This window comes from Xyrauchen texanus, chromosome 6 (assembly GCF_025860055.1).
Source record: "Xyrauchen texanus isolate HMW12.3.18 chromosome 6, RBS_HiC_50CHRs, whole genome shotgun sequence".
Lineage (NCBI taxonomy): Eukaryota > Metazoa > Chordata > Actinopteri > Cypriniformes > Catostomidae > Xyrauchen > Xyrauchen texanus.
The window spans coordinates 7,936,563-7,991,268 of NC_068281.1; the positions used below are offsets into that span (position 1 = coordinate 7,936,563).

Below are 54,706 nucleotides of genomic sequence, written 5' to 3' on the forward strand. Positions count from 1 at the left end.
GTACATCATCGCACCATTTGCTGGGTAATTCCCAGCCAATCACATGTAAAGGTGCGTACACACTGCCAGCGACATCGTCGCTGCAGGTCGCCAGTGGCTGGCGGTGAAGTCGATAGTGGGTGTTCCCACTACTGGTTGCCTAGTAACGTTTATAAATGACATTCACTGATGTCATTCCATTGCTGTTGACAGCGAAACTCTTTTCTTGCCACTAAAAACAAACATTTTGGAGGGAAAAGACTAAATATAAATGGAATCAGTACATAAAATGCTTTATATCAAAGATGAATGAGAAACCAGGCCTGCTGTTTGCCAGAGCGGCTGTTTATCTGCGGCGAAAATGCAAATGCCGGTCCATAAAATCCCCGCGATCTCAGATACACCTTTCCACGCAGTATTTTTCTTAAAAATGTCCTTGTACGTGGGAAGAGAAATATCATAGAGCACTAGAAAATTTCTAACAGCAAGAATTAGCCTTTCATCCATCTTTCCGTTACTGCAGGAGCTGAGAGAGAGAGAAAAGGATCACGTGAGCGCTCCCGTCGTCTCTCCTATTGGCTGTCGCTTCCGTTAGTCCCTCAAAGTTGAACTTTTCTCAACTTTGTCACGTCGCTGGACACGCCCACATCTAGCGCCAACGGTCGCAACAGCTCGTGTTGCCGGAAGTCGCTGTGCTCACATTGAAAATGAATGGTATTGAGTCGCTGTCGCACGCGATGTCGCTGGCAGTGTGTATGCACCTTAAGCCATTGCTTTATAAGTCTGCTCACAATCTATCACATTGCTGTTTCAGTGTGCTAACACAGCAACCTCCACCACCCCACCACCACCAGTTAAGTCCCGTCCTGCACGGGGGTAGGCTCCTCGCCCCTGCCTCCTATCTCTGGCAGGATATGACGGTTCCGAGTACTACAACTTCGGACCGCCAGATGGGGCCTACGCCAAAGAGAGATGTAACTTTTCTGTTTTATATTCATCGAATAAATGTAATCTTCAGTTTCACTCAAGTCTGCGAGTCTTCCTGATAGAAACATTTTGCTGGTCTAAACTAATTTTTCTGGTCGATTTAGTCAGATAAAATCCATTTGACTTAATAAAAATTTGTTAATTTAGTTATTACCATATGAAGCACATATTTTTACCTGACAACATGTTTTTACAGTGGAAAAAAATAAGTTACATTTGACAATGAGGTTCCATTTGTTTACATTAGTTAATGCATTAGGTATCATGAACAATGAACAATATTTTTAAGCAGCTTTTATTACAGGAAATTTGGATAATGTTGATTGATAAAAACACAATTGCTCATTGTTAGTTCATATTGCATTATAATGTTGACATGTATTTGTAAATGTTGAAATTAACATTAACCAAGAGCAAATGTGAAAATACTGTTGTTATTTATGTAACAAATGTAGTCAACTTAACCATAATATTAATAAATTGAACCTTATTGTAAAGTGTTACCAAAATGTTAACCTAAAAAATTTGCTTTTATGTTGTAACGAGAAAATAAACTCTAAAATACTCTAAAAAGTTACTTAATGGTAGGTTATCACTTTTTGTAGTGTATGTGAAGTCAAACATCTTGGATTTTTTTTATGTGATTATCTTCAATACATTTGTTGTCATTTAAAGATAATATTGATTTTCTTATAATCTTCAACAGTTGTTGATAGTATAAATGTATTAAAGGAATGTTTTGGGTTGAATATGAGTTGGCATAAAAAAATATTTGCAATAAAAACCAAGGTTCCATTGAGGCACTAACAATGGAAGTGAATGGGTAAAATGTTTAAGGATTTAAAGGTAAGTATTTTAATATTTACAGATTGGCCCCATTCACTTCCATTGTAAGTGCCTCACTGTGACCCAAATGTTTGCTTTTTTTATAAGAAAAGGAGGGACAAGTCAAAATTACTTTTTGTTGTTATCAATATTATGCCACTTAACTTGTATTGAACTCGCAATGTTACTTTAAGCATGACAGTTCAGAAAGAGATTTAGTATACATCAGAATATATTTAAAAGATACAATTTCAAAACAGATCAGCTCATGGAAACAACTGTAATACATTACATGGCATAATCATACATTACATAGGCCTAATAATTTCTGTGCTTTTAACTAATTATACACATTGTTGTAGCTCTATAAATTAGCAAATGAGTCTCACCAACTTTCCAAGTGTCATTTTTTCACCATCATGCTTTGGGGTTTAATTAGAATGAAAACTAATAATAACCCACCTATTGAGAACAGAATGACAATAGTGGACAAGAACATACAGTGCATCTGGAAAGTATTCACAGTGCTTCACTTTTTCCACATTTTGTTGTGTTACAGCCTTATTCCAAAATTGATTACATTCATTATTTTCCTCAAAATGCTACAAACAATACCCCATAATGACAACATGAATGAAGTTTGTTTGAAATCTTTGCAAATTTATTAAAAATAAAAAACAAAACAATCACATATACATAAGTATTCACAGCCTTCGCCATGACACTCAGAATTGAGCTCAGGTGCATCCTGTTTCCACTAGATCATCCTTGAGGTGTTTCTACAACTATCAAATCAAAATAAATTTTTGTGGTAATCAATATTATGCCACAAATGCTGTTACGTGAGCTTTTATTGAAACCAGAATATTCCTTTAACACTTGTTGTTTAATCAGCTTTTTGAAAGTAACAAGAGTACAGTAACATCTTTTCTTGAAGATTCACACACATTTGAATTCACAAATACAATATATGTTGAATGAATTTGACTTTGTTTTCAAGTAGTAAATCTGTCTGTAATCAAAAGCAATGGCTTCAGGCCATGGTCGTGTGATCACTTGTGTTCATTCAGTTCACTACAGATCGTCAACTGGGTTCCCTTTCAAGGAAACCTTGCGTAGTGACGCAAATGGTACTACTTAAATGAGTCACGTGGTCTGGAGCCTGTATACAATCACACCAATTTATTGGCTGATGGTGCTTAAGTGACGTTCATAGGGAGCCATGTTACAGGGTCTATATAAGCGAGCGCATGAGCAGACTTTTTTAAATAGAAAGCACTAAAAAAGAAGCACTACACTGTATAGCTCAATAGATGCCAAATAACGATTTCCAATAGCTTTTTTTCCCAGCATGAAGATGTTAGGTTAAGATGTACATACATGCATAAGGGAATATGTGCATTTTAGATGCTGTGACAAGATACCATTTTATCGCCTTATTTTGATCACCTTTCAACTTTTCAACTTTTCTATAAGTACAAATAAACCAATGTCTTTGAATGAGGTCATGGAAACTGCAATTATGATAATTACTGGGTAACATTTTACAACAATGTTTGCATTATGTATCATTAACCATGTATAATAAATTTTTTGGCTAATGTCAGTTTATAAAGATACAATTGCTTCTTGTTTGTTCATGTTAGTTCATATTGTATTAACTAAAGTTAACTTTACATTTGAATAAAATTACATGTTTTAAATAGGGCCTATAAACACAACACCTCGAAATATATATTTGTTAACAAATGTAAAGAATAAACACATACCTCATAGAGAGCAGACATCTTTGCAGATAAGTTGGTTTGGATATTTTCCAGATGAATTGCTCATATTTTCACCTAATATTTTCATTTTTTTGCATCTTTATATCGGCAGTGTCTGAATTCCTTCCCCAGAAAATTATGCTTATGAAATGGTGAAAAGCCCTAATTATTTGTCAAGCGATTTTTCTGTGTACGAGAACCATCCTGCTCAAGGAGTATGGATGGGTCAGTGGCTGAATTAGCACATAATCTGTCTGGAGGTGCTAGCGGTGCTGTTCGCTTTGAGGTTTTTCCTTCCAGAAAATTCAGGGCAGTCATGTCTTCATTCGGTCAGACAACAGGACAGTGAAAGCTTACATCAACCGTCAGGGAGGGGTGCGCTCTCGTGCCATGTTCAGGCTACAGCGCAAGTGGACCTGTTTGCATGAAGCCAGACGTCACAATGTCCCCTCTGGTTTTCTCTCTCGCCCCCGACACTGCTGGGCATCGATGCCCTAGCGCATTAGCGGCCGACTGTGCATCTTTACACATTTCCACCAATCAACCTACTGCTCTTGGTTCTGCAAAGGGTTCGGAAGGACTGTGAGAAGTTTCTGAGAAGTTTTCAGCTTCTGTTAGTGGCACTGTATTGGTAATCTCAAGTATGGATTTCTACTCTGGTCTTCCTCTTGGAGAATGCCTTGGGAGATTCCAGTCAGAATCGACATGTTGTCTCTGGCGCGGGGTAGCATTTGTCACTCTTGGACCAAGTTATGGAAATTGTGGTTTGGCACTTCAACAGGGCTCCCTTATGAATGATGGTTTATCTCCTGCGGTGGTTAATAACATCTTAAACACTAGAGCTCCATCAACATAAAGATTATATACGAGGAAATAGAGCATTTTCGCATTTTGGTGGTCAGCGCGGAGTGAGGATCCAGAGTGTTTTGGTGCCAGGGTTACCCCAGCAATGCCTAAAGTGTACGTGGCCGCTATAGCGGCTGAACATGCGCTGATCAATGAAGTTTCTGTTGGAAGACATTCTCTTGTTTCTCGTTTTATGCATGGAGTGCGCAGGCTTTGACCTTTTCGTCCCTTCTGCGTCCCCTTATGGGATTTATCTGTGGTGTTCGAGTCACTCTCGGCTGCTCCGTTAAATCCTAAACATTAGTTTCTGATAAATTTCAGACTCTTAAAATGGCCCTGTTATTAGCATTGGTATCATTTAAGAGGGTTAGTGTTTTGCATGCCCTGTCAATCAACCCTTTGTGTATGGAATTTGTGCCAGGGTTATCAAAGTTAGTACTGTGTATCTTGCAGTAAAACGTTGATCGATTATGTCAATGGAAACAAACTTCTCTGAGTTGGTTACAAGAATTGTTGAGAAATGGATCGATTATCTGGAGTCATCGTAAAGGGAATTATCCACTAATCCACTAGTTACCAAAATAGACATGGAAAACATTTTGGAAAAACTGGAAGATCTTGAAAATAGTAGCAAAATAAATAACATTTGGATTGTTGGAATTCCTGAGCATGAAGAAGGCAGAGATGTGGTGACAAAGTCTACTTGGGAAAAATGTCTGCTTCTGGCCAAATTTCTGAGATCATCCGATAAAGATCTCGTGTTGCGCTAGGCGAGGAGTAAAGGAAAGCTTTCTTGGAAGAATCACAATATTTTTTGTTCCCGGTCTTTGCGAATTCGACAAGAGTGAAACGCAATAAATTCAAGGAATGTAAGAAACTCTTACATCAACGGAAGATCGCTTTTGCTCTGATGTTTTCGGCCAAACTGAGAATAGAGGCTAAGGATGGTCGCAAAGTATTTACGTGTCCCAAGCAAGCACTGTCCTTCATAGAAACAATGGAGTGAGCAAACCATTTGGTGTTCGTCATGTAGCTCCAGTGTAGACTAACTCGCTGGACTTACTCTTGGCTGTCTGAAGAAACTGGGCTCCATTTTGTGTGTGTGTGTGTGTGTGTGTGTGTGTGTGTGTGTGTGTGTGTGTGTGTGTGTGTGTGTGTGTGTGTCTATATCATTTGAGACCACTGTGATAATGTTGGGGTAAGGGTGGGATTGGGAGGGGTAATAGTGGGGGTTAAGATTGATTCTGTGTATATATGTTTTGTTTTATTGTGTTCATATATGTGAATCAATACAAATTGTTAATACATTTTTTTTAATAAAAAATAAAAAGTGAGTAGAAAATAAAGTATTTTTTGAATACAATACAATACAATATATATATTTACGTATGTACAATATACACATACAAATACAAATACAATCTGTTATATACAGAAGAAAGGGAATGGAATGGCAGAAGAGGTATGGTATGTTGTATAAATGTAAATAGATTATGCTGTGTATTGCAAAGAATTATTGCTCTGTGGGGCAGTTTTAAGTGTTCATGAGATGGATAGCCTGAGGGAAAAATGTTTTCCTGTGCCTGAAGATTCTGGTGCTCAGTGCTCTGTAACCTGCCAGAAGGCAACTGTTCAAAAAGGTAGTGAGCTGGGTGAGTGGGGTCCAGAGTGATTTTCCAACCCTTTTCCTCACTCTGGAAGTGTACAGTTCTTGAAGGGAAGGCAGGGGGGGGTCAGATGTTACATATTGCTCCTTTAAGTTGAATCCGTAATTCTGCATGCTGACATTTTGCATGTTTTGGTGTTGAATGAAGGCATTGCATAAACGTAACTCTTCATTTTCACTGTGTGGAGTGAAAAAAGTACTTGATTTGGCTGCTGGCCTGCTGCTGTGCTGCAGTGGTGAACTTGAGTTGAGTGATTGCACCGCTGTAAAGTTGTGGTGCCATAAAAGTCCCATTCATAAATATCTCAATAAATTATACATTTATTAACACTTATTAAATTAAAACCAATAATGTAACGACAGGAACGCTCACAAAGTAAAGGCACATTTTATTCATAAAAAATTCACTTGAGTAAGAGTAAAATGTACCCATCATAAACCCTACTCTTAAAAATAACATTTCTCCAAAACGTTACTCAAGTAAATGTAACGGAGTAAATGTAGTGTGTTATTACCCACCTTTGGACCCATGTAGAATAAAAGAGCTTTTATACTGATGACTGAATTTTATACATATTATTTTCAAAATTACAATTAATTTCTTTTAGATGTAATGTACATTTCTATCTATTTCTAGCCATCTGAAGAAATGTCTTTAAAATGTTGTTCTTGTGAATTATTTGCTCAGACATTTTCTCCTGCATGTTTGTGTATGATCAGTGAGGTTCACCTAATCTGATTCGACGTTATTTGTTACTGTGAGAAAAGCTCTCATGTTTTCCTGTGTTTTTTTTTTTTTTTCACCATTTCTCTCCTCTTTCAGTTATCTGTCTCAAAATGACATGGGGGAGTGGGGAGTAACTCTTGCCCTGTCAGCTATACTATGATTTTCTGCTGATTTCAAAGAGTGCAAGGGGTTAAAGGTTAAGTTGTCTCCAGTATGTTATTGTGTCTGACACCAGGCTCCTTGCTGGAAAAGCAAGCAAGAGAGAGGGCATAGCCAATATAGATTTTGTGGATGTGAAAAAAATTTTTTTTCAAATAAATGTTCATTGGATGTTTTAAAAAGATATATGTTTTTTAGTGTACTTGTAATAGCAACTCAACCCGATCTTATGGAAATTTGTACATCATTTACAAGGTGGCTATTTCATATGATCTCGCACCATTTTGTTTGCATAAACTCGATTTCATCACTTGCAAAGTCCCGTATGTCTAATGCGGAAGTAAGCATGAGTTCCACGCACGAGACGTAAAGGACATGCTTATTAATATTATGCCTTACCCAATCCTCTTATCTAAACTCAACCAATTAATAGAGTGTGTAAATATGATAGGAAGCTGTTGTGTGTGACAGAAGCAAGTAATTGTCTCATATCAGATGGAAACGATGTCCAGCGACATCATTGGGTGTAGTAAAAGTCATAGGAATTCAAAAGAGTGCAGGCACATGATATCATACGAATTAGCCAAATGTTTTAAATGTACGAATCCTGACGATTTTGCTATGAGAGTGTGTTGGAGCAATAACATTCAAGCACGCACATTTAGACACATTTAGAATGACAGGACTGGCTGATGGCAACTGATGCAGATTATATCTGGCACTGAATAGGATACAAAATAGGAACTGAAACTCTTTTTAAAAAAAATAACACTGACCAAATGTTGGTTTGATGTCATAAACTTTCCATACATTAAAGAAAAATATTTGTTTGCTTTATTTTTGTTGTTTTTTCTTTTAGGAAACAGAGTTGAGCTAGACGAATGCATTACAAATGTACATTTGTGTAAAAATTAAGAAAATTGAATGAGATTATTTAGTTGTTTCCTGCAGTGCTATCAAGGTCCAATGATGTTACGGGTGTCACAATTTCACAGATTGTTACAATTAAAATTTGTTACAAAAACAAGGTTGTGTGCAAAATATGAGACACAACTAAATATGTGTTTGGTGATTCAATTTATTTATATTATTTATACTGCAATGAAATTAATATCAATTTAGCAGTTTATGTTCAATTATGGCATTTTTATATATATTGTTTATTTTTAATTTTTTATAGTTCGGTACAGTCAAGAAGGCCAAAATCACATTTGGGGGCCAGACATTTGATTAAAACAAGCTATTTGTCTACTAGGTTAATTGTTTTTTTAGATCAATTAATGGTCATTGGCTATCTAACATATGTCACAGCAAACATGTGTTTTGTGCCTCTAATGCTTTAAAAAAAGTATCAAAGTGAATCATATTTGTTGAATGAGTGAAAGAATATGGTTTTATTTATGGGATTTTTTACTTGTCTTCCTGCCATGCTGTAAGGGTTCAATGATGTTACTCTTTGGGTTTCACAATTTCAAGGAATGTTACAATTTAAATATGTTACAATAGCAGGGTTGTGTGCAAAATATGGAACCAAGGCCATAGTCAGGAAATGTAAGCGCAGCGTAGTTCTAGCGGGAAGACTAGCAGCTGTACATCATCACACCATTAGCTGGGTCATTCCTAGCCAATCACATGTAAGCCATTGCTTTATATGTCTGCTCACAATCTATTACATTGCTGCTTCAGTGTGCTAACACGGCAACCTCCACCACCCCACCACCACCAGTTGAGCCCTGTCCCGCACAGGGGTAGGCTCCTCGCCCCTGCCTCCTATCTCCGGCAGGATATGACGGTTCCGAGTACAACTCCCTCAGACCGCCAGACGGGGCCTACTCCAAAGAGAGATGTTACTTTTCTGTCTTACATTCATCAAATAAATGGCATCTTAAACCTCACTCAAGCCTGCGCGTCTTCCCGATTTTTGGGTGGGTCTCAATAAAAATGGATGGGCCAAATTTTCGCCCAAATTCTTTTTCTCCAAATTTTCCTTAGCAATAGAAAGGCGGTCACATTCAAATAATTTTTTCACACTTTCAGAAAACAGAATTTCTGCTTTTATATATATACATTATTTTAAGTAAAAAATAATAGCTAATATTCTGGGTACTCCAATGTATGGAATGCAGCTAAATAATTTAAATAATTTAATTCTATAATAAACTGAATATCAATTTAACAGTTTATGTTAAATTATAGGATTGTTGGGTACAGTCGAGACTGTATATTTGTAGAAAAGAAAGAAAGAAAGAAAGAAAGAAAGAAAAATGAATCAGTAAATTATATATGTAACATCATCTTGTGCATCTCTCTCTCTCTCTCTCTCTCTCTCTCTCTCTCTCTCTCTCTCTGTCGGTCTTTCTGTTGTGTTTGAATACTTTAAAGCACTGCTTTAATCTGCTTTAGTCATTAACTCTGTTAAGAGCTCCCTGGAGAGAAAGGATTGGTCATGAAAGAGTTTTATGAAACTGAATATATTCCTAAATGAATAAATGTGATTTTTGAAAAAAGCTGAATTTTTCTGTGATGTTTCTCGTAAAGCTGATATTAGTTCATTGTCATGCTGGTTTTCTTTTTAATAAAGATTGTTAAAAATGTTAAACATAATCCAACAAAAAAAATTCAGTTTGTTTACTCCTGCAAGCAACAGATGAACTACAATAAGAAAGACAAAGAGGGAACAGAAAACAAATTGAAAAAGAGAGATATTAGAGAAAAAGATGAGATCTAAAGAAAGAAAGAATTTCCCCCATCTCAGTAAAATTGCTTTTAAGTTTAAACATTGAAATGACAAAACAAAAGATTGTTAGCTTTAATGCAATTTATTTATTTTCTCATAAATAGTAAATAGTGCTGCATTTGACACATTATCCATCAACAATTATATGCAGTCATGAACCAAAATACAAAGTATAAAAACAACAAGGTAAAAAAGTATTGTTCCAATTCTTAAGATCTAAATACAGATGAGCGTTTTGTTGCAGACACACAAAATAGTTCCCACTCAGCAGCAAGTCTTTTCCAAACTGCAGAGTAGGAGTAAAGTTGAGTTTTGCATGCATCCATCATAAATGAGCATACATACTAATTATGTAATGCTATACCTTCTGGTATATCATTTTCTTGCATGGATAAAATGAGAAAACATACCATAAATGTAACATGCAATTCAAGAACAGATCAGATTTGTGAGCGAGTGAGAAGATGTGAGGGTTTGAGGTATTGAGTGTGTATTGCACTTTCACTGGGTTCGTTGTGTGTGTGTGTGTGTGTGAGCGTGTATTTATCACTTTGTGGGTACCAAATGTCCCCATAAGGATAGTAAAACCCGAAATTTTTGACCTTGTGGGGACATTTTGTCGGTCCCCATGAGGAAAACAGCTTATAAATCATACTAAATTATGTTTTTTGAAAATGTAAAAATGCAGAATGTTTTCTGTGAGGGTTAGGTTTAGGGGTAGGGTTAGGTTTAGGGGATAGAATATAAAGTTTATACAGTATAAAAACCATTATGTCTATGGAAAGTCCCCATAAAATATGGAAACACTACATATGTGTGTGTGTGTGTGTGTGTGTGTGTGTGTGTGTGTGTGTGTGTGTGTGTGTGTGTGTGGTGTGTGTCTGTCTGTCTCTGGCTATGTTCAGAATAGCATACTACCATAGTACTAATATGTTTGCAGCATGCACTATGTTATGCACAGTATGAAAATTTTCTGCATGCATGGAATAATCAGATGACCAATTCTACATTTACCATAACACTGCGTGAAGTATTACATCAAACAATGTAATGCGTTTAACTTGACCTTCCATTTCCATTGTAGCGAATGGAGTAATATCCTTCGAATGATTTACATTATTTGTCTTGACTCATTATTTAATCTGACTGTCAAAAGTTAAGACATTTTTACAGAGAATTGCATTGAAAATGCTAAACATGCCACATAGTTTGGTGTTGCACAGTATTTGAAATATTTATTGTTGCATAATGCATTGCTTCACATACTATTTTAACAAAAAAATAGTATGCAGCACTGTATACTGCACAGTAGGCCTATGCAATAAATGGTACAGTAGGATTCCATTCTGAACAAAGCCATGGTCTCTGAGTAAGATATATTGTGTGTGTTCAGCTGAACTGGTAGTATATGAGTTAGTCTCGCTGAATTGACATAGACTGCACTACACAGGGTGACACTCATTCATTCTCTATCTCTTCAACATGACTGAAATGCCATCGGACACTTGAGTGCACTACATTCCACTCAGGTCACTCTCTCTCTCTCTCTCTCTCTCTCTCTCTCTCTCTCTCTCTCTCTCTCTCTCTCTCTATCACTCTACGTCTCTCTCTCTCTCTCTCTCTCTCTCTCTCTCTCTCTCTCTCTCTATGAAGATGACCTGAGTGCTTTTGTGCTGAATGTTCCAGTGTTTGAAATTTTTATTTAAAGGTGAAGTGTGTAATTTCTGTGCCGTTAGCGTCACCAAACAGAATTGCAAACATAATGATGTATGTTTTGGTAACACTTTACATCAAGGTTCCATTTGCTAGCATCAGTAAATGCAACAGGTATCATGAACAAACAATTAACAATCTATTTTTTACAGCATGAATTAATCTTTGTTAATGTTAGTTAATAAAAATACATGTTAGTTCATAGTGCATTAACTAATAAGTTTAACTTTTGATTTAAAAAATGTGTTAGTATATGTTCAAATGAACATTAACTAAGATTAGTAAATGCTGTTAAAGTATTGCTCATTGTAAGTTCATGTTAACTAATGTTGTTAACTAAAGTTAACAAATGGAACCTTATTGTAAACTGTTACCAATGTTTTTAACAGCTTTCTCCTGAAAACACTCCACCATTTGCCATTATTCTGAAAAACGGATAGTCCTGCCCCAAACTCACGTCATTGGTTGAGCCGTGTTAGACTGATCGATATTCTCAAACAATGAGCAATGTTTTAAAGGTGCAATATGTAATATTTTTCTGTACTAAATCATAAAATGAACATAATATGTCATTAGAGAATTAGGAAATGATAAGTTGAAATACTGGCTTCTCCGATAACAATTTTACATACAGCCAGTATATTCTACTTTGAAGTTTCCATTCTGGGACGGAATGTTTATGTTTTGGCCTGTGTGATCCCGCCCACTGCCCACTCACCAATAGTATTTAGACTCCGCCGGGTTGCCAGATTTGAATAAGTTTGCAGACAAACAACACTGCATGCTGCAGCCATGGAAGCCAGCAAACGAACTGGATCAGAGATAACAGATTTTACCTGACCTAAAAAGCCTCGCCATCCATCTAAAAACCACAATGACCAGAGGCGTAGTAAAACAAAAATAAATATTGGAGATGCCTTTGGAAAATGGAGACAGCTTAAAGCCGAGAAATCCTTTAAAATGGATGCTGAGTTGGCTAATTTGCGTCAACATTCTGGTAACCCGCATGAGCTTCGAGTCTGGGGCGGGGCAGACAACTCTCCAATATTTTGAATTTGGACTGCAGTACCCATTTCAAACACTTGTTGTCAATCTTACATAGGACCTTTAAATATCCCACAGGGCCACAATGTTTACATTTGTTTTATGGGTATTCAACATACAAATGGCCTTCTTAGGGGCTGTTCAGACCACACACTTCTTTCTTAAAAAAAAAATAAATAAATAAAACTGTTCAATGAATATAACTCTAGACTATTTTTAAAAGTTGAAGTTCTTTTTAACTTGACATGGTGTCTACAAAACATGGCACCCCTGTGTGATGCGCTCTAAAAACAGCAAGGAAAGTTAGGATGTTTACATAGGAAAACAATAAAAAAAACAGCGCAGATGGACACAAAAAGGCATCCGGTGTGAATGGTCCCTTATAGTTCTCTCTGCATATTAAGCTTCTACTAAAAATAACACACTTCACCTTTAAGTTATATATTTAAAAATGCTAAATTACAAAATGTCTGTCTTTTTTGAGCCCTTATTACCTACATATATCAGAAACAAAACAGCATTATGAGATCATGTTATCATGTTATTATGCCACAACCAGAGTCATTACTGTCAAGTTGCATCACAATTGAAATCAGCCACTAAAGTGCGTCCGTCAGTGGACAGCTGATAAAAGAGTATGGCATCACACTCTTCCCTGCCATTTAATGCTGTTAATATACACAGTCTTTGATTTATTTATTTGTCCTTCAGTCTTCCCTTTTGTCCTCCTCATGTTCAATGGCTTGACATTCTTTAGGAAAGAGGCATTAAGTGTCTTCAATGTGTGAGGCAGTACTCCAGAATGGAAATAAAGTAAAAGCTGGCCACACAACATCAAACTAATCTTTCCATACCTACTTCAGTCGTGGTCCTAAATCCAACCCAACCCTACCCACAATCCCTTTCTTAAAAACAACTACCGATCCGTTCAGTTGCACTTTGGACCCAGATGCATCAGAGAGGAACGTCATCTCCTAAGAGCTCTTTTGTCAGAGAGCCAGCGAGGAGAGGGCTGGATGGATGGTCCATTTGGTCACTCAATCTAGAGGTGAAGGAGAGCTCAAGTGCAAGAGTTTATGGTCAGACCATCCAGAGTTCTCGTCCTCTCCTTTCTGTCCGCCTTCATTCAGTCAGTCAAAGGTGGGCTTCAGATAATGAAAGGCACCTGAAGAGAAAAAGAGAGGCATAAGTTTGCAAATCCCTACAGGTTCCTCATGGTATTGCAGGGAATCAGTGAGACTGATAGAAATGCCAATAGCGAATTAAATAAAATTAAACATAAATACAAATTATATAATATATATATATATATATATACATGGCTTATTTAGATGACCTGCTGCTTCATTAATTGATCTGTATAAAATTTGAATGCACACTTAAATAAATACATAATATTAATATAATGATTTAAATACTCATTGGAATATCATGATAAAAAGAATCAAGAAATATTTATATAGAATATCGATGCAGCCCTCTGGCCAATAAAAAGACATAAAACAAAAGATGCAAAAGGGAAACAAAGCTGGTGCATGTCAGTTCTGCTGAGACAAAGACGGTAAGTAAGAAAAACAGCAATAAAGAGAGCTGTTCTGTCCTATATTCTGCTCTGAATGGATCAGGTTCAATGATCAACATAACTACAGATCTGACAGATCTTTGAAACACATGGTTCTAATATCTGCCTGCCATGGGCCATTCTACTCCTACACGAGACCCCCACAAACTCCTCTGCACCCCCACGGACCCCCAGTTCTATGCTTATGGGGTGCGGACCCCTACAAATTAATTATATCAAGATGCAGCCCTGAATTGGGCACTCGGCATGCAGTCCTGGTGTCTAAAACCTCTCTCCTCCTCCTCAACCTCTGTCAAACATATTCTGAGAAGGCTTCTCCTCTCATTTCAGCCCTGTACGATGTATCGTGAAAGATATCTTTGTTACCCAGTGCTCTTTACATGGCTGGCTGACGGATGCTTGGAGCTGATGAGCTTGCTCATCTCATGGGGTTGTGAAAGGTCACAGGCTAAGCATCATAAAACACAACAGCGTTTACTTGTGCGGCTGCCATATGGCTTACGACTCATTTACGTAAACTGATGATTCCATCTCAGATGAAAAGAAGAATATGCAGCAGTAAACAATATCAGTTGACATTTAAATGATTGTGTTTCTTTACAAGAATCAATTAATTCCAAAGGATCCCTGTCGGAGCCGTGTCCAAGTACATGTATTCTCACACGTTGAGCTGCACTGCTCATGAGGTCGATGCACTTTCGAGTGCGTGACTTGACTATTTTGGCTTTGAGAATAATTTTTTTGTCTTCTCAAAACTATCCTTATTAATAAAAGTAGCAAAAATGCCAAAAACAAAAAGAAAAATGGCATCCCTGCAATAAAAAAGTGAGATCCAGAAACAAAACGATGTACCGTTGTGTCATTTAAAAAATAGTTTTAAGTTAATGCGCAATTAAAAATGGATTCATTTCCAGTGAATTATTCTTTATTAAACAGATTCGCATCTGAAAAACTAGAAAAGAAAAGACAGAACTAGCTGACCAAGAAGAGTGTCTTTCCAAAGTGCCAAAAACAACGCATGGAGAGAAAAAAAAGTTACTTTCAAAGAACAGATCTATGTTTTTGAAAAGCTTTTGCTAATATTATGTAAAAGCTGTGTTAATATAATGAACATTCTTAAAATAATATTAATGGAACATACTTATGATGTATTATTTGATAAAAGATCCTACAATGTTCTTAAAAGGGATAGTTCACTCAAAAATGAAAATTCTCTCATTATTTACTCACCCTCATGCCATCCCAGATGTGTAGAACTTTCTCTCTTTGGCAGAACATAAACAAACATTTTAAGAATAATATATCAGCTCTGTGGGTCCTTACAATGCAAGTGAATGGTGATCAGACCTTTGTAGCTCCAAAAATCATATAAAGGAAACATAGAAGTAATCCAAAAGACTCCAGTGTTTAAATCCATATCTTCAGAAGTGATATAATAGATGTGGGTATGAAATAGGTTAATATTTAAGTCCTTTTGTTACTCAAAATCTCTACTTTAGTATACAGGCACCAAATGTCACCACAAATTACCTTTATGTTTCCTTTGTGATTTTTGAAGCTGCAAAGGTCTGATCACCATTCACTTGCATTGTAAGGACCCACAGAGCTAAATCTTCATTTGTATTCTGCTGAAGAAAGAAAGTCATACACGTCTGGGATGACATGAGGGTGATTAAATGATTAGAGAAATTGAATGTTTGTGTAAACTATCCCTTTAAGAGTAATTTTAACCTTCGATTTTTAAGCTGACAGCAAAGTTCTTAAAATGAGAATTAATTTATAGAACATCTTTTTAAATGTAGGGAAACTTTTGTCCCTCTCCACTGTAATTGTCCTTACAGCCCATATGAAGCAGTATGTTATATATATTCAGCAACACAACTAACTATTAGAAGATTAAAAGTCATGTTCCTACTATTATAAGTTAACACAAATAGAGTTCAAGGGTGTTAGGCTAAGGTTTAAATAACGTTCTAACATACTGCCAAGCAAATACCCCAAAATTGGACATTTTAATGTTCCCACAAGTAAAAGAAAAAAAATATTTAATGAACTTTTTCAGAATATTCATGTATTGAATGTGAGAATGACACACATAGGTTATACACACTAGCATGCACATCCACTCTCACTGCAACAGAAACCGTTCTGATATTTACCTTGCTCTGCCCATATTGGCTGTATTGATAAGATGCCACGTGGTCCATGCTGTACCCAGGTGAACTGTAGCTGGAGGGGCAGTAGGACTGGGAGCTCGGCAGAGCTGGCATGCTGGGAAGGCCTGACAGAGCCTCCAGTCTCTGAGAGGAGTGGCAGCTGGGAGCCATGCCAGTGCTGGGCTCCAAACCACCCGTCAACGGAGAGAGAGCAAAATCACTCTGCGGCTGGTGTGGCACTCCACCTGGATTCAACAGACCCATAACCTGAGAAGAGAGAAGACTTTAGTACCACTATGCTGAAAGAGTTACTTTCCTTAAACTCTATACAAACTAAGAAGTAGAAGTAATTTAACAGCCTTAATGAAAAGACTAGCCTAGACCAGCATGAATTTCAGCACTGGTTTGGTTGTGATATGCTGATCTGCAACTAGACCTGCATGATCTTAAAGACCAGAGACATTTTGCCATTTGGACCTAGAAACCACCCAGAACACCACAGCAACCACCTTACCAATGCCCTGGTATACACCCACATCATTCTAGCATCATGGCAGCAAGATTAGCATGGGCAAGCACCTGTCAAATTTTCATAAAACTAGATTATCTTGTTAACACCGGTTATGCAGAATAAATTCAGCATACAGTACAGTGCAAAGGTTTTAGGCATTTGTGAAAAAATGTTGCATAGTGAGGATGTCTTCAAAAATAATGACATAATTAGTTTTCATGTAGCACTTAATCTCATACAAATTCCAGTAAAGATAAAAACAAAAGCTAAAACAATATTCGGTGTGACCACCTTTGCCTTAAAAACAGCACCAATACTCCCAGGGACACCTGGACACAGTTTTTCTTGGTCGTTGGCAGATAGGATGTTCCAAGCTTCTTGGAGAATTCGCCACAATTTTTCTATGTATTTAGGTTGTCTCAATTGCTTCTGTCACTTTATGTAATCTCAGACTGACACAATGTTCAGTGGGGGCCATGATATCTATTGCAGGGCTCCCTGTTCTTCTATTCTAATCTTTTCTATTTGCAAAATAATGCTTGGGAGTCTAACATTTATATTTCCTATTGACACACTAAAGCTCATGATATAAATAACCATCTTAAGACAAATGCTTTTGTGAAACATCGTAGACTTTTGCACAGTACTGTACATAGCTAAACAGAACCATGTTTGCAAATGCATCTGAAATTATTTGGTGACAGTGAGTGAAGACCTTTCCAGCTCTCACACAGAGTCTATCTGGCCGCCCGTACCTAATATACACCCGTAAGTTTGTTGTGGTTTGTGAGTATGCCATCAGTGTCTGTTAGCTCTGATTCACTGCTTGACGGGCCAAGCGCAGATCATTTCCCTCCCTCTGCTGCTCATTAATCAAAACCAGTCCGGCCCAGAAAAATGTCCCGCACACCGACCGAAAGGCCCACTGACTCTGTCCAGAGTCCATGAGAGTCAAATTATTCCCTCATCCTGCTGGACACATGGTTCCTTTTAAATCATTACCCAGTGCAGCCAAGAGGGGGCGGAGTCAGCCGAGAGGAGCCCTATTTCTTCACCCAGTTAATATTTTCCTAAAAACAATTCTGTGAGCTGTGTGTTTGGGAAAAGAATGGAGTAAGAAAAACTGAAAGAGAGAAAGAGGTGAAATTTCAGAGAAGGTAATGGGGAATGTGCCAGCTGTGGTCCCCAGAAGTTAGCTAATGTTGGAAGTCTTGATTTATAACTAAAATAAATTGTGTTTTTTTTCTTCTAAACATTCAAAGGTGTTCTACTAGAGGTAGGGTTAGAGGCCGTTCACACTGAACGTTTTTAATTTGTTTGTTTTTTTCTATATAAACATGCGATAAATGGTTGTCTCTGACCCTCTTTGCGGCCAGAGATGCACTGATATACCGGCCTAACGACCTTTAATGGCTGATGATCAGAACCGATTATTTCCTGTCAAAAGTGGATGGAAAAATACATCAGACAATTAGCCTGCAACTTGTTCAGTGTGTGTTAAAAAAAAGTATTTTGTGTTTAACTGGGTGACAACGATAGCAGAATTACAATTTGTAAGCTTCTCTCTGCTAGAATTTTAACGAGGTGAAACGTCATGATTACTTTCGTAACCTCCGTTCCCTGATGGAGGGAATGAGACATTGTGTTAATGTAGTGACACTAGTGGTCGCCCTTGGGAGCCCCAAACACCTCTGATCTTTGAGAAAAGGCCAATGGGAATTGAGAGGAATTTGCATGCCACTCTCTCAGACATATGAGTATAAAAGGAGCTGGCTCACCACCACTCATTCAGGTTTTGTGCTAAGTAGCCGAGACAGGGTCCCAGCCATTTCAGAGGGTAGTTCAGTGTTATGGCAGGAGGGACCTCTGTCAGGGAACGCAGGTTACTGAAGTAAGCAAGACATTCCCTATCTGTCACTCACTCAACATTGTGTCAATGTAGGGGTCCATTCCCAAAGGGAAGACACCACGGATACCACAGCCTGCCCAAAGGGGAGGCAGTTGTGTGGAAATATGTCACATGGTCTTAGAGGGAGCCTTAGCCTGAGTGTCCACCGCGGGTGGTAGGCCACTTAGGTCTTCCACGTACTGTCCAAGGGCCAGTCATGGACATTCCAGAGGTCTGGTCGTGGGTGCCAGATGGTGCCCGTCCCTGAGAGAGGAGATCCCTCTTTTAGGGGAATTGGGCAGGGAGAGGCTGTTGCAAGAGTGTGAGGTCTGAGACCCAAGTATGGGTGGACCAGTAGGGTGCTACTAGGATGACCTGCTCCTCATCCTCCCTGACCTAGCACAGAGTCTGTGCAAGTAGGCTCACTGGGGGGAACGCATACTAGTGCGGCCTCCGGGGCCAGCTGTGTGCCAGCGTATCTGTGCAGACGGGAGCCTCGGTCAGGACGTAGCAGAGCTGTCAGTGGGAGGATTCCAGGGAACTGAAAAGGCCTACCTGCGCTTGACCGAATCGACTCCAAACCAGCTGGATCATCTGGGGGTGGAGTCTCCACTCTCCCCTGAGCATCTGCCGAGCTGTCGAGGTCACCCAGGATATGAGTGGCTTGCAACGACTTGAGTCGCTGCTGACTCCAGAGGAGGAGGTGGCGGGAGAGTTGCAACATGCAACGTGAGCACAAACTGCCTTGGCGGCTAATGTATGCTACCGTCCCTTGCCCTGGATCAATGGCCGAAGTCACCGTAGGGCAAGCAACACTGGCTTCAAGTCGAGGCAGTTGATATGCCAATGCAGTGGCGGCACTGTCCAGGAGCCAACGGTGCCCGCAGGAATGCAAGGCCTGTCCAAGGGCTGAACAAGTGGCGGCAGACAAACTCTACCACATCCTACCGCAGAAGGGTCGTGATCTTCATACGCAGGGCAGCAGCGTTCTCGCACTGCACTTGAGGTAGAACTGATGCCGCTGAACCAGGGCGGATGCCTGGCAAACTAAATTGCATAGCCGAGTCAGACGGTCCCGGTAGCCTGCAATTTTATTTTTCAGCACCACTTATATATCTGTTTTCAGCCTTTAATCCTTAACATCTGCCATTTTTCTGAGCGCATCGTGTTTTCCCCCGCATTATTCTCTTATAGCGATACAACTGCGTCCATTTTACACGTAGATCCGCTTTATATTTTTATTGCGATTAAACTGTATGCATTTTACAGTGCGCACCCATTTTTCTCCTCTGTGTTACACGGATTGTTGCATCGATCTCAAAGCAATGCTTATCAAGAACAACCAACAACAACAAACAATTGCGTGAGGGTTTCACATCAATCTCAACCCTCACCGCTCATGGACAACCAACAACAACAAACAATTGCGGTAAGTCATGACATCCACTCATGTTATTCCTTCCTGCATTGCATGTCACGTGTTCACAGTAGCCTCTTCCGTCAGCAGTGAGGGATTCACATGTGATACATTTAAGGAATAGTCAGGCTTTGCTGACGCAAAGCGACACCACTCTCCGATTGCTGTTAGGGTTTCCAAATGATTTTCCCCACTCAGTGATGCACCCACTGAGAATCATGTTGAAAAAGGTGATTTGTAAGGAATGTGGAAATAGAGACTCCAGCGACTTAAATGCATTTCATATGCCAGAGCATCTGACATCAAATCAAATTCACAAGTTCTGGCTAATGCTAAACGTAGATTTTCCAAAATTGTTATTCATGTTGGAACTAATGATGTCTGGCTTCGCCAGGTAGAGATAATGTTAAAGAGGTGTGTGAATTTGCAAAAACTATGTCAGACACTGTAATATACTCTGGCCCCCTCCCTGCTCATCATGGTGATGAGGTTTATACTAGATTAGTGTCACTGAATGGCTGGATGACTGAGAGGTGTCTGAGAATAGAATAGGATTTATAGACAATTGGAAGAGTTTTTGGGGTAGACCTGACCTGCTAAAGAGAGACTGACTCCATCCCTCCAGGGAAGGTTCCACACTCCTCTCTAATAATTTGGCTCATAGACATAATAATGACAGTATTTGACTAACTGGGGCCCAGGTCAGGAAGCACACAAACTGGTTAATCCAAACATCTGCTTGCTACCTTGAGAAGTCACACAGGTCACATAAACTACAACACATAGTAACTGCATCGCCAAGATATCACATAGAGACTGTGTCTGTTCCCCAAACTACCAAACACAAAACTCTCACTAAATAATTTTTTTCATAAAAAATCTGATTATGGTCAAACTTGAACAAAACAAACAAATTAAAGATAAACATCATATAAAAATAGGGCTAATAAATATTAGATCTCTTTCTACCAAAGCACTAGTTGTAAATGGAATTATTACAGATTATAGTTTGGATGCGCTCTGTTTGACTGAAACCTAGCTTAAACCTGATGAATATATTAGTTTAAATGAATCAATTCCCCCAGTTTATTGTTATAAACAAAAGCCTCATCTGAAGAGTCGAGGAGGGTGTGTTGCTACAATTTAAAGTGAAGTTTTTGGTTTTACTCCGAGGACAGTATATAAATGTAAGTCTTTTGAACTAATAATGCTTAATGTGACACTGTCAGATCTAAATAAAAAAAACTATTTTACGTCTTTTACCCTTGCTACTGTATATAGATAACCCGGGTCTTATTTTGATTCCCTTGGTGAATTTGCAATTTTTTTATCAGATGTTGTAGTTACTGTAGATAGAGCTTTAGTTGTTGGTGACTTCAACATTCACATAGATAATGAAAATGACACATTGGGATTAGCATTTATCGATATTCTCAACTTGCTTGGAGTCAGACAAAATGTAACAGGACCAACTCATCGCCATAATCATATGCTAGATGTAATTCTGGCATATGGAGTTGATGTTACTAATATACAGTATAAATTCTGCCACAGTTTAATCACATCTCGGAAGGGGGTGAAACCACTGTGATGCACCATGAAATACAACAGCTGTGGAGATCGCTTGCTTTCTACAGAGGCGAATGGATTGGCAGTGGAATACATCAACACTGCTCGGCTCCGAAGAAAAATCTGAATGAGTGGTTGTGAGCCAGATCCTTTTATACCTGTATGTCCAGGGAAGTGGCATGAAAATTTCACTCACAATTCCCATTGGCCTTTTCTCAAAGATCAGAGGTGTTTGGGGCTCCCAAGGGTGACCCCTAGTGTCACTACATCGACACAACATGGAGTGAGTGACAGATAGGGAACTACCATTAAAACCTTCTATGCAAATAATTTATGCAAAGGTGATTACTTACATTAAAGTTCAAAACAGCACAAGTTTCATCATACAGAATTCAATAAATGTGAGTTAAAGCTGAAGTGTCTACTGTTGATTGAACAAACAGATAGTCTCACCCAACTCATGCCATTGGTTGAGTCAATATTATTGTGTCAGTGTGGACAGCTCAAGTTCTTAGTGCCACAGAGACACGGTATTTACAGTTTTCAAGAAAATTATCCTACTAATGGCTTACTTGCAGTTGTCTATACATGTTAAGTTGGGATAAGAGAAAGTATTTTAACCATCCTGCCAGATGCGGGTATTTCATGCGCAGTGGCGGGTAATTTTGCTGATCTATCCTTTACTGCTGCGGGCGACCAGAGTCTTGGACAAGAACGTATGACAAGAAATCACATTAGACACAAAGACGTGTATTTGAAGAAACACAGTTGATTGATTTCTCTCCTATACTTCTCTTCAGCTGTAATTTGTATATGTTGTAAAAATATCATTATGATGATGATAATAATAATAATATGGTATTATATTACAAAAACATCTAGGGCTGTCGATATAATGTGTTAATTCAGTGCGATTCATTTTATAAAAAATAACGCAATGAACCGCATGCCCCCATATAAGGAAGATTCCTGAGAAATGCAAGCTTGTAGTACCACCTGTTTACTCCAGAGGGCAGTAAGTGAAACTTCAGCTGTATGAAAACGTGCATTTTATACAGTGAAGAAAACAAACTTCAGCAGCAACAACACAAACATGCGTTACGTTCTTGCATTCAAAACACTTGATGGCGCGCAAATCCGAACTAAGTGATCTCAAGATGTTTTTAATGATTGAGTATTAAACTATATTTAACTTGACACAGTGACCTAAACATTTTATGTTTATGATGCAACGCACCCTAGCTATACACAAGCATGTCTGACGCAGATGTAAATTGACAGGTCCTAAAACAAGCCCTCATAATAAATCTCCAACTGATTGACAAATTCACTTGTGAAATGGATGCATCCCTAGTTGTACCATTTCTCGCTTTGTTTTTATCATTTTGTGCAGGAGCGCAGCATTTTTTAGATGATGTGTCAAGTTAAAAATAACTTTTTTATTTATGTTTTATTTATTGTGCTCCATCAAGCTTTGAAAGGCCCCTTAAGGTTTAGATTAGTCTGTAGTCATTGTAATTAGCTTCATTGACAGAAGTCTGTAGCATACCCCCATTTAGACAGCTAAGTAAAAATGTGTGTGTATTTAGCTATTTAGGGTTGGTCTAGTGTTGTATAGACGGACCTTTGACTAAAACGGTACAGGTCTGGATTCTTTTGCATGCTATCTGAGACTGAGACTAGGGTTAGTATAGTCACTATACTTACCTCAGCAATAAATAAGCTCAGCTTATAATTAACTAAACAATATAAAAAATAAAGTCTATGGTATGTCCGCATTTGGATAGCTAAATGAACGTGTCTGTGTGTGTGGTTTATGCTTTTAAAAGCAATGTGAATGGTCATGAAATTCCTCTTGGGATTCATCTTCAACAGCTGTTGGACAGAGATAGAGAAAAAGAAAGAGTGCTAAACGCTTACAGATTCCCAGGTGCTTTCTCCACCTTGCAGATAAATCAGTGTTCGCACAACCTGACAGTGAATATCATGTACAGGAGTGCATGTGTGAGTCACACGGTGATGTGTGATGCTTAACAAATGAAAAGCACATGGAGGTTAAACGCTCTCATTCACCTCCCCATGGGGGGCCCGGGTCCAGCGACATGTGAGGTGAAAGCTAAAATGTTCCTCCTGTCAAAGACCACAGACAGGAGATGTTGACAAAACGCTTCCTCATAAAACATTTTGCCAGCCAGGATGGAATATGTATGCAGCTGTTTGGAGAAATGTGAGCAATAAAGCAGCCCGCATTCACCAGAGCTAAATGAGAAAAACACAATGATAAATTAAAAAATGCATTACTAAAATGTGTAAGTATTCTTTCATTTTGAACCCCTGAAAAGAATGCACGTGTGTGTGTGTGTGTGTGTGTGATGTGTGTGTGTGTGTGTGTGTGTGTGTGTGTGTGTGTGTGTGTGTGTGTGTGTGTGTGTGTGTGTGTGTGTGTATGTGTATGTGTAGTGAATTTATCACTTGTGGGGACCAAATGTCCCCATAAGGATAGTAAAACCTAAATTGTTTGACCTTGTGGGGACATTTTGTCGATCCCCATGAGGAAAACAGCTTATAAATCATACTAAATTATGTTTTTGAAAATGTTAAAATGCAGAAAGTTTTCTGTGAGGGTTAGGTTTAGGGTAGGGTTAGGTTTAGGGATAGAATATAAAGTTTGTACAGTATAAAAACCATTATGTCTATGGAAGTCCCATAGAACATGTGAAACACATGTGTGTGTGTGTGTGTGTGTGTGTGTGTGTGTGTGTGTGTGTGTGTGTGTGTGTGTGTGTGTACAAAGAAGTGTTTCTCATTAAACCAGCTAAAACTGAGACAAGGATCTCTACATGCCTTTGAGCATGTGTAAATGTGTGTGTGCGAGGCTAGAGTTTCTGGTCAGAGGTTGTTCTAGGGGTTTAAGAGGTAGAAGAGTGGAAATTTAGGCGGTTTGCTAAACCCATGGGAACAGAGAGATGGTATGTTGTCAATCAGACACCAGCCGAATCAGATTTTTACCAAGGTTGAGGGGTCTATGTATGTATTTGAGCACACATCAGTTTCAACGAATGAACCAGAACGCTATTTGTGGCACATGCAAGTCCTTCAAACTCAAGCAACAAACAGTAGAATTAATTATCAAAATAAACACTAAAGGACACTAAACATTGGGAATTTTGATCTTTTATTGAGGTTAAAGCTCCAACTAAACTTGTTTTTGGCCTTTTAATAGGTACATTCAAGAGAAAGTATATGAACATGGAGAACAAGGAATATGGGATCAGTAGACTGAGGTGAGGTGGACTTGAACTCACGCAATCCACAAAAGCACCATGATTTAATCAGCGTCACTGGATTATTGTTGGACAACTATCACTAAACTCAAAAGTAGCAGTAAAGAAGCCCCATTGATACTGCCATTTTTGAGGGTCACTTGAGATGTGCTTAAGGGCATGTTGGACTGATATAAATAACGTTTTAGGTATAAGTACATTTTAACACACAAAAAAAGTGAAAAATACATAAAATGATGATGAAATAATTGCAAGATTACTTTAGAACCAATTACAAACCAATTTGCAACGACAACCCTCCCCAACACACACCATATCGCAAGTTCATTCCAGCATACATTAAACCACAGATAAATACATAATTCAAACAATTAGCCAACAAAGTGGCTCATTTGCATAAATTACACAGCGATTTACAGATAGTAAATTTCCCCATTCCAATTAATTAAAGGTCTGGAACATCCCATAATTAGAATCCCAGATGCAGAGAGTTCCGCCGTTCCCATGACGATGAGAATCCCTGCCCTTCAACAACCACAAAACAGCACTGGCTGACCCTGTCCCAGGTTACACACACACAGAAACTAATGCCAATAACAGATTGAGCGCGAGTGTGAGAGTTACCTGACCTCTAAGTCATTCTCGATGGTGGAATGCTGCCTTAATGACTATGATTTGGTTCTGATTACAAAGCCTGCTGCTGGGGGCGCAGCAATTAGACACACTTCAATTAGCAAGCCATGTTAAAAAACTTTGTGCAGGTCAATTACTGTATGTGGGGTGACAGTGAAAACCTATGGTATTATGAGGTGGCGAGCAGAGAGGATCATTTATTTCATTAAGTTCACACATTTAAAATAAAAATGTGAACTTTGCACATCAGGGAAATGAAGAAGAATTTCACGGCATAGACGTTTTCTGCCACTATGTTAACAAAAATGTTATTGTATCAACAAATCTGATCAATAGGAATATATGCATGCTTCAGTGTTGCTTGTTTTCCATAAATCTTCAGTTTTTTAGAAATAAACCGTTCTCAGGGGCGCTCCCTTTCTATCTCTCTTTCATTTAATTTATCTGTATGCTTGTTTTCCACAAATCTTATTGGTATTTTTTTCTCCTTTCTGTGTTTTCAGAAATAACCATGCTCACAAAGTTGTCCTCCATCTCTATTGCCATCTCTCACTGTCCATTTCTTTTTCATTTGCTTTATCTGTATCATACAGCACTCGGGTCTGAGTTTCTCCTCAGGCAGAAGGACGGAACGCAGACTGCAGCACTTGTCTCTTACTACCGGATGCTTTGAAGCAGTCAAGAGCTCATTTTCTGGATGTTAGTGTACTGTGCACAGCAGGCGAGCTGACAGATAACAGCTGATGAGTGTGTAATCACAAATAATTGTCTTTCACTTCTCATTTCTATCATCAACAACCTTTCGATTGTGCCCGCCCCACCCCCAGACACATATACCTTTATACCTTATACCTATATCATTCTCACAATCACTCACATAGCCAGTCTGATGGGCAGTGTAAAAACTGCCGTGCAACACAATAAACAAAATGTTCACAGTCAATGAACAAATTTAAACAGAAAACCTGTGTCAACAGTACTAAAATACTACAAATAAAAGTGGACATCATCCAGCGAGATACCAATGATATCTATAACTAGAGACAGAAACCCTGTTTCACATTTAAATTAATTTAGAATTATAATTAAATAATGGTTGTTGGCCATGTATGTTCAATAGACTAACCTGTGATGGGAGGCCGTTGCTGATGTTGGGGTTAACTGAGTTTGCGTGGCCTGATGTGGCTACATAGCCGTCTGAGTATCCAGAGAAACCATGACGTCCTGAGGAGAGGCAGTAGGCCGAACTTCCCTCCTGGGCCCCCGGTCCACTGCCAAGCCCAGTCTGATGCACCGAGGTGGGGGGAAGAGGCTGAGGTCGGTGCACTGTGCTAGGCTGCTCAGAAACTGATGAAAGCAAGCAAGAAAACAAACAAGAAATGAACTAAAAATGCAGGTGGAATCTTATTATGAAATCATTATCATTCATCTGAGTTGTGCTTTATAAAAACTATGGCAATATTTCATTGTTATCTATTGTACATAGGGTTGTGAGGTAGTTTCAGCACTTAATGGCACTAGTTAATTTAAATTAAATCAGAAATGTCAAGTGATTATATCCTGCCACCCGAAAGTAAATTCCAGGCTTTCAACTGTTTTTTTTTTTTTTTTGACATGCACCTGAGTTGTGTGATCATTCACTTCAAGTCCGAATCAACATCTCAGGCGGAACTCATCACAATATTATTCAGAAATTATTTTAGGAAATCTTTTTGATCACTGCTAAATTCTGTAGGGTGATTATTGTCAGTTGGAGTGGTAAAGAGAATTTAGCCATTTGGCACAATGAAGGTTTGTTTCAGAAGACTGTTAAAATGGAACTACCTGTACATGAATACAAATATTGCCTCTGCATTTCAACTTAGACATCATAAGAAAATTAATAAATAGAAATTCAATACAGAGGCTACTCAGGTCAGTTGTATAGTAGTGTCTGAATAGGTGACCCCCACCCCATATATATATTTACATATATACAGTATATATGTAAAATGTGTAAAATATATATTTTTTCCATTAATATTCTTTTGGCTGTTGTAATTATAGTGCCACATGAATTTACAAAATGTACAGTACATCAGGATAAGTTTCTTGCTGGCAAGATTTACAGGAGAACTAAGAACCATGGTATGGTAACTTGATGTTAAATATGTGTTTAAATCTATAGGTCTTATTCATGTTCCTTTCATTAGGCTACTATGAAAATGACTCAAATTAATAAAAGAATACATACATCATACGCAATATACTATTAAGCATTGTAGCTTATATGAGTGTGTTCACGTTAACAAACTGTCTTAAATTACCATATAAAGCCTACATAAGAATTAGTGGTTATTTGTTTTATTTGTTTACTATAAAGTAATTTTATGTGTATAGTTAAAAAAAAATATTTCTTTGAAATTATTTGATATCACAAGAAAAACGCACCACTGACAGCAGTAAAAGGCAAAAAAAAAGAAAGACATTTGATATTACGGGACACAGTTGTCCAGCATCTGCAAAGAGCATAAAAAAGCACGGGTGTAACAACATGCAGTATTTTCACAAAATATATATATATATTTACGTTTAGCAGAGAAATAAATGTAAGGTTCAAATTATTGTTACTCCAGGGATGCTTGTGTATTAGCATTACAATCTGAAAATGTCCCACCCCTTGCTGAAATGGAAAATATGATTGGTTAGCATATATTCAATCAAGTCTGAAATGAACATTTGTCTTGCCTGTGCCATCAGTTTCGAGAGAATCTCCGTACACTTTTTCAAATAATTATAATAAAAAAAATTTAAAAACACACAATTCACTCAACAGTGCTGCAGCATCGTGTTATTAGACTGATAAAGTTCCAGGTCAAAAGCCTATTCGTTGTACTGGCGACCATACTTATCATCACTTATTTTAGGTGAGCATACACAAAATACTAATAAAGATAGGTGGGCATATGCCATAAGCCTGTGTGTGCCCTAGACTACACTACTGAATCAGGATAACTGTTAAAATGAGCATTTATAATGGCAGCAACAGGTAGGCTGTGCATAATGAAGCTTGGCCTCCTCAACGGCATGTTCGAATGTGTGACTCATTGCTTGAGAATGAATTGCCATCTGAATGCATTTTATTATGGAGGAGCCATGCAAAGTTATTTTACCATAAGAAACAATTAACGTCCAAATATTAATACATTTTTCAGGTCTTACCTTGTGATATCGAGGAGGGAGGGTATGGGCTGTCTGCCAGCTGATAGGGTTGAAGACTCGACATCGCGGATGGCGGGAAACCACCAGGTATCAGATGATTAAATGCCATCAGCTGATTGGCTCCTGCCTGCTTTCTCCAACGAGCTCTTCTATTACTGAACCACACCTGACGGATATGGGAATGGCAAAAAAATATGTTACGTACGTTTAACATTCATATATGTATAGTATATGACTATAGACTATGACTGTTTAAAATCATATATTAAATAAATCAACTTGTCCCATTTTTTGCACATTTTTGTTCTGTCTACAATACTGCAGATTCAAACTAATTTAAATGTACTTTCTAAAACTAAATTAAAACAAAAATCACAGTTCTGCTTTGGCTCCACATAAGTTATTCCTTAAAGAATTTTACACACTCTGTATAGATTGTCTGTTCATGAGTGTGTTTGTGTGTGTGTGTGTGTGTGTGTGTGTGTGTGTGTGTGTGTGTGTGTGTGTGTGTGTGTGTGTGTGTGTGAGCGTGTATTTATCACTTTGTGGGGACCAAATGTCCCCATAAGGATAGTAAAACCCGAAATTTTTGACCTTGTGGGGACATTTTGTCGGTCCCCATGAGGAAAACAGCTTATAAATCATACTAAATTATGTTTTTTGAAAATGTAAAAATGCAGAAAGTTTTCTGTGAGGGTTAGGTTTAGGGGTAGGGTTAGGTTTAGTGGATAGAATATAAAGTTTGTACAGTATAAAAACCATTATGTCTATGGAAAGTCCCCATAAAACATGGAAACACAACGTGTGTGTGTGTGTGTGTGTGTGTGTGTGTGTGTGTGTGTGTGTGTGTGTGTGTGTGTGTGTGTGTGTGTGTGTGCGTGCTTGTATCTGAGTAGACAAAGACACTCTTTGAGTATTCAGTGGCTAAAAGCTTGTTTGGTCTGATAGCGATCTAAATATCTGTGCACATTGAAGAAAGATGACATCATGTCATGAGTTCTAGTTGAAATGGGTTAAAAGGAGTTAATAATAGACTTTATCTAAAGTTTGTTTCTTGGAAATGCGGAAGAATACTAGGGTAAAAACAAGAGATCAGCCCTGGTACAAAGAAGCCTGTGTGTGTCATGTGACTTCAGGGTGAGCATGCAGGGCAAAATGCTGGTAAATTTAACTTAATCATGTAAAAGCATACACTATTATTGTAGTAGGAACTTACGAGAAAATGAGTGATCATTGATGAAAGATACAAAGCAAGTTCCGACTGCCAAAAGAGTGCCAGTAAGAACTGTGCCAATCTATGTTTGTGTATTGAGAAGTCGATTAGGTCAGATTTATAACTTGTAATTGAGTTCGACATTAGATGTTTGTGTGCAAAAATGAGTGTGTTTATGTGTACCTGTACTCGTGCCTCAGTGAGTTTAGCTCTCTGAGCGAGCTCTTCTCTTGTGTATATATCAGGGTAGTGTGTGCGTTCAAATGCTCTCTCCAACTCTTCCAGCTGCTCGGCTGTGAATGTGGTCCGACTGCGCCGCTGTTTCCTCTTAAGTGGCAAACCCGGTTCTGAGTCCACATCAGAGCCCTCGTCTGAATGGCTTGCTGCAAAATAAACAGTAAAAAAACTGTATTAATCATGTTAATTTGATTTTGTATAGTTTGTATCTAGATTGTTTTGGTTAAATGTCATTTTTGCTTGACGGATTAAAATTAGCCATTTTGGCTAAATCTGGCACATATACATCAACGTAATGTTAATTTTTAGGGGCAGTGGTGGCTCAGCGGTTGAGGCTCTGGGTTACTGACTAGAAGGTTGTGGGCTCAAGCCCCAGCACCACCAAGATGCCACTGCTGGACCCTTGAGCAAGGCCCTTGACACTATCTGCTCTAGGGGTCATGATATGCAAGGGGTCATATCATAGCTGACCCTGCACTCTGACCAGCTAGTTTAGCTGGGATATGTAAAAACAAATACATTTCATTGTATATATGCAAAAATGTATGTGTAATGTGTGACCTAAATAATGTGTATTATCCTCAATGCTGGATAGTAATCTAGATTGCATAATCAGATTATAAAGTCAACTACTTGTAATTCGATTACAAAACATTTTGAAATGCTCATAATCAGATTAGTTACTTTTTTATGGATTACATAATAGCATAGCCTATCAATCAAGCAATGGCAGTAAATTGTTCATAATTTATTGAGCTCCCTAATATTTTTTAAAATACGTTTAATTCTAAATTGGCCTAACACACGTATATTTTTGGTAAGTGTTAGAATATGTTATTTATTTAATTATTTATCTGGTAATAAAGAACACTTTCTTCTATGTTTTTATATCAAAATGGTACTGTACAAAACTATCATTTTTGAATGCATGCAGGGCTGGTCTGGTAATCTGGCATTCCGGGCATTTTCCCAGTGGGCCGGCGCACTTGGGCTGATCAGGTAGAAACATGCGTGCCGGTGGGTCGGCCACGAAACGTGCTGAATGGGCCGCGATAAGCAAAAATTAGCCGCTGTGTTATGCAGCACGGACCACAAAACGACGCCGCGATATGCTGAAAAGGACAGCGAACACCCATCCCCCTACCCGCTCAACAGTTGGGCCAGTTGCCATGTAAAATCCCCAGCCGATTTCTCTTCCCAATCCAGCCCTGAATGCATGTGACAGCAAATAAACAACAGTAAGGCCAGAAGTAACCTGAAAGTAATCAAATTAGATTACCTAAAACATGTAATCCCTATCGGGATAATAAAGTTTTTCATTCATTCATTCATTCATTCATTCATTCAAAGAGGTTATCCCACTGATTACAATTTTAGTAATGTAATTTGTAATCAGTACCATATTACAATTTGAAAGTAATCTACCCTGCACTGATTACCCTTGACAAATAAATTAATAAATAAATAATGCCAGCGGTCTGTGTTTAAGTGTAAGAGGTTTCGGTATTGCAGAAATTACATTCAGAAATGAAGTTTCAATCCATGTCTTTATGCACAAAGCACGCATAACATAATTTTATTAAAATAGAGATTCGCCAAAAAAGTATTAATATCTTGCCTAGATCGCTCCTTAGAGGTAGCCACAGCACTCTTCTCTTTTTTACTGTTAAACTCATGCAGCTCATTACATTAAGCATATTGAGGATTTGTATTGCTTTGTTTTGTTTTTGTTCAGTATTTGTTGTTACTGTGTTTTCTGTACTATGTCGGCACCTGTACCAAGAAAAAATCCTCATCATCTATGTATACATGACAATTAAAAAGTGTCTGTTTTTAATTTTAATGCTATATTTTTTACAATATATTTATTTGTTATAGGTTTCATATGTTTAAAATCTTTTAAGATATATAACTAGGCCAGAATATTGTTGTGCATTATTTTGTTTTCACGTGTTGATAAAATTGGAGGTCAGTCTCATTAACATTTTGCTATCGCCCATCCATCTGTGTGTACACACAAACACACGCATCATCACTCTCATACACAGGTATTACTTTGGATGTTACTTCTACTGAAGTTAGACAGAGTGAGAGTTATTTCATAGCTAATTCAGCAGAAGAGAATGTTAGTGTGCATGGAATAAAGCTCGGCAAATCTGTACTCAGTGGAGGGGGGCCCAATCAAATGATTAGGCTCCTCAAACTACCGTGACAGCCCACTATTGTCCAGTAATACGCCTCGAAAGCCCCAATCCAGAACTCGCCAACGCCACATCTGCTTCATCTGACACTAGCCATCTCCTTTCTCTTGCTCGCTCTCTATAAATTTCACCCCCAAATGGTTCAGAACACAAAACTTAAAAAAGACCCCATGCAGGACTTCAACCATCGAGATCGTATTCTCAGACCGCAAAATTTAAAAATAAATTAAAAAATCTGTTTACATCTGTCATATATGCAGAGAGTACCTTTCTGTGGAAAATGTTACATATACACCTACAAAGTACAGAGAAGCAAAATCCAAAAAATCCACAATTGACCATTCTCACAGAATGTGATGAAGTGTTTTTGTGTTATTTAAAAGCATAAATCAGGCAAACTTTTACATTTTCATATACAGTATATATATTTTATTATTTACTCTGAAATTATAACATTATACTTTGTGTTATATTACCATTTTTTGGCATTCATTTGTTAAAAACTAGTTAGTAAAACTAAAAAGCTTGTAAAGCTAGTTCTTATTATAATTAAATTCTAACTGTCGTAATCCAACGCAACCCATGTTGCAATCCATGCCGTTGTCTCCCTTTCATCGATATGGAGGTTTAACCTGCTATAATTCCAAACAAGGGTATGTGAAGAGTCCCTGGTACCAATTGCATGAATTTTGACAATCTGTGTAAAATCACCTATTATAGACCCCATGAAATACAAATTGTTGTTTTGTTGCTTTTATTCTGTTCATAAGGTTTGAAGCCAAATATACAGTATATAGTATATGCTAGTGTACCCTTACAATTTGACAAAAGTCATTTTTAGCAGATATTTGCATTTAAAATGTACTGTAAATGGTCTGCACTTATATAGCGCTTTTTTTTTAACCTTAGAGGTTACCAAAGCGCTTCACACTGTGTCCCATTCACCCATTCACACACACATTCACACTCACACTCACACACCAATGGTGGCAGAGCTGCCATGCAAGGCACTAGCCTGCCATTGGGAGCAACTTGGGGTTCAGTGTCTTGCCCAAGGACACTTCGGCATGTGGGCCGGGAATCAAACCGCCAACCCTGCGATTGCCAGCCGACCCGCTCTACCAACTGAGCCACAACCACCCCTGTATTCTCTTCCTGGAAAACAGACAAAAATATTGATGACTCATCTGGGACTAGACAGATTTTTGTCCAATCAAATGCTCTTCTGAAATCGTAACTACGTCAACACAGGAATGAAACTGTGCTCAACAAGCAATTCCAATGGGTCTGTATTGATGTACAGTAGAGCGCTTTAAGTGGTGGTTAGTGGTGTTTGTGGTGGTGGCGCAGTGTGCTAAAGCACATAACTGTTAATCAGAAGGTTGCTGGTTCGAACCCCACAGCCACCACCATTGTGTCCTTGAGCAAGGCACTTAACTCCAGGTTTCTCCGGGAGATTGTCCCTGTAATAAGTGCACTGTAAGTCACTTTGTGTAAAAGCATCTGCCAAATGCATAAATGTAAATGTAGAGTCCATAGCGTTCTTGAAAGAACTTTTTAGTAACTTTTTTTAGTTTGATAATAAATCAACACAGTTTCATAAACAAAAAACCTTCTGTACTTCCAGCGAAAAGGCAGGTGTATCTCTCCCTTCTATATAGGTAAGAAAATTAAACAGAGCAAAAGAAAGTCACAGAGTTAGAGGTTTAATTAAAAGAGGAGAATCACGCAAAGCAGAGTTTTCACTGTCTACCCTGGATGCCTGCATCCTGGAGCCACACAGGAAATGCTGTTGCCCAATGCCAATCGTTCATCTCTCCAGGCATCTCACAGAAATTGGAAAGAAAGAATGAGACAAGGAAGGAGCAACGGCTGTCCTTTTCCACTCCTAATGCTACAGGGAATCTGTTTTCAAGCCATTTCCCCAAAAAAATCTGTACTATTTTCAGTAGACTAGACAGCGCTAGTAATAAACAGCTAGCTTTTAAGGAAATAGCACTCATCAATGAGTTCTCCTTTCAGTTCCTGCTCCATCAACTAACTCCTCAAGACTTGTGGAGCTCTAACTCATAAAATCAAAAAAGAAAACAGGCTGTTCTCCCAAAACAAATATCCAAAATAAAGCAGGGAAAAAAGGAAGTTTGTGAGGTCCTCTAAGAAAAAGAGAGGGTACCAGAGCTACCAAATCATTTTATGGTCTGCATTCAAGAAAAACATAAAAAATATATATTTTGGTTTTTTTCTTTCTCCTGTCCTCTCATAACTAGTTTCTAGTATTGCTACAAAAAAGTCAAATGTTACAGACTGTATTCTGTGAATTACACTGTTGCATTTGGCATTCTTTCTCTCTTTCTCTCTCTCTCTTTTTCTCTCCCACTCTCTCTCCATCTCTTTGGGGAGTTATTTGGCAGTCTTTTGTTGGCCTGTTTAGCGAGAATAGTGACTGAGCTCTTTGGAGTCTGATTTCCACGCTCCATCTGTAGGTTCCATGAGCTCGGTCTGGGCAGCATTGAGGCCCCTGTCACCTGCCTGGCAGGGGGCGGGGGCAGGTGGGGGGGCACAATGAGGGCTGGTCATGGAGCAAAGGGGGCTCCGCAGGGGAACAGTGGGGGGCCTCCACCAAACCCTTCCTCCTCCACAGCCAGGGGGTTACAGAGGGGGAGGTGGGGGGTGATGGGGAAACAGCGATACAGAGTGAGTCAGAAAAGGGTGGGATGGGGAAACAGCGATACACAGAGAGTCAGAAAAGGGTGGGATGGGCTGGCACCTGTGGTACTAGTTTGGTGACTAAAGTAAGGTGTGTGGGAATACCGATCCTACTAAAATAATTGTCATCCAAAGTCTAGTCCGTCATGTCCATTTACTGCATTGACGTATGCTAAGCAGGCATTTCTTTCAAAACATATATCATTCCTGGGTTTTCATTACTGATGCTACATTGACATGAATGTTTAAGACTGATTTTCAAAGTTCTGAAGCATTAGACATCGTCTTTCAATACTATAACAGGTACAGACACTGAGGCTACAAGATTCTTAAATTAATAAAATCTCAAAAGTACTTTATTGTGCAACCAAAATCCCAATAATATCCAGAAATATGAAGATTTAGTGTATAATGCAGGACTTTTTACTATAAACAAGCCATAAACACACACAGGGGACTCTTATTGTGAAATGACTTACACTGGGCTCCGTTACAATGATCTACACGCAAGTATTTACCAAATTAAGCTTTTTATAACCTATATACTCACCAGATGAAGAGTTTTGTAGAAATATTGCACCAAATGAGGTTTATTGATGAGGAATACAAAAAAAAAAATGTTAACTACCCAAAACGCAACTATTGGCACTGAATGATCTGTAAAACAGATATATCGGTCTTCTATTATGAAGGATTCGATTCGAGAAACGTTTCAACATACGTCAACAATAACGTCATGAACCAGTTTCCCTCAGAAGCATATCTACAGAAATTTCAGTACAACTTTGGAGTAAAGCTGTTTTCGATAACATAAGTTCATGCAATAATTAACATGAACTAATAATGAACAATACTTTTACAGCACTTAATAATCTTAATCAAATTGAATTTCTATGTACACTAATATGTGTTTTACATTAAGATTTGTATAAGTTAACATTAGTTGTTAATGCATTCTGAAATAACATGAACTAGTCTAACAATAAACCACAGTATTTGGCTAAATTAACATTAACCAAGAATAAGAAATGCTGTTAAAAATCATTGTTCATTGTTAGCTTATAACACCTAATGTTAACAAATAGAACCAAAACTTATCCCATAATTTCACGATGAACACAGTGTTTTACAATCTTAGGTAAGGGAGGTTTTGAAAAGCATGTTGAGGACTTCTAGCTCCACTTTTTAGCAAAACCATCAAAAACATTGAGATTTCCAACATGAGACATTTCTGTTTCAGCTTAGCCCAGGAGAGCTGTGATGTCCTCGCTTTGGTCTGGGATTTTGAGGAAATGGCTGAAATGGCCGAAAATCCTACAGAAACATTTCTAATTCTGAACTAATCACTTTAAAAATAAATCTCTTTTACTGGTCTATTCCATTGAAAACACACCTCATTCTTCTGATTGGAAGCACTGACAGGCTCAACAAGGAATTCAAAGAAGCATTGTCCATCAAAACCTCAGTAAGACAGGAAACTCACACTGTGTCCACTTCCCAAGCATACCTGGCCCCAATACACCACCAACAGCTCATCCTCATCTATCTCCTCTCCAATGCATCTATTCCATGTACTCTGCATCTCTTTGACTTTTGACAGAAGTTTTGTCTTTCATCATCATATTATTCATTATAACAGACAACTAAAATCCAGCTACAACAGCAATAAAGAGAAAAAAAAAAATCAGCTAAATCCAACCTAATTATTTTAGAATTATTTATTTTAACTCAATTTATTTGTATTTATTTTTTTATTCAGCACATTTATTTCAGAAATGCTTTTCTGTTGCACTTTTATAATGTTCTAAAGTCAAATAACTTGATCTGTTTAGCAGAACTGTACTTATATTATGCATTTAAAAGTTGTTCAGGGCTGATTTTTCTAAGTTGTTCTAAATGTATTTTAGTGCTTGATGTAATCATTGTGCTTGATGATTAATTATTAAGTTATCAGTTGAATGCGGAGAAGCCAACCACAGGATGTTTGACCAGAATGATTATTTTGGTGTGTGTTAAATCATGACAAGAGTGCATGGTCCGTCTCACTCTTACAATCAGATTTATATTCCACTCACACACAGGACAAACACAAACCTGCAGCCTGCCAGCTAAACACAACATTTATCAGTCTGCTAGTGAAAAGAGAGACAGACAGAGAAACAGACAGCTTTACTGAATTAACTCTGCAGTGTTTGGATGAATGTTAACATTTATGTGGTGAATCCCAGGCATAATCAAAGACAAGCAAGAGAAGGCTGAAAAACTGAAGGCAAAATGACGTAAAGAAAATTAGGCTTTGTGCTAAACTCTACTGAAAAATGCTCAGATTTGCTCTATCAAAGTTCAGTAGACTTAATCAAGTTCCTGGTTGTGCATACTGGAATATTAACTTTATTTTGGGCATTTCTCAAATTCCTTTGAAGAAATAAAAAATAGCCACAACTGAAACAATAGTTGATATACTCTAGGAGTACAGAACAAAAAATAAATAAATGGGGATAGCATAGCTCTGTTAATTTGGTCATGGGAAAAAATTATGAGAAATGTATGCACAGCGTAGTTCTAGCAGGAAGACTAGCAGCTGTACATCATCGCACCATTAGCTGGGTCATTCCTAGCCAATCACATGTAAGCCATTGCTTTATAAGTCTGCTCACAATCTATCACATTGCTGTTTCAGTGTGCTAACACGGCAACCTCCACCACCCCACCACCACCGGTTGAGTCCCGTCCTGCCTGGGGGTAGGCTCCTCGCCCCTGCCTCCTATCTCCGGCAGGATATGACGGTTCCGAGTACAAATTCTTCGGACTGCCAGACGGGGCCTACGCCAAAGAGAGATGTTACTTTTCTGTTTTACATTCATCAAATAAATGGCATCTTAAATTCCACTCAAGTCTGCGAGTCTTCCTGATTGAAATGACTTATCTTGGCAAACTTGAACACAGTTTGTGACATTGTTGAGATCAATAACTCTAGAGAACACCCAAGTGAGATTATTAGAGTGGTTTTCTCATGAGAAATATCTGAGATGAACACTCGAAGATTCCAGCAAAAACCGAGTTGACATTGTGTGTGACTTTATTCGCTCTCCATTTAAACTCATTGCTGAAACCATTGAGAAATTATAAAGATCTCCTTTGTAACTTTTCTTTTCTACAGGAAAGTCAAAAGGTAACCAGTGTTTAAATGCTTGAGTACAAGCACAGAACACACTTCGAAACACAAACACAGCCGCAGAACAAAGAGAGCTAAATTGAAAGTAAACAGAGAGGGATGCTGGAGCGAGAGAGCCCAAGTGTACGAATGGCCATCTGGGCAGTTTACAGCTCCTGGTAGGGAAGAGTCTTCTCCTCCTGAGGGACTGTTAAATGGTTGGGTAATTGAGCTTGTGACATGTGTTCACCAAACAAAACAAAAGAGAGAAAAGACAAATGAAGCATTTATTTGCAGCATGGAGGAGTGCTGGCCCTTTCAGCCCATGCCCCAGCCAGCCACTGGTGAGTGAATTAAGGAGTATATAGAATCCCAGCAGATGTAGGGAGAAGAATGGTTAACGGAACGATCACGACTCCATCTGGGGTTGGCATTTTGTTAAGAGGGAGGAGCAGGGAGTCACTCAACTCGCTAAAGAGTCACGACCTCAGCAGCTGCCCCAAGAGAAAGAGAGAGAGAGAGAAGGAGAGAGAAAGAGAAGAGAGGAACAACTTCCAAAAAGATAGAGTCTTGCATGCTGACTGAACAGACCCAATATCACAAAGAGAACCATGGTATAACCCATGAAAGATACCATGGTTGTTGTATACTTCCATGAAGAACGTTCTTTGAAGTACATTGCATCTTTGTACATTTACTTTTTAGTCAATCTCATCCATTCAAATAATTTTAGGTTTTGTAAAGATATTTGTGTGTAGGCACTGTTTACACTAAATGTAAGCTTTAAAGTGAAATAGTTTGAGAAATCAGATCCTGCCTAAACTTTTGACTTGGTAGTTTGTATTAAAATACCATGGCATTATCATATGTAACCAGCGCTGTACCATGTTACCACAACTTAAACAAACAAACAATCAAAAACCCTAGAAGGAGACGAGAAGGTTTTAAACTGTTTAAAGAGATGCATTAAGATCCATTGGTTTGCATAAAGTATGGAAAGGGGCTTGCTTGAGGACCATAAAGGAGGGATGCTGGGGCTTTATGAGTTCCTAGCATGCATTTCTCATTACGATGTCAGAAAAGGACAGAGGTGCCTGTTGCAGCGTGGAATTGCTCCCAACAACAGGACAAAGCCAAAACGGAGCACCCACGCAGCAGTCACACCACGGGAACACAAACCACATGCTCTCAAATATATAAGCACTCATTACATCGACATTATGTTATATTTATGTTCTTGGAACACACTTTCCTAGCAAAAACACTTCAAAGAAAGTGCACATCCTGAGTAACAAGCTGCTGTATAATCAGGACAAATAGGTCACATGATGAGCTTGAAACTCTCAATTCCATTGACACAGATCTATTGAAGTAAACAATTTTACCTTATGCAAAACATGTATTATATACATCTTTAATAACGACCTCTCTTTTAATTTATTTATTATGTGTTTAAAATATACTAGAATTTTACTGTTGGGATAGTAAAAAGTTTTTTTTATTATTAGAATTTTATTTATTGAGTTTATGGTGAAAATAAGTCAAACATCAGCTTTTGGAACAAGACAAAGTATAAATATATTTTAAAAAAAATATTCTATACATCAGGCTGTTTTTATTTTTCACTCGGAAAATAGACAAAGATGCTGACTTGGATTGTTTTATCCAGACAAAAACAAATTAAGATCAAAATTCATTATTTACAAATCCAGCCTGGAAAAAGAAACTATTTGTCATTTTTAATAAGCGTTTCTCATACCTGAAATATCTATAGTATAAACATTATCAACTCTCTTTTGTCTTCTTTAATTTCAAAGCATTTATTGGCCATCATAGAAAGCATGTTAATTGTCATACTGAACAAACACATTATTTTAACCCGCACTTTCAGCAGAGTGGGAGTTTACACAGCCAGTGACCCAGGACTCCCCCTTGACCCTGCCCATGCACATCTCACCCTCTCTGGGGTACGAAAGATGGGTTGACAGCATTCCAAAGGGCCCTGCAGCACTGAATCACACACACAAATTCATCAGGCACAAAATACCCACAATACTTGTCACTACTTTAAAGCTTTGCAAAGAGTGTAATGCCATTTTATAGCGATGGTCTTGCATTTCATAAAACAACAGTCAACTTGCACCACACTCTTAAAAATACAAATAAAAATAATCTACTGTATAAAGTTCATCCAGATTCAATAAAAGTTAAGCTCAATCAACAGTATTTGTGGCATAATATTGATTACCATTCAAATACATTTTGTCTTGCCCCTCCTTTTCTTTTAAAAAAGCAACATTTTTGGTTACAGTGAGGCACTTACATTGAAAGTGAATGTGGCCAATCCGTAAACGTTAAAATACTGTTTCAAAAGTATAGCAACAAGATGTAAACAACATGATTTCAGTGTGAAAAAATCACGTACTAACCATTTCTATGTAAAGTTATATCCAATTTTACAACTTTGTTACTATGACAACGTAACGTGATAACCCCTAAAACCCTAAAATGACACTAAAAACAATGATATGAACAACTTCACAGCTAAAATAATGTTTTAGTTTTAACAAAAGTGTTAATGTAAGGGATTTTATAAAATTATAAGCTTCCCATTTCTGCTTTTAAACCCTCCAAAAATTGGCCCCACGCACTTCCACTGTACGTGCCTCACTGTAACCTTGATTTTTGCTTTTTTTAAATAAAAGGAGGTACAGGTCTAAACTATTTTTGTGGTAATCAGTATTATGCTACACATGCTATTGATTGAGCTGAACTTGTACTGAAACAGGAATATTCTTTTAAAGTGCTGAAGCACTGAAGAACCTTTCATTTTAAGAGTAGCGATAAAAAATATTCAACATGAAGTTCAGAAATTGAAAGAAATAAGCGTATTGTGGTTTAGAGTTACTCAGTTAAAAGCATTATACATAAAGTTGTAAAACAGTGCTTCCCTGTAAAATCACTCCCTACAATCCCATACACAAGCGTGGACAACAGTTGGAAAGTATTAGAAAGTTCCAAATGTTGACGTCAGTGGTACGTTCTATGTAAATGCTCCAAAACTGAAAGCAAATTAATCTTGTCTGAAACAAATCAGAAATTGCATATTTGAGTTGGAAATGATGATTCTGCTGTATGTGAAAGCCCTGCTTGTGTAAGTTATACAAAGTACAAAAAAGTGAGCCAACAATGGCCCACTGTAGATGCTAAAAGTCATGAGGTTGAAGCTCTGGCCTCTTACAGCTCTTCACCAAAACAACCAGAGACAATGTACATTTTAGTGACTTCGACATGATTCTGTTATAATTTCTTACAGATTCCCTCTCTGTCTTCCTTTACTGCACCCCCATCTCTCTCTCTCTCTCTCTGTCGAATCATGTGGCAGTTAAGAAGTGAAGCTTCTCAAGTTAAGTGATTGACAACGCTGTCTAGCTTTTCTCAATTAACTGCCTCATTGTGAGTCTTTATGGCAAGGCCCCTGAAACCCTCGACCTTTCCTTTCCCCTCCTTTTCATCCCTTCCTTTGCCAGAGTTTCTCTCACTCAAACACTTCCAAGAAAACAGAGCACTCAATTCGGAGAGGAGCCCCTATTTTCATTAACCTTCTATTGCTCACTTTCTCTTTCAGGCACTTCAAACCATCTTTGAGAGGAGAGGAGTGGAAGAGGAGTCCATCAGTCTGCAAGGGTTGGATGGGGTTCGACCCCGCACTCCCCACTTCAAAGATGGTTTGCATTCATTAATTGTTCTTTGAATTAATATTTGAGGATCACAATGCTTGGTGCCAGCACAGAAAGCAGACCTAATGAAGCATACAGGCAGCATTCATTTGGAGATAAGCTCAGTGTGACCGCATGCATGTGTGTTTTCTTCTTTTGCGTGCCACATTGAAATCTCAAGCTGTTTCATTTCCTAAACCTTTGTTTAAAAAAACATTCAAGTGGGAAAACAACAATGTTCCACATAACCGAAGACAACAAAAACTGAAGTTTTGTATTAAAGATTCATCTTTAATAATGCCTGAAAACAGATATCTTTGCATCATCTGTAACCTAGATAAACTCTTTGCTGAATACAAGGCATGATGATTGCTCATCTCCATGTCCGCGGGGCCCCGGATTCATTGCTGAGGAACATTCCAGAAGGGAAAGAAGGGCCCTTGTTAATTGATCAAAGAGACAAATTTCATTCAACACTTCATAAAAACACTCTAAAAATGTAAGGGGCACTTTCAAATCAAATTAGACCCTCAAAAGCCAAATATGGCCATAATCGTGCCTCTTTGTGGTCTAATTTTGGATAAATAGATGTCTTTACTGCTCTAGTTGAATTTGTGGTTGTGGCAGCAATAAACTGACAGTAATCTGCCCCAAAAGATCTGATTATTATTGTGTCACGCAGCTGTTCTTTTTTGCTGTTCCTCCAGCTCTCACTCTCCTTTCTCTATTGAGTAAGTATCCAGTCAGCAAAGCAGGCAAAAGCCCTATTTTATTTACACAAACAAAGTCCTCCTTGCTCTCTCAGACAAAGGCAGCTGAATCTTTCATGTGTTGTCATTGCTTGATTCTCTCTGTCCTCCTGGCTATTGGCCTGCTGGGAGACAATGAGCCCAGGAGAAAAGAAGCAGATTGTTGGAATGCAGCTCAATGAAACTAATTATTACATGTTGACTGCGTTCACCATGGCAGGTCTGAAAGCGCTAAGCTTATTCAATTGGCCTCCACGGGACTTTCTTTCAAAAAACTTGATCCCTTTGACTGTTTGTATTTCTGAGTTCTGTTTTTCGCCTGCCGTGAATGAGAATCTGTTTGAGATTGGCTGTGGCTCTTTGATGACTTTAGTTACTTTTAATTAGCTAAATGAGGCTCGAGGATTGTCAGTTTTCCAAAGTTAATAGTATAGGAAAAAGGAGGGGATGCACTCTTGCAAACACAACAATGTGTGAAGAGTTTTATCGATTTACTTATCACGGCCTTATAGACTCAACAGGCACCGTAGGAACTTTCTTTGAAAAGTTTTCATTTTCTGAATTGATATCATTACAATATCAGTGAGTGTTATCTTCCACTTTAACATCAATCATAACTTTCTCCTTAAACACACAATTTTGAAATAAACCATATGTTTTGAGACGGACAAAACAAGATGTCCAAGTTGCATGTTGGTAACTAGCTTATCACTCTTTTTAAGAGAGAAAATAATTAAATAATTAAAACAAAGTGCAACAAAGTTTGAGTGCCCAAAATATCATAAAACTGCTCCGAGTATCCTCTGAATTTTTACCACTTGAGAAACATCATTTGATGTGTGTTCTTATTCCAGTATTAGTAAGCAATGGTCCTCTACACTGCCTTTTCCCAGACAAATAAATCTGAAGGAGCCCTTGCTTTGATCTCAGGCCTTTAAGGGGCCCAACAATAGGTTTTGGAGGAGCAGGGGCCCGAAGCCAACACACCCCTCTTACCCGACATATATAAACTCAGCAAACACGTACTTAATCAATATTTGGCTAGATAACACCCTCTTGATTCTGTATACACCCTTTTGAGATTTTAACGGAGCACCGAACGGGGAAAACACAACAACTCCCACAAGCAGGGAGGAGAGAGTGAAATACAGCCAATGCAGAATTAGCCACTGCAAACAAATGGAGGATGGTTGAATGGAGAAAGAAGTTTACAGTGTGTCAATGGAGATCAGGACTCATTGAGTTTTATGATGTAGACACATCTACATGTGAATAAAAGCCAGAGGTGATGATCTGTCTAGGAAAACAAAAAACATTAACCCTGCTTTGAAAAGGCTGTTTTCCTTTCTCCTTTCTCTATTCTTTGTTTTGTTCACTCTTTCTTTTTATTCTGTGCAGATATAGACATCTAAGTAACTTTCAAGTCCAGAGTTTAAAAACAAACAACGTCAACAAGACTTTTGACTTTTTATTCCTGAAAGAAGTGCATGGAAAATATTTGTGCTAAGTCAAAAAAAAGTGTCTCAAAAAGTGCGCTTCAAAAGAGCATATCAACAGAGTATCTCCAAAACAAAACTATATATATAAATCGACAGTCGATTGTTAAACTAATTACCAACTGATCTGTATTCGCGATGGCGGTGCTGGAAAGAGAGAACGAAAAGGGCAGTGAGGAATGAATGCGCGCCCCGGGCGGATAGGAAGGGGGCGGGTTTTTGTCCTGAGATGAAAGTGGGGACGAATAAAGGGCTCGATTTAATCTACTAGAAAAGGTTTTCATTGCAATGACTGAGTGCAATGTGCACCAATTGTAGCGCGGCCCGTGACGCGAGGCGATCCCAGCGAGAGTGCACAGAGCCCAGCGGATCTCCCGGGTATATTCTCTCCACTTGACATCTAGAACAAACTCCTCTGCTCAAGAATTCCAGTCTGTTGGGGGTCAGAAAAACGCTCTGCCTGTATCAACTTCTCAGTAAAAAGGCTATATTAAAAAGTTGCTTGTCCGAAGGCTATCTCTGTGTGGATGATAAAGATTTTTTTGTGATGTTCTGACACGTTGTTTTGACATTTGACTGTCACTAATTCAATTTCGTTGTTAAAATCCATTATTTACCCTTGTGCGTCAATAAAAAAAAAGTTACTCAGAGGTCTTTAGAGGACAAAAATGTCCGCGTTAAAAAACTGCCATAACAATATTATATATTAATATTATTTTCCACTTTCAATTAGATCATTTTTAACCAACATCAGTCACGATCATAACAACAACATTTTTAATTAATTATTATTTTCAGGATTTTAACCTTTTGTATTACATAATGGCAATTTGTTTACATAATGCCACTGTTGTAGTTTTACACACACAAACACTTACACACACACACATACACATTAATGTCTCAATACACACATACCAACACACCCTCACAATTTTAGCTGCATCTTTTATTCAATTGGCCTGCAGTGCTCTATCACACAGCAAACAAAAAATAGGAAAAAAGCATGTATTTGCTCCATAGGCTAAACATGAGATAAATTGCGCCACCTGGTGGAGAATATTTTTGTTTTTTTAATTTTGAAGCCTGGGCTCCGGAATGCATGAATTTATCCTTTAATAGCACTGAAATCAAATATTGCTGTTTTAATGGGTTTCAGTGGGGACATTTTTTCCTGAAGATCCTGAGTGTAGCTATTTTGTGTACACAGAATATAATGTATAAGAACTGAGGTTGAAATATCAAAACTCCCCCCAAAATACGAACCTTTGGAAAAATTAATGCCATTGGCATTATCAACAAAAATGAAAAAGACAAAATAGTCCCAAAGGTCGCACAAGAGTTAACAGTGCAATGCAGTGCCGCTAATTATCTCAAAAGCAATAATGCCATCTTAGAATTGTTGCGTAGTTATAGGCAAATTCAGTTACTTAGGCCTATTTTACGTTTGATTGTTTCAAATTATGTATAAAAAAGTATTATGAACCTTCTTTTGGCATAATTTAATAAGTATTTAAACTGGTAAATGTAACAGTTTTTTAACAGTTTACAATTGAAGTTAATTATTAATAGACCTTATTCTGAGTTGCGTCATTACATTTTTGACGATAATGAAAACGAGGCTGTGAGGGATTTACAGTCTAGTTTAAAGTCTCTAGTGATGATTGTTCACCATGTGTGATATTGATGGGAAAAAAAAGCTTCCTAAAAAAATTAATAGACAAAATAAATAAATAAAAAACAGGAGTTTTCGTTCGCGTCACAAATCAAATATGCCGTTACTCTGAGTGCCGTATTCAGGCATATTTGATTTGTGACGCGAACGAAAACTCCTGTTTTTTATTTATTTATTTTGTCTATTAATTTTTTTAGGAAGCTGTTATATGGTCTAAATCCGACTATTCATTTGAACCCTGATCAACAAGTGTTAATAAAAAGTGGGTATTTTTCTGCATTAGATTTAACCGTTTTAAAGCATCCCATTTTTTTTCGTCCCTTTCGCTTCCAAAACGTACTGACGTTTTTGGGAAGGGTTAAAAAGGAGGAAAATTCCAAGACATTATCTAAGTGAAAATTGACACTTTATTCTGCTCAGTCTATAAAACTCTTCTGAGCCAGGACTACGATTCCTGAATAATTCATCTCTCATTGGCCGTCCATAATGTCCTCTCTGCGCCTTTTGTTGGATCGTTTTTTCTTTCTTTCTTTCCAAATTTTGAAAAGCGTGGAGTCTTTTGTCAGGACCAAGCTACTGCTAGGCCACGCTTTGTCCTGAGGAAACTGAAGCGTGAGTCTCATGGACTCTTTCGCTTTTGTTTCCCCAAGTTCATCCTCAAGTGTCCGATTGTGCGCCACAGGAGCGTCTTTTATCAAATGCTATTCTTGGACAAATGTTTGATTTACTGATTCGTGCAGTTTCCCTCCAGGAACGTCTCGTTTTATGAGGTTAATCTGTTATGGTCCTCAATTCAGTTTCAATAACTTTAACGAAAAACACAAAAACCACAAAATCAAAATAGGCTAAAAATAAGATAGAAGAGACATAGAGTGTTTTTCATCGATCTCTTGACCATTTGATGTCAGTATTGAAAAGATAATAATAATAATAAACATTGGAAGCAACTTACACACGATGGGAGCACCCGTAAATATTTTTATGGCATCATATACATGGCCCGCGGCATTTTCAAATGTATAAGCCAACTTTTTATTACTTTTTAAAATATTGTCCCAACATGAAAATTAGCCTGATAATTGTTTCTATTATTATTTTATTAACCTATATTATTAGTAGTAGCCTATAAGGCTTTTATGATTATTATTATTAGGTTTTTATTAATATTATTAGTGTTATTATTAAGAAGAAGAAGAAGAAAACGGAGAAAATATAAAGGTCTTCATAAAACTCATAGTTGCTCATAACCCCGTTTTCCTTATCTCAGTTCTGCACAAAATAAAAATTACATAAACAAAATAAAGAAATGTAACACTTACATCTGTCGCCGAGAATCCCATCGATGCTGTGTTTGGCTCTTCTTTCGTTTTCCTCGATCTCCCTTTTTTCGACTTCATCATCATCTTCATCTTCATCTCCATTTCCACCAAATTTACAGCGCAACATGCGGCTGATGGAACTTACTGCGCGATATTAAGAGATTTTAAGACATATTAGAGATATTCAAACCTTCATTATAAACCAAATTAAAAACCCAACCCACAGAAAGCAACCAGCAACAAGATATCACAACATTGTACTTGAGTGTTGAATATGTAAACGCTTATATATTAGCAACACTGGCGCAAGTTTAAAATATCCGTATCCACGAAGAATGCGACTATCAACCTGTCTTTTCTTAAATAGGCCTGTACAAACAGGGCAGCCTTCGAAATCACAACTCATCTGTGTTCTTTTTCTTCTTTAAAGCAACAGGTGCGGGAGGAGAAAGCTTCACAAATACAGTCCAATCAAAGTACCTGTGGGCACGTTATTTCGGTCGCAGATTCCGTCTTTCAGCAGTTTATCCCGGATCTCCCAGCTGAACATCCCTGGATTCTCCCTTTTGTATTCTTCGATTTTCTTTTCCACATCGGGAGTTGTGCTCTGCTTTCAATACACAAATGTTGAAACTAAGATAAGAACAGGGTGTGTTTTGTTCGTGCTTACTGTTCTGTTTAATCATTTTTTTTAAATAGTATTTGTTTGGCTGATATTTGGGGGGTTACCATTGTTCACCAAAATGGACTGGTGCTTGTGCTTTGGTTGAGGATGGACTTACAGTTGCACTGATTGATTTGAATGCTGTTTAGCTCTATGAAGTTGTAACACACTCTCACAGCGAATTCGTCCGGATTCGTACGACTTTTCTAAATTTGTCTAATTCCTATGATATCATGCGACTGCACTTGTTTGAATCCTTACAGCTTTCACTACAGACCGTGCAACAGTTTCACTGTCTTTACAATGTTATTGATTTTATTTGAAAGTTCATCCCAATCATAACTTAGGCTATCTTAACTTTAATGAAATGCTATTTAACATCAAGACTCAAATATATTTGAATGATGGCGCCAATTACAACAAATTAGAATGTTAGAATTCAAATTCAAACGGTTCTATAATTTGTAATATTCTTGGGTTCTTAAAATAAAATACAAAAGTTGAACGCTTTTGAATTAAATTTTTTTTAGGAACCAGTTTAAGAGGAACCAGTATGTTTAAAATGACATGCACTCAAAACAATGAATTCATTACCTTTACTTAATTTAATTCAAGAAAGTTTTTATAAAGCAATTTATTTAAGTTGCTTTAAATTCAGTCAGTTTCGTTAAACCAACATCATTTAGTTGGATTAGGTAAAATAACTGTACTAGCTGGTTTAACTCAACTTCATTCGGTTAGTCAAACTTTTTTTAATTTTTATAATTTACTATGTTTTATTTAATTAAGTTTCTTATGTTGGTTCAAATTAATATTTTTTTTTAATCAGTAGTAGGTATATTAAACACTGGCATATTAGCATAAAACACTAAGGACATCAAATCGCCTCTGTATGTCCTACCTTGGGTTTGCTGCCGCCAATAGCGCCGGGCCGAATGGATCCGGTCTCCTGGTACCTGCATAAAATTTTGGACACGCATCCGTGCGAAACACGCAGCTGTCGGGAGATGACACACGGTCGAATTCCGTGATGGGCCATCTCTACTATCTTGTGGCGGATGTGATTGGGCAGAGGCCGTCCGTTAATGAAGACTCCACCGAGCTGGTTCACGCGACCCTGGCCTAAAGGCGTGGAGACTGCAGTAAGATACAAAAAGTTATGTCAATGACACTATATCAGACTGTGTCAAACCATTTCGTGGCGCTAAAAGTGCATAAATGATAATAACTTCATGACAGCAGGATATTCTGTCTTAGACTACAACATCAACAACAACAAAACTGCTACTACTACTTTCAATAATAATCAAATTATAGGCTCAATAATAAATAATAATAAAAAATCCTAATAATGACTTATTACTTGGCGTTTTGATATTAAATTCACAAACCTAAAGTGGTAGCTATTACATATAAAGATGTTAGCTAATTGTTGCAAGGACACCCTTTTCTAGAAGAACAACCCAAGAACAACAACTTTTTTAAAATAAAAACTGAGACGTTTGTTTTAAATGCGTATTTAACTAAGCATTATTTTTTGGCTAAACATCACCTTCCTTGCTTCAGCCATAAGGAAATTCATTGACATGCTTCACATTTTTCTTTAATTCAAGATGAAGATTTAGTCTCTAATCAAATATCAAAGTAGTTAACAACATAAGTTAACATGAACTAACAATGAACAATACTTTTTCCTCATTTATCAACCTTGGTTAATGTTAATTTCAACATTTACGAATAGGCCTACATTTTTAAAATCAAACGTTGTAGGCCTATTAGTTTAACATTAGTTAATGCACTGTGAACTAACATGAACTAACAATTAGCCATTCTATTTTTATTAACTAACATTAATAAAGATTAACAAATGCTGCAAAATATATATCTTTAATTGTTTGTTCATGATACCTAATGCATTAACTAATGTTAACGAATGGAACCTTAAAGTGTTACCAGTATTTGTAATAAAGGAAGGATAAGGCCAACTTTGTAACGGAATATAATCTCAGGCTGTGCTACTGGAACCAGAGAGGCCAACAAACACCTCACCCTCCAAGGAGTAGCCTGCTCTCGGATAGTTTTGGGGTGGCGTGGGGTGCATCATCCTGGAAATGCCCCCCGCAAAGGCGGTCATATCTCCGGGCTCTCTGCACGCAAGAAACGGTTGCACGGAGCACTTGTCCAAAGACCCTAACGAGAAGCAACCGATGAATCAGTAAAGTATCAGATCTTCAGCTGATGCCACGCGATACAACGAAAAGTCAACTTCAAACGTCAAAACGTTGCCGCCAATCCTCTGAAGTTATTCACTCTTGGATATCCAGATGTGTGGTCATGCTTTCTCAAATCAGTTTGAGGAGATAAAACTCTCAGAGGTGCTTTCCGATGTTGTTGACACACTTGTTGTTGTGCATTGAAACAGTGATCGTTGGCGAAACATTTTATCAGTCGTTGAGTTGTTGGCTCCTTCTGACCGACGAGGACTGTGATTGGTCAGGGAGGGAGGGTCCAAAGACCAGGGAACGCTTGCTGATTGGTCCAAATTGTGAATTTTTCTTGTGCCACAATGACCTCGGGAGTTCAAGGCGATGTGTCACTGACAACACCTTCAAACGTAAACTCAATGGTGAAAACAATCCAGAAGATCGTGCTGTATTTTCTCGTAAAAATAGGCCCTATGGACCTTCTAAAGATAAAATTAAATATAAGTGTTGCTCAATGATGCCTTGTTTTACCAAAGTCGTCTTTATCTATGAGGCATGGTAGTATGTTAGTATTGAGCATGAAGTCCTTATGTAAACCTAAACAAATCCCTATAGCTGCACAGCACAGAGGTATTTATTGTATAGACAGTAGAGTCACTGCAAAATGAAAGGGGCAGCTTGCTGGGGTCACAGCAGGGTATGACGCCTAGAGTGCCGTAAAAGCTGTCTGTGGAGACGAATGCAATTGTTACATATAAAGCAGACATATTCAATATAAATAATAATATATATCATATATAATATAATACCACTCATTCTCTTGAATGACTCATCTCTCTCTCCCTCACTCACTCCACCTCACATTCAGAGCACCTCCTATGTTCCCTGCAGTCACATAAGTTCCTTATCTTAACTGGAGCTCATTGAAAATCTCACGTCTGTAAAAAGGCGCAGTTCGTTCAGAGAGACCCATGATCAATCAGCCTGCCATCACACTTTCAACTGTTCAAACACGAAGAGTGATTTCCCATTCTGGTCCCTCCACACACATGACTAGCCTATTAAAAGGAATGTTCATCTCAATCCACAGCATGTGTCATAATGTTTATTAACACAAAAAACAAGTTTTTAAAAAAGGATGTCAAGGTTATACACTGAGGCACTAACAATGGAAGTGAATGGGGCCAAATTTTGGAGGGTTTAAAGGCACAAATGTGAAGCTTCTGATTTTATAAAATCACTTATATTAACTCTACTGTTAAAACTCGTGTATTATTTGAGCTATAAAGTTGTTATAATCGTCGTTTTATGCGTTTTAATACAGGGTTTATGATGGTATCGTCATGGCAACAAAGTGGTAAAATTGGATATACAACTTTACACAAAGAAGGTTAGTAAGCAATTGTATCTTACTAACCTGTGAGGCCCTGTTCACTTACATTATAAGTGTCTGTAACCAACTTTACTATTTATTTATTTACTTTTTAATAGAAGAAGTGACAAGTCGAAATAAAATGTGTGGTAATCAACATATGTTGGGGCCCATGAGTAATATTCACATGCAGAAATATGGTATATGGCAAGTTATGAAAAACATGTATTGTTTTAACTGATACTTGTATACTGTATATGCAGAAATGTTTTCCAAAATACTATAAAAATGGCCGATACCTGATATCGGATTACTGTTTTGGACTAGAAAAAAAAAAGTTGTCTGAGCGAGGGGACCTAAATGGAGACTACACATAAAAATACATAAAAATGTATAAATAAATAAATACACAAAATATCTTGACTTCATGAACCATATAAAAGTCTTTCAATAACTGTGGGGGGAAATGGGCCATCCTAAGCTTTTCATTGTCTAAATCTGAGACATGAATATCTTCTGCTTTGTGTTGTATTTCCATGAGACTAATGTGAGAAACACGCTAGCTGTCATCTCAGAGTTATCAGCTCCACTAAGAGACGTCGACAGTTCAATCAAGGAGTAAAGTGCCCCTCTGCTCCTCTGGTATATGAGCATTATCGCATTGCTGTGCTCAGATGAGCATGTTTCGCGGCTTGCTGAGAGCGAAGCGGATAAGAGCATGTTATTGCCGTCCACGGTCCCAGGTGTTCCATAAACGGATTAGCGCAGCGGCGTGGTGAGAGGAGACCGCGCGCGCCACAGGCCAGGCTGCCCTCAGAACAAGGGAAGTGCACAGACGCCCATCCTGACTTTAATTGACATCTGAGCGTTCCTGCCGGATTGGCCGGAGGGACAAAACATCAAAAGTGATATAATTGCTATTAATATATAACATTTCCCACATGTGCAATCTATCTATCTATCTATCTATCTATCTATCTATCTATCTATCTATCTATCTATCTATCTATCTATCTATCTATCTATCTATCTATCTATCTATCTATCTGTCTGTCTGTCTATCTATCTATCTGTCTGTCTATCTATCTATCTATCTATCTATCTATCTATCTAGCTATCTCTGTCTGTCAATTAGATTTCTGCCTGATCTAATCCTTCAAATTAGGTTTGTTGGTATTCAGGTTCATTCAGACATGTTTAACAACATTTAACCTTGAATCAAAAAAGTTAATTTAGATGTTACCCCGTAAAGCATCGATTTAGGTTTGTATTTTTAGTCTATGTTGTAAACAATTAAAACAACAACAACAATAATAATCATAATAACATTAATAATAAATTATTATTAATGTATTAACATTACAAAACAATGTATAGTTGTTATTATTGTATTAGTTGTTAGTATTATGCTATTTTTATTAATATTGTTATTACTTCTGTTATATTTTTGTATTCACAGATTTTCATTTTTGCAACTTGTTAGTCAGCTGGCCTAAGTAGGCCAGTTAATTTAATATATATATACACTGTTTATTTGTTCCCTATTTACGTGTATTTGTGAACTAAAGAGGAACTAAACAACACGACTAAAGAAACAAACGACAGAAAGAGGCAATCCACTCTAATTTTTATAAAAAAAAATAAAATACAACGACACGACACGTTATTAGCCTACATGTTTATCCATAATTATCTAAATCTTTTTAATAGGATCAAAAACACTTTTGAACATTTTTAACAATAATTGCAAATGTTATTGTTATTATTATTATTATTATTATTATTATATTAATTAATTAATTTCAAAAATCAGAATGTCTTGATAATGTGTAAGTGAACGATGTTCATTCACGTGTATCAAGGGTCATTTTTGTTCATTTTAAAAACAAATTTGACGCTGAACTCGTAAAATGACGCAAAGTTAATACAAGAGAATCGTGACCTCTCGGGTTTCCCTGCACGGTGGTGTTCTGCCAGTTGACCCCTGTCTAAATGTCGCAATGACCTGGGATTGGTCTCATAGGGTAGGACAATCTTTTGACATTCAATTTTACGACTTCAGGTCTTCAGTGAAGGGCTTTCATGGGATACAATGCAAAAGTGAAAAATGCTCAGTTGGTACTCAAGGAACTATTTCTATATGTGATCTGCAATTGAAAGATTACATAATCTGCTGTCAATTAGATTGATTTGATTAAATTAGGCCTATATATGAAATATGACATATTTTGACATGAAAACACATTTTAGCTTACCTGACCGTTTTCACAGTGTTTACAGTTTACAATTTTGCATGTATGCGTTCATATTGCTATACTCTTGCATAGGTGAAGGGCTCACCGTGTTTTCTACACAAGAGTGTAAACAAAAGTGTGTTTATTTGGTTGTTTTTCGATTTATGTTGGTCATCCTGGTTATTTTAATAAATTGTCCATGAGTGTCCGAGTCCAGTCCACTTTTGGCTCAACTGAGTGCTTATACTAATAGCTTTTTTGATACTTTGGCTTGGTTGCTGTAGTATTGCATAATTGTCAGGCTGCATTCATTTTCGCGCGCTTTTGTGAGCTCATATCATTGGCAGAACAGACTTCGTTTTCATTAATTCTTTGCATTTTGCATATCTCTGAAAAGCCCGCTATGAGTAAATTTTAGGGCAAACATGAGCTCTTTCCCCCCTTCTTACAGTGTAATAAACTGTTGTAATGTCTTCAGATTGAAGAATGTCTATTGCACACAACAGGCTCGTGGTAACTCGATCTGGTCATAAAGTGAGTGGGGATCTATGCGGAATGAGGAGAGACTCAGTTTGATTATCTTTAAAGGGATATTGGATATCCGTGTCAAATCAATTTTCGAGTGAAAAATCCAAGTCAGAACTTTTCGACATCGGTGGAAGAAAAGACATCATAAATAAAGAGGCAAACGCCACATTGGAGAAACGTAAGCGCCCCTGGTTCAGTTTAGACTCTAAAGCAAAATAACCCCGGGATGTGTTTCATAGAGCTCTGGAGAAATGCCATTATGATTAAACTCAAGAACAATGTTTCTGCTCTGAGGAGTGTCTGCGAAATGCATTGATGGACTGAACAACAGAAGCAAAGTGACTGTGTGGATATGATGTTCACTTTTGCAGAGGGTCATTTCTGCTCATAATCTATAACTTTCAAGTTTGATATAACGTCCTAAACAATAGTGCCTCTGCACTTTGGGCCTATAGTCCAGCATGCAAAGTGGAGGTTTCAAAAGTAAACTTGAATAAAAATGAGAACGAAATTAGCATAATTTATTCTGTTAATTTTTTTTAAAG

At 37.8% G+C, this 54,706-nt stretch overlaps 1 protein-coding gene across 1 annotated transcript; it reads right to left on the reverse strand.

Moving 5' to 3' along the window:
* Positions 1-13,596: 13,596 nt before the first annotated feature.
* On the reverse strand, positions 13,597-50,220 carry LOC127645106 (paired box protein Pax-3-like). The gene is made up of 9 exons (XM_052128634.1): positions 49,873-50,220; positions 48,725-48,960; positions 47,640-47,769; positions 47,160-47,303; positions 30,087-30,286; positions 28,691-28,856; positions 26,616-26,836; positions 16,191-16,454; positions 13,597-13,614 (listed from the first exon to the last, which is right to left on the reverse strand). The coding sequence occupies exons 1-9, from the start codon at positions 49,955-49,957 to the stop codon at positions 13,597-13,599; spliced, it is 1,464 nt and encodes a 487-aa protein (XP_051984594.1). The 5' UTR covers positions 49,958-50,220.
* Positions 50,221-54,706: the final 4,486 nt, after the last annotated feature.

Excerpts from the sequence above, each read along its gene's own strand:
- LOC127645106 (XM_052128634.1), bottom strand. The coding sequence starts at position 49,957 with ATGACCGCCTTTGCGGGGGGCATTTCCAGGATGATGCACCCCACGCCA. Across the intron at positions 48,961-49,872 it reads AGCAGGCTACTCCTTGGAGG|TCTCCACGCCTTTAGGCCAG; the intron begins GTGAGGTGTTTG and ends ATCTTACTGCAG. Across the intron at positions 47,304-47,639 it reads CCGAAATAACGTGCCCACAG|TAAGTTCCATCAGCCGCATG; the intron begins GTACTTTGATTG and ends AATATCGCGCAG.